At 38.0% G+C, this 72,089-nt stretch overlaps 2 protein-coding genes and 1 pseudogene across 2 annotated transcripts in view; 1 reads left to right on the plus strand and 2 right to left on the minus strand.

Moving 5' to 3' along the window:
* Nucleotides 1-21,502: 21,502 nt before the first annotated feature.
* LOC146887784 (protein FAR1-RELATED SEQUENCE 5-like) lies at nucleotides 21,503-23,563 on the plus strand (annotated as a pseudogene).
* A 1,327-nt stretch (nucleotides 23,564-24,890) lies between these two features.
* On the minus strand, nucleotides 24,891-27,766 carry LOC114172019 (uncharacterized). The gene is made up of 10 exons (XM_085670399.1): nucleotides 27,686-27,766; nucleotides 26,971-27,603; nucleotides 26,768-26,893; nucleotides 26,201-26,676; nucleotides 26,037-26,121; nucleotides 25,894-25,950; nucleotides 25,669-25,791; nucleotides 25,270-25,373; nucleotides 25,095-25,185; nucleotides 24,891-25,001 (listed from the first exon to the last, which is right to left on the minus strand). The coding sequence occupies exons 1-10, from the start codon at nucleotides 27,764-27,766 to the stop codon at nucleotides 24,891-24,893; spliced, it is 1,887 nt and encodes a 628-aa protein (XP_085526525.1).
* A 42,567-nt stretch (nucleotides 27,767-70,333) lies between these two features.
* The window catches only part of LOC146887785 (uncharacterized), a 6,485-nt gene continuing 4,729 nt past the window's right edge, over nucleotides 70,334-72,089 (minus strand). Inside the window, exon 2 of the mRNA XM_085670777.1 lies at nucleotides 70,334-72,089. This exon is cut by the window's right edge and continues 2,077 nt beyond it. The gene's annotated coding sequence lies outside the window, so the exon portion shown is untranslated.

Below are 72,089 nucleotides of genomic sequence, written 5' to 3' on the forward strand. Positions count from 1 at the left end.
AAGTAACTCATTCAATGTTTGTGACCTTTCTCCTTTTGATGTAGGGTTTAAGAATTCGTGGTCGAATTCTCTCCAAGAAGGGGAGGATGATGAAAGCGTGACCCACCATAGCACCTCCTTAGAAGCTCCCTCAAGAAGGATCACTATAAGCATGTCTAGAGGGGAGTCTTTTATTCTATCACCTTTATCTTTGTTTTCCATCACTTTAGTTTGAATTCCCAAAGTTGGTTTCTAGTCGACTTATTTTGGTTGACTTGTTGACTTTGACCCAAAGTTGACCTTTGACCAAAATTAGATTAACTTAAACCAACATGCTAATCCTTGTTTGTCTTGTTTTGTAGGTAATTAAGAGAAAGTAGTGCATGGCTAGGTGGCACATGATGATTGGAGCCTAAGGATGAAGTGGAAGAGATAGGAAAGCAAAAAGCATAAAGTAAAAGCAAAAGTAGACATTACTTTGTCTCCTTTTGTCTTTTTGGTTTATTCTTTAGAAGGCTACTTGGTCTCCTTCCTTTTTGGCCTAGAATCCTCATGGGAATGCATCCATCAACCACATTACTTCAATTGGCCGAGAATTACATGGCTTAAGTTTTTAGGGTTTGTTAGTTAGTCCCTTTTAATGTTTTTGTATTGGCTAAAGGACCCCTATGAACTCCTATTTATAGGGTGCTCCTTGTCTTGTAAAAGGGTTGATCATTTTGTTATAAAGTTTGTGTATTCAACCACCAAATTTCATGAGCTCTCCTTCCTAGAAGTGAACTCACCTTTGCCTTATCTTGCTTGCAAGTGGTGGCACCATCACTCATCTGATGAGTCATTATTTTCCTTCATTCCAATAGCCCTTATGTACCCATTTGACAGTTGTTCAGTACTTAATTGTTCACCTTTAAAGTGTTTTCATTTGTTGGGCTTTATTGGGCCACTATTCCAAATTTGGGTTAATTTCGCATTATTTGGCCTAATTTTCCTTTTTAATTATTTTTAGATATTTGGATTAAGCAAATTTTGGAGCTTGGACATTAATATTCAGTTGAAGAGACTTGCCACATCGTTGCCACATCATTTCCACATCATCAGAGTGAATGGGCCAAAATTTAAGGCCCAGAGTGGCATTTTTTTAATTCTGCAGCTCATAATGGTAGTTTTGAAAATAATAAGAGGCAGAGTGATGAGACCACGAGAATTAGGTTTCTTGTTCATGCAAGAGTCGCACACTTCATCTTCTACATTTCTCCAAAGTCCATTTTCGCTCTCCGAGCTTCCATGGAGGTGCCCCTTGCGGTTTTTCATGTTTTTGGCTCATTTTCATCGTTTTTATGCACATTTGACAGCACCCAATGAGGGTTTTACGTTATGAATTCGTTTTCATGCTTGGGTAGTTCGTTTTGTGGGTTTTATAGACTTGGAACAGTACCCATTAATGGGGTTTTCGCATTTATATATGACAATGAATCCATGGTAATTTTCGCTTAGTTGATTACTTAGGATTCATGAGAGCAAATTCGAATAGAACAATTAATCTGGTAATCTGTGATTGGTGGACTTTCAATTGAATCAAGGAATCATTGCGTGTTCATATAACTGTTCAATTTATATGCGAATTGAAGTTTGTTGTGAATCGAAATTTGCCAATCCCCGCTGTGTTATTGTTGTGTTCATTTGGAAATTGAAGCTTTGAATGAAAATATTGGTCATTGGGAGACGACTTGGTTCAACTGTCACATACTACATTTAAAGTGTTTTAATTTGGTGGGGTACGGCCTCTATCGCCCCCTATGAGTGGAGTGCTTCACCCATTACTCATCTTCTATGCTTTCCATTTTTAATGTTTTTTCTTTCATTTTGTTCTTTAAGTGTTGTGAATCCGTGTGTGTGTTAACTTGAATCCAACTCTCTTCTTCCTTTCATGAGCTTGAGAAATGAACCTTCACATCTAAATAGCATGCTATCTTAATGTCCAGTGGGAATTTTCAAAAAGATTTTTTAAACAACTTTTTTGATCCTTACTGACTTTTTTGGGTCATAAATTTCAACTTCTTTTTATGTCCCTCGTGCCTCAAATAAATGGAACATTCATCAAGATTGAGTGTTTTAAACCGAAGCCATGCCCATCCCAACAGAACATGACAAGAGTCCATGGGAGCAATATCACATAATACTTCTTTCACACATTGCCAAGTACTGAATTTGATCCATGCTTGATTCAGATGAAAGGTTATTGGTAACTAGAGATTTTCCACCAATCTTTGGCTCACAACATTGTTGTCGCTTCCGTAATCGAATGCAACTAAACATGGGTGGCCTTCGATTAAACACATTGTATAATAAACTTTCATTCCTATTCCAAATCTAGATAGTTAGGCTCTGAATCACTAAAGAACATAGGAGACTCACTCTCTCTAAGATAAAAGAGATAAACTCTTATATTTTCTGAATAAAACTCAGATTGCCTTCATTGATTAAAATGGTTCGGTTATATAGGAGCTTTAACCATTAGAATTACAAAACACACAAAAATTTCAATTACAAACCAATTAAAGCTATTAATGATCCAATCAACCTAATACTGATCTGCTACATAATGGTTTATTGTAACTAAATTTAAGGCTACCAAAAATTATCCACAAACTTTCAGTAAAGGTCCTCTTGATCTTCCAAAGGTTGGTTCTTAATTTGGCATATGGACCCTTATTACAACTTGAAAATAAAGCAAAACTAAAGCCCATTAATTGGTTAAGCCAAAACATAATTTGGTCAGCCAATTTTACAGAGCATTGGCCCCTTATTTAAGTAAAAGAAACTGCATCAACATGGTGCCTTAGTCATCCTTCATTTGGCCCATATGCAATTCACATCATACCCTCCTTCTTCGACAAGATTTGTCCCGAATCTTAAGACACTAGTTTGTATATAAGTTTACTATGATCTTGTTAAGGACTTTATTTTTCCACAACTTGAAAATAATTCTCTTCCTCGAGGATCAAATTCAAGAAGAATATATTCATCTTTGTTACTTTCCAATGGTTGCAATCCATGGAGCACTTTTGTTGCCAACACTACCCCACCTTGATATGTAATAATAAATAATTCCATGCATTGTGTTTGACGAATTTGGTTCTCATCAGGAGACCAAATGCATAATAAAGCACTATGAATAAGCTTTCTTTTCAAACATGGAAGTTGATGTGTTTCATTCACATGCTTATCCTTTTGATCCTGTAAAATGACGTCACACTGTAGAAGAAAAAACATTGACAAATAAAATTTCCATCATATTTTTCTCTACTTCCGTTTCTTTTTCTTCATTTTACCTTCCTTCTCCAATTTTTATTGCTTCTTTTTTTATTCTTTCTTTTTCTATTTTCTCCTTCAACCTATTTTGATCCTTACTGACTTGTCTTGGTGTCATAAATTTCAACTTCATTCTATGTCCCACATGCCTCAAATAAAAGGGACGTTTATCAAGACTGAATGTTTTAAAACGAAGCCATGCTCATCCCAAAAGAAGATTACAAGAGTCCATCAGAGCAATATCATTGTTCTTGTTGGGACCAAACTGTATCCCGCAAACCTGCTGAAGGGCTCTTGTATCCGGTTGCATGTGAATCTTCTCTTGCTCAGATGAACCTCAAGGACGACGTAGCGAAACCAACAAAAGAAACTTTGATGCCTAAGTTATCATTGGTGATGTCAGAATCTTATTAATGCGTAATCAGTGCCTAGAATAATGTGCTATTTATACCTTTTTGGACCTGTGGGTCCTACCGGTAATGGGCCTTGGGCATGGATTCCCTTTTTCTAATTACCTTTAGGTCAAAATCTAAGGACTGAATTGCCAATTGGTCCTTTAGATGTTATCAATAACAACCATGGAGTGCTCAGTATTCGGTATGTGGTTATGCGGATCTCAGCTTTCTGAATAAAACTCAGCTTGCCTTCTTGTCCGCTTGGTTCTCGAATGGTCGTGATTAGGTGTGGTTTATTTCATTGTGGTGCTAGGAAGTAATCAACCTAATGGAGATGCTGAGGGTCGCATTTTTTGTGAGGCTAATTACTTAGTCATAAGTTGTTTGGTGGCTGTGTGCCATGGGCTAGTCCTCGGCCAAGAGTGACCGGTCGTGAGGGTGTTTGGTGGTATTGTGCCATGGGCTAGTCTTCGACCAACGATGATCAGCCATGACGGTTGTGGAGGACCGTGACTGTATACTCACGGTGTGGTCATGACAATCACATAATACTTCTTTCACACATTGCCATGTACTGAATTTGATCCATGCTTGATTCACATGAAAGGTTGTACATAATTGGAGTTTCTCCACCAATCTTTGGATCACAACAATGTTGTCTCTTCCGTAATAAATTGCAACTAAACATGGGTTGCCTTTGATTAAAACCTTGTATATAAACTTCCATTCCGATTCCAAATCTAAATATCCAGTCTCTAAATACCAAATGATGTGATTCGTTTTACTGATCTATCAAGGTTGGAATGCAAATAAGCAAAAAATTTGAGAAATTATTTAACACGAGAAAATGGAAACATATTAGAAGATGGAGAGGAAATTGATCGACATCACACTTCCAAGAATGGAAGATAAGCCTAAGAGTTTAAACACACAAACGGATAAAGGACCTTTGATAAAACTCGGGGATTCTTGAATCACTCAAGAACTTAGGAGAATCACTCTCACTAGGATAGAAGAGATAAAACTCTTATATTTTCTGAATAAAACTCAGCTTGCCTTCATTTATGAAAATGGTTCACCTTATATAGGAGCTTTAACCATCATAATTACAAAAGACACATAAATTTCAATTACAACTCACTTAAAGCTATTAAGGATGCACTCAAGCTAATAATGATCCGCTAATTAATGGTTGATTGTAACTGAATTTAAGGCTACCAAAAGTCATCCATAAAGTTTCAGCAAAGGTCCTCTTGATCTTTCAAATGTTGGTTCTTAGGTTGGCATATCGACCCTTATTACAACTTGAAAATAAAGCAAAACTAAAGCAAATTAATTGGTTAAGCCAAAACACAATTTGGTCAGTCAAATTTACAAAGCATCGGGCCCTTATTTAAATAAAAGAAATCTCATCAACATGGCATATTAGTCATCCTCCATTTGGCTCTAATGCAATTCACATCATACCCTCCTTGTTCAAGAAGATTTGTCCCGAATCTTAAAACACTAGTTTGTATATAAGTTTATTATGATCTTGTGAAGGACTTTATTTTTCCACAACTTGAAACTAATTTTCGTCCTCTAAGATCAAATTCAACTTGATATTTGTTACTTTCCATTGGTTGCAATTCGTGCAACACTTTTTTTGCCAACACTACCCCACCTTGATATGTAACAATAAATAATTCCATGCATTGTGTTTGACGAATTTGCTTCTCATCAGCTGACCAAATGCATAATAAAGCACTATGAACAAGCTTCCTTTTCAAACATGGAAGTTGGTGTGTTTCATTCACATGCTTATCCTTTTGTTCTTGTAAAATTACATCATGTAGAAGAAAAAATATTGACAAATAAACTTTCCATCACATATTTCTCTACTTCCATTTCTTTTTCTTCATTTTCCCGTCCTTCTACAGTTTTTAGTGCTTCTTTTTCTATTCTTCCTTTCTAAACATGCTTAGTCTTCTTAAGCATGTGCCTTCATCCTTGGTTGGGGTCAATCCTTCATCACTAAGCATGTTTAGAAAGGAATTTCACTAATTCTTCATCCCTTTCATTTGTGTTTGTTATTTTTGATTCCCTAAGTTGACTTAGTTGAATCAACTTTAGTTGACTTGTTGACCTTTGACTAGGTTTGACTTGTTGACTATAGTTGACTTGACTTAAGCCAACATGCTAATCTATGTTTATTTGCTTTGTAGGTTAATTAGGAGTAAGAAAGCAATGTTAGGTGGCGCATGGTGATTAGGGAGCATAAATGATGTGGAGGAGAGAGTAAAGCAAAGGCATAAAGCATAATGAAAAAGACATCAAGCAAGTGTACCTATGTACCTTTGGTCTCCTTTGTTTTTAGCACACTATAGCCACTTTTTATAGACATATGAGACACATTCTTGGTCTCCTTTTGTGCTAGAACGAAATTAGCCTCGCACACACCATAGTTAGCTCTTTTATCTCTCATTTTGTTAACCTTATTTGACCTAGTTTCTAGAAGCTAGGGTTAGGTTTTTGTAGAGACATCCTTAGGTATCTTTTATTTGCATAGAGGACCCTAAACTCTTCTATATAAGGGGTGCTCCTAGACATGTAAAAGGTTTGAACATTTTGAAGTAAAATCACTCTTGTGTCTCAACCGTTTGTGAGAGTTTCCTCCCTTGGGAGTGAATACTTTTAAGCGTTATCTTGCATAGCAAGTGGCAGCACACATCCACCCATCTTCAAGGTTGCCATGGCTTCTAGCCTAGCCTTGTAGTGGTGTGCTTCTCACATTTTTACCATTTCTTTCCTTTCCATATTATGTTTTCTTCTTCCTTTTATTGTTCTTTGTTTGCTATGGTTTATGTGATTTCCATTTCCTTTTTGTTTTGAATAAATCCATCATTTTCTTCTCTTGAGCTTTGTGAAATGAACCTTCACATCTAGATAGCTTGCTATCTTAATGTCCAGTGGGGATTTCACTTAGCATTCTTAATCAACTCACACCATATTCAATAATCTTAAAACGGAACAAGATAATCCCTCACTAGCTGGGCATGTAGCATTCGCGCGTGAGTTGCTGGTCGTCGTGGATTGTAAAGATGTTGCCGGATGGGGATGGAAATTTCATGGCCAAATTATGTGGGGATACGACTGCGCCAAGAGTGTTGAGGGATGGTCAGCCGAGGAGGACATTATGGGATGTGGGCGCGTCAACGACGAGGAAACGGATAGGGATTGCCTTGGTTTGAGAGCCATGGTGGAAAATGGTATGGAGGTCGATGTAGCCACGGGTGGAGACCTCTTCCCCTGAGAATCCATATATGGGTTCATCGTATGGAACCATGGCGGTGGTGGGGAGCTGGAGCTTTTGATACGTTGCTTAATAGAGGATGTTGACGGAACTGCCTTGGTCAGTGAGGACTTTCTTGATGCCATATTTTCCAACACAACCGTGATGACCATAGGGTCATCCTGCTAGTGTTCAAGGCCATGAAAGTCGTCGTTTGTGAAGGTTGTGGGGGGCATGCAGCGTCTGTGGCGGGAGTGGGTGATATGATTGATGGATTGTATATGGCAGAGGTGTCTCTTTCTGACGGATGAGGTAGATCCGCCACTACCATAGCCACTAGAGATGGTTTTAATGGTGTCGAGTAGTGGGGGGTCGGTCGGGGTGATATTAGTGCGAGCAGGTTGGGGGTTGCGGTTGTGGGCTGACTTGGACGTTTGTCGTGGCGAGAATCGCAGGGAGGGCATCGGTGGTCATAACGTGTAGGGTGATCGGATCTTGGAGGGTGGTTGTCTCGACGAATGAAATGGCGGAAATGGCCAGTACAAACCAATTTTTGAATCTTGTCTTGGAGTGCTTTGCATTCCTTTGTGGTGTGGTCGTGGTTTCCGTGATAGCGACAATATTTAGTCATGTCCGCATTGGTGAGAGTGGTCGTCTTGTGAGGTGGTGGGATGAGGTCGGCCTGTAGGGCTTCGTCAAGGAGATAGGATCGAGGAACCTTTAAGGGTGCATATCTGGTGAAGTGAGGTTCTCAGGGTTCTCAGGGTCTCGGGTCAGGTCGGGAAGGTTGTGTAAGGGAGGTTGTTGCAGAGGGTGTATATTATTTGTAGAATTTTGTATGGAGAGTTTGTATCTCCTCCATGCGGGCGTAGGCGGCGGTGCGGAGTTTCAACTCATGCATGGAGGTGGGTGGGTGGAGGTAGACATTGTTGACGAAGGGGCCGAGTTTGAGAGTGAGTGCCATGCACTGAAGTATCATTTCCTAATTGAGGTGTGGTGTGCGAAGGGCAGCCTTCCTGAAGCGGTCAATGAAAGCCCGGAGCGTCTCGTCTTGTTCCTGTCTGACGCCAAAAAGGGAGATGGTTGTAGTTTGTTGTGGGCGGTTGCCGGCGAAGTGAGTGGTAAACATGTGGGAGAGGGTGTCGAAGTAGTCGATGGAGTATGGCAGAAGGGTGGTAAACCATTCGAGGGTAGGGCCTTTAAGGGTGGTAGGGAAGGCCTTGCAGAAAATGGCATCATGAGAAGTGTAGAGGGTGACGTGGGTGATATAGACCTTGAGGTGCTCGTCCGAGTGGATCTCACTTGTATAGCGCTCCAGAGTGAAAGGTTCCCACATGGTAGGGAGAGGGGTGTTAGCGATGAAGTCCGTAAAAGGATGACGGCGTCTGGGTTGTGTGGATAGGAGCGGGTGAGGGGGGATGGGATGGTGAACGAGGGTGGGAAAAGTGGAAGTAAAGTTATGAGGGGGGATATGGGTGGTAGGGAAGGTGGGAGGCATGTTGTAGGGTGGGATGTGGGTGCTAGGTAGGGAGGAAGGTATGTTGTGAGGTGGGATGTGGGTAGTGGGAAGGGTGGCGGCGGGGGTAGGAGTCGCAGTGTTTCCTAGAAGAGTGGGATGGAAGTGTGTATGATAGGTTCAGAGGATGGGAGTTTGTTGAGTGGTGGTGAAGGTGTATGGGGTAGGATTGTACTCGCTTTCTTCTTTGGTACGCTGGAAAGCTGGGGACCCTACAGCATCGGATGTTTCGTTAGCCTTTCCCTTTTGAGTGGGATCGGCCTCAATCTTTCGCCTTAGCCATGAGTTCTCCAGTCGTAGTGCCTCTATCTCATCGGCACTGCGTTTCTTCAAATCAGCCAGTTCATGTTGCATCTTGGCTTGACCATCTAGGATAGCGGCCAACTCCAGAGTGATATTAGCAGGTGCTGCAGGACCTGCTTCAGCTTGCTTGTTAACTTCTGCTCTATTGCGGGTAGAAACCATCTTCGACAGAATGCGGGTTGGTCCGTAAAATGTTATCTCGTGCCCCATGGTGGACGCCAATTATTCCTACGGAGAACAAATAAGATATGGAAGACACAAGTATTACCTTACCTCAACCCGCAATCTCCTCAGCAGGCTTCCTTCCGGCTGCTATATCTCACTTGTGGGTATCTCGGTGTGGACCGGTTTGGACCCGAGAAGGGTTACCTGTGGAAGAGACTCTGGCGCTCAAGTCAGTAAAAGAACTCTCAAAAAGTCAAACTTCGTAATTAATCGCGGGCCTTATGGGTTTTGCTGGTAACGTTATGCTAAGTTCTCGTTTAGTTTCTACCGGTTTATGCCCACTACTTCTTTAGTGACCTAGACGGGCTGCTCTTATAGCGATTTAGGCTGGTTACTTTCATTTGCTTGGCATATGTATGGTGATTATTTCTGTCCTTAGCAGCTATGTGGACGGATCTTATAGCTATAGTCGGACTAAGCCGCCTAGGTGTAGGACAAAAACTAAAGCCCATTAATTGGTTAAGCCAAAACACCATTTGGTCAGCCAAATTTTCAAAGCATTGGGCTCTTATTTAAATAAAAGAAACTACATCAACGTGGCGCATTAGTCATCCCCCATTTGGCCCATATGCAATTCACATCATACCCTCCTTCTTCGAGGAGATTCGTCCCGAATCTTAAGACACTAGTTTTAATATAAGTTTATTATGATCTTGTGAAAGACTTTATTTTTCCACAACTTGAAACTAATTCTCTTCCTCAAGGATCAAATTCAACTTGATATTTGTTACTTTCCAATGGTTGCAATTCGTGGACCACTTTTCTTGCCAACACTACCCCACCTTGATATGTAACAATAAATAATTCCATGCGTTGTGTTTAACGAATTTGCTTCTCATCAGCAAACCAAATGCATAATAAAGCATTATGAACAAGCTTCCTTTTCAAACATGGAAGTTGTGTGGTTCATTCACATGTTTATCCTTTTGTTCCTGTAAAATGACATCACAAACTGTAGAAGAAAAAACATTGACGATAAACTTTCCGTCATATTTTTCTTTACTTCCATTTCTTTTTCTTCATATTCCCTTCCTTCTGCAGTTTTTATTGCTTCTTTTTCTAGTCTTTCTTTTTCTATTTTCTCCTTCAACCTATGTTGATCCTTATTGACTTGTCTTGTTGTCATAAATTTCAACTTCATTTTATGTCCCTCATGTTAGTTTTGAAATGGAAAATTTTAGCCAAGAAGGGAGGGTGTTGAATTGGCTTTATAAAATTTTTTCGAAAGCTTAAACCTCTTTTCAATTGAATCTAATGGATTGGATAGTTTGGATGTAAATACAGCAGACTAGTACACTTTCAGTTGATTAAAATATAAAACAACAGACTAATTTTTTTATGCTATGAAACAATCAATTAAAATGACAAATCAGTATGCAGACTAAGTAGATACTGAAGAATTATGCAGAATGCAGAATTTGCGAATTCAACTCAAACAACAATCTTTTACATACAAGACTAGTTCCAATCAGTATTTATAATAAGTATAAAGACTCAGATTACAAAAAGAATGCATTAAATCATACCAAAGATCAAATTGCTTTGTTTTATTGAGTTTTTAAAGAGTTCCAAAGAGACTGAGATAAGGAAAGAAGAATGCATAGCTGTTTTTATATTGGTTCACTCAATCACAAAGCTACATCCAGTTTACCAAGACAACCTAAGCCTAGTATCCACTATATTCAAAAGTTTTACAAATCAAACACCAAGATTACACTTTTGAACAACAAAACTCACAAGATTTTTTACTCACACAAAAATCTAGACACACACCCTACAAGAATCACACTTGCAAACCTAAAATCGCATCAGGCAAACCAACTAGAGGCACAAGAACATCCAAACCTGATGGTGGTTGTTCTTAGCCTACCATACATGTGTTCATCAAGCTACTCAAAGCCAAAATTCCTCCAAGATCAACCAAGATCTTCAAAACACAAATTCCAGCTGTGTATTACAGAGAGAGAGTTTCCCAAAGATGAATGACAAAGTTTCGTTCTCCAACACTCAGATTCGAACCTCTGCTCGCGAAAACACAGCTTATATAGTATGGTTTAAGTGAAAACAGTCGATTGAATTTTCTGTACAGTCAGCTGATTTCACCTCACTTAAGTGAAATCAGTAGATTGAAAAATAATTCAATTGACTGAATGCATTCATACTAGAAACTATATACAACAAGCCTTTTAACTTGTTAAAACCATTTTAACAGATTAAAAGAGATACACTAAGGCACACAAGACATCTAACTTATGTCACATAGCCTATCAACAATGTATAACACTAACACATTACATGTAACATGTTATTTACAGATTTAACACACTAAAACATAATCTTCAAATGGATCTTCATTAATCTTCATCAAACACCTATGATCTTCATGCACATGGCTTTATCAATTCTTTGCTTCAAGCTTGCTTGTGCCAACAATCTCCCCCTGAATTGATGAAGCCAACATCCTCGAGTTGAATTGATGAGCTAAGATCCAGAGAGAAACCTGAAAAACCATTTGCATACAAGATACCAATATTCCAAACATACAACCAAGCAAAAACACACAACATACATACATATTACATATGCATATGCTCCCCCTATCATTAATAACATGATTTAACTTCAGATTCTAGATTAATTTTATAGTATATATGGTTCCAGCATATTTATTTCAGATCTTCCAATCTTAACACACTTTTGCTCATTTTAACTCATTTTTCTCCCCCTTTGGATTCATCAAATGAAAGTAAATGCATAGATCAATTTGGAAAGATGAAAATTTTTTATTAAAGTAGTAACATAAGAGTGTATCAGGGCCGCTAATATGCAATACAAACAGATCATAACAGAAACATAAATATAAATACTTCATGAAGCTAAAAACTGATATAAACAATCGACTGAAATGAGAAATTAGCCAATTAAAATACTGGAACAGACAACAGACACACAAAATGCAGCACGAAAATGCAATGCATGACCTATGAGCCATCCCCTTCACTCATTCCTAGGGTTGTTATAACACCCCAATTTTGGGATGTCACAGATAGTTAGAAAATGAACGCATTTGACGAAAAAGGATTATCATTGAAAATATAAAGATAAAAAAAACTTTTAATTTAATTTAAATTACATAATTCCAAACGTCACTTTGTCAAAAACTTCCAATAACGTTTGCAGATAAAAGAAAATTACACAATTTTTAGTATCTGATTTTAAACAACTAAATATATTATAAAAACTCCCGAGTCCACCCCAGCCTCTTGTCAATCTACTCCATGCCAAGATTATCTGCAATATCATCTGCTCCCGTATAACACACACGTTATACGATCATCGCACATACAACCAACACACAAACAAACATATAGGAGTAAGCTAACCATAAACAATGATATTTATAAAAGAAATTTGTAAGTAAAACATGTCCAATAATACTCAACGGTGCATTCAAGTAACACTTAAGCATTATGATCACAATCAATCCTTGGTTTGAACACACAAACACCATAATCCAAACAATCATACCAAACCAAACATAGCATCACTTTCATCTAAAATCTTTAAACATGGTGATCATAATTAAGCTTTGGTTTTTCGCGTCCTCTCACCCCACAACAACATCTAGTTTCCTAGAACAGATAGTTCGATGTGTCCCACTTAACACAACTAGACAATCACCCTTATCCCTCAAGGAATTATGAGTAAAAACGTCGATGCATCGCACATCGGGCACTATACTTGCAACGAGCCAAAATAAGGTGAAACATCTTTCCCCTCCCCACTTCTTCACACAGGCGAGAGGGTACAACACTCGAACCAATCCTCTACCACTGCTTCACATAGGCGAAGAGGACCCTTTTCCACTACTTCACATAGGCGAATAAGTCTTCACTAGGTTCATAGGTATGGAAAACCTCACACAATACTTAAGTCCACCAAGATTCTTCAAGCAAGGCAAAACACTCCCAACACTCAACACATGAGAATTTCATATTGCCAACAACATATACACCATCACATCATACTTGAAAAATAAAGTCTCATAACCAAACCAAATTCATATATCACTCGTGTATTTAATACACACAAAATATTTAATAAAATGCATGGAAAAGAAAAGAAAATAAATTACAACTCAACCAACACCCAAACATTTTAAAGAACACAACAAAGATATAACTTATCATGCATCCAAGTTCCAACCCGTTGCCCCCCAATTTCCTTTACTCATGAATAAAACTAAAAAAATAAACAAGAGAAAGACTAATGATTTTTCACTCTTTATTCACGTGAAACTAAGAAAAAGGAGAGAAAAAAACGGCCTTTTTGTTTTTTTGGGTCCTTTTGACGATTTATTTGTAAAATTGGGTCCTTTGAATTTTTTTTTTGAAATAGGGATAAGTCGTCGTGGGGGAAGACGACATTAAAGGTGAAGTCACTCTCCTCAAAACCGGTTTCATTTTTTATTTTATTCAAAAACAAAGTCGTCAGGCACTTGCACGGTATGTGAAAATCTGAGGTTGAAGTCGTGCTCGCAGCTGACGACTTCACTTTCCGCTGACGAGTCCTCCATCATCAAACAACACTTCTCCAACACGTTGCTAGAGGGAGTATGGCGCGAGTCCTTCATCAACAGCTCCCAGTAGTGCCCCGGGATTGACTTCGTGTTCGTGAAGCTGGTGTACTCCACCACGCTCGTGTTGAACTCCTTCAACAGCACCGAGGCGTTATCCACGACGTTCTCCACGGTGTTCTGTAGCTCCGACTCGTCTGTTTTGTCGAAGTCAATACTCAGAAGCACGTTCTTAATCCTTATGAAGCGGAACTGTGGAGCACTTAGCCCACAGGGTAGCGGCACAGTCCAAAAAGTGAAGTCGTCAGCTATCACGAAGACTTCAGTCTAGAAACCGTTTAATTGTTTGACGATTTTATTTTTTAAAATGAAAAAATGAAACCGGCTTTGGGGAGGACGACACAACGACATACCCCTATTTTACAAAAAAAAAAATTCAAACGACCCAATTTTGCAAATAACTGGTAAAAAGGACCAAGAAAAACAAAAAAAGCCGAAAAAAGCAAATTTATATCACACCACCACTTGCTACAGTACGAATGCCAATTAAAGGAACATGTGAGATACATTAGTTTGCATGTGGCATAAAAGAAAAGAATGAACTTGCTCATTAATAAAAGGCAACAAAAAAGTCCTATCAACAAGGAATACCACCCCATCCAAAAGTGGCATGAATTGTTTAGTGGAAAAACACAAAAACCATTACGTGGGCTCTATCATCTCATGCATTCACGTGTGGTCTTAATAGAAAGAGAAAGGAAGAGGAAAACTTTAAGAGAAAGAGAGAGACGGCTGAACACGTGAAACAGAAAAACTGATGCCTTTATGGGCATTTAATGGAAGGAAAATGTTACAGTTACTACCCAATTTGACTACCGAATTGACTACCTTACGTGGAATTAAATTTTTCATTTTTTTTAATTGGAACAAGTGGAGTGGCACGTGAGTGAAGAAATCTGAACTTAAGTTCCCCTTTCACGTGTTGTCGTCCACTAACGGGCATTTTGTGAAATTGAAAAAAGAGGGAAAAAGTTTCACTTCGCAGACATTTGGAGAAACTTCACGGGTTCCATACCAACACTTTTGTTCTCCACCGCTCCATCGCACCTCTGAACTGCCACACCCCTTCGAAGTCCACAGCGCAGGCACGAAGTCCACCGTCCATTTCGAAAATCCACCACCATGACGAAGTCCGCCGTCCTTGCGAAGACCATCGTGCCTGCGAAGTACCCCGTCCCTGCGAGGTCTCCCGTCCGTGCGCAGTCCACCGTTTTGGTGGTCTCCTTCGAAAATCCACCGCCCCTAAACACGAAAAGGTAACTTCTTTGTGCTGTTGTGTGTATGGTAAGTGTTTAGGGTTTTCCAGTGAAAGGGGTTTTTTAACATCACAATGTTCTCCATTTGCAGGGTATTCTTCCATTTGGTTCAAGGTATGATTTTTTTGTTTTCCCCAAATCATTGACGTTGTGGTTGTATCGTTTTGGTGTGGCCTCGAAAAATGTATGTCTAATAATTGTGGATTTGATAAAAAAATGTCTCTCTAATATCACTGTTTACTTACTTTTTTAAGATTTTCATGATAATCATTGTGTTGAATGTACGTTTTGATTGGTAGTGTGTTATTTAATTGTAATATTGACGGGATGATTTCTTATGAATTTGTGGTGACTGCATTTGTGTTTTCAGGTCAAAATTATGAGTCAAGTTAGTGAAGGAAGCGATTTTAGTGTTGACCGGAAGGTATGATATTTTTTTAATTCATTTTGTTTTGAATGTGTGTTTGATTAAAATTGCTATAACTAGTTTTTTTTTTGTGTTGATCCAGATTTGTTTTAGGCATTCATGCCGAACCAAATTTATTGGTAGTTTGAATAAGAAGTTAACAAACGATCAAAAGTCATTTATTGAGGCAACACCATTTGCATGGTTGGTTGAGTTGAAAGAGTCTGTGAAGATATCTAGGAATCTGTTGAGTCTGTTAATTAGTCGGTGGGTTGAAAGGATGGGGGGGTTTGACATGGGTACAAAAGTTGTTGTTTTTAGCTTATTAGACGTATGTGTTGGTCTTGGTTTGAGGGTAGTTGGGCAGAACATTGATTTAACCCAAGAAGGCTTAGATAGTCATTGCAAGAAGTTATTTGGACCTAAAAAAGTTGTTGATGTTGAAATGGTATATGACTACCTATTAAAACATAGTAAACATCTAGAAGTTAATGATTTTTGTAAGCTTTATCTTTTGTTAGGAATTTCTGAGTTTTTGTTAGCCAATCGTAGTGGCAGAGTATTTTCTATTTTGTTCAACATTGTTGATGACGTTTGTAGTATTGGGAAATATAATTGGGGTGGTGTGGTGTATGAGTATTTGGTTGGAAGCATTTGTGAAGCTAAAATGTTGATGAGAGACAAACCAGGTTCAAAAAACTTCCATGTTATGGGATGTGCTTACTTGTTACAGGTACCGTATCTTTAATTTGGTTGATTTTCCATTTCATTAGATAAAAGTAAGTGGTGAAGAGTTGTGACTAATTTTCCTTTAAAATGTTCTAGTTATGGTCGTTCGACCATTTTCTGATGTCCAACTCAAAGGAACGGCGTTCAACTACCAAGTTCCCTATAATCTTGCATTGGATGGAAGTGAAAGTAGGGGACTATGTAATTAAAAGGCACTAGAAACATGGTAGGCTGTTTGACATGATTGATCTTAAGCTTTTCTTAATTATGTGATTAGTACTTGTTGAGAGTTTTTTTGAATTTCTTGCAGGTTGTTTCAGATGTTGCTACCTCTGCAGAAGAGCTCAACAATACCTTTGTGAAAGAAGGTTTTGAGGAATTTAGACGTGGAAGTAAGGGTGGCAGAAAAGATGAGTTAATGGAAGTTGTTGAACGTCAAGAACAAATGTCGGATGAAATTCAAAAAGAAGTTTTTGAGTTGAAAGCAAATATGAGTGATAGGAAGAAGCAAGGCCATGATGAGGTTGAAGATAATTATTATCAATGGGATGAATCTAGTGTTGCTGACATAGGTGAAGAAAAATTCAGTGAGATTGCTGAACATAAATCTGGGGATATTGATGAAGGTAATTTTGTTGAGACATCGACGGATCAACTTGGCAAAGAAGAAGATGGTGTACATCATGATGGCAAGGAAATACAACAAAGCAATATGTATGTAAGACGCAGGGATGGTCCAAGGAAGCATTTCAAGAGTATTGCAATAAGAACTCCGTTTGTAACGTATAGCAGGAGGAAACGCAGTCAATAGTTGATTTAGATGAATGTTGTTTTGTCTTATTAAGAGTTCAGCTTGGATTATGTTAATTTGACATTTACATATGGTAATTGTGAAACAATTGTATTTCATACAACTTTGTTGAAATTCTTAGTGAAGTCTTGTTACTGATATTCAATTGTTTTGTTTAGGATACATATTTTGGTTTGTTAAATAATATTGAAGTGAATACAACATATTGTATTTTATAATTTTTTGCAATGGAACCCAAACAGTAGACCTCACTTCATAATTTTGTGCAAAATGTTATGGCCAGGTCACCTGATAATACATCAGGGGTCAACAGATTATTCAGTCAATGTTAGGATGTGTGTGCTGAAGCACTTGTGGGCTAATTATTTTTTACCTTTTTGTACTAGGAGTGTATATACCTACTCTAATTGTGATTGAGGTATTCCCTTACATCCTTAAGGTATCAGTTGTGGACATCCTTACAACATAGCAGAGGTGAATAAGTTGTGAAAAAAGTTCAAGGAAGGTCACAAGTTATCAATTGTGTGGTCACCAGATATTTCTTACAGACCTAATTTATGTGTGGTGAATTATGTGGACCAATCATGTGGCACCGATATTTATTAGGTTCAACATCCCTTACACACATGCTTTGATGGTCATTCTTGTCACCGTAAGTGGGGAACAATTTTGCTGCCCCTAAAACAGACCCCAATTCATTTTTTTGTACAAAATGTTGTGGGAAGGTCACTAGATAAAACATCAGGGGTCAACAAATAATTCAGTCAATGTTAGGATGTGTGCTGAAGCACTTGTGGGCTAATTCTTTCTGACCTTTTTGTACTAGCAGTGTATATACCTACTCTAATTGTGATTGAGGTATTCCCTTACATCCTTAAGGTATCAGTTGTGGACATCCTTACAACATAGCAGGGGTGAATAAGTTGTGCAAAAAGTTCAGGGAAGGTCACCAGTTATCAATTGTGTGGTCACCAGATATTTCTTACAGACCTAATTTATGTGTGGTGAATTATGTTGACCAATCATGTGGCACCAATATTTATTAGGTTCAACATCCCTTACACACATGCTTTGATGGTCATTCTTGTCACCGTAAGTGGGGAACAATTTTGCTGCCCCTAAAACAGACCCCAATTCATTTTTTTGTACAAAATGTTGTGGGAAGGTCACTAGATAAAACATCAGGGGTCAACAAATAATTCAGTCAATGTTAGGATGTGTGTGCTGAAGCACTTGTGGGCTAATTCTTTCTGACCTTTTTGTACTAGGATTGTATATACCTACTCTAATTGTGATTGAGGTATTCCCTTACATCCTTAAGGTATCAGTTGTGGACATCCTTACAACATAGCAGGGGTGAATAAGTTGTGCAAAAAGTTCAAGGAAGGTCACAAGTTATCAATTGTGTGGTCACCAGATATTTCTTACAGACCTAATTTATGTGTGGTGAATTATGTGGACCAATCATGTGGCACCGATATTTATTAGGTTCAACATCCCTTACACACATGCTTTGATGGTCATTCTTGTCACCGTAAGTGGGGAACAATTTTGCTGCGCCTAAAACAGACCCCAATTCATTTTTTTGTACAAAATGTTGTGGGAAGGTCACTAGATAAAACATCAGGGGTCAACAAATAATTCAGTCAATGTTAGGATGTGTGTGCTGAAGCACTTGTGGGCTAATTCTTTCTGACCTTTTTGTACTAGGAGTGTATATACCTACTCTAATTGTGATTGAGGTATTCTCTTACATCCTTAAGGTATCAGTTGTCGACATCCTTACAACATAGCAGGGGTGAATAAGTTGTGCAAAAAGTTCAGGGAAGGTCACTAGTTATCAATTGTGTGGTCACCACATATTTCTTACAGACCTAATTTATGTGTGGTGAATTATGTTGACCAATCATGTGGCACCAATATTTATTAGGTTCAACATCCCTTACACACATGCTTTGATGGTCATTCTTGTCACCGTAAGTGGGGAACAATTTTGCTGCCCCTAAAACAGACCCCAATTCATTTTTTTGTACAAAATGTTGTGGGAAGGTCACTAGATAAAACATTAGGGGTCAACAAATAATTCAGTCAATGTTAGGATGTGTGTGCTGAAGCACTTGTGGGCTAATTCTTTCTGACCTTTTTGTACTAGGATTGTATATACCTATTCTAATTGTGATTGAGGTATTCCCTTACATCCTTAAGGTATCAGTTGTGGACATCCTTACAACATAGCAGGGGTGAATAAGTTGTGCAAAAAGTTCAGGGAAGGTCACCAGTTATCAATTGTGTGGTCACCAGATATTTCTTACAGACCTAATTTATGTGTGGTGAATTATGTCGACCAATTATGTGGCACCAATATTTATTAGGTTCAACATCCCTTACACACATGCTTTGAGGGTCATTCTTGTCACCATAAGTGGGGAAAAATTTTGCTGCCCCTACAACAGACCCCAATTCATTGTTTGGTACAAAATGTTGTGGGCAGGTCACCAGATAAAACATCAGGGGTCAACAGATAATTCAGTCGGAGTGTGCAGAAATATCATATGCAGTTCGATTTTATCAGAGAAGGTTGCTTAGGTGAATAAAGAGGTATGCATAATAACAACAATAATAGACAGTTACTACATTTCTTTAACCAAATATTGTTTGATAGTTCAAAGTATAAACAACAACATTCAATGCTTAATCAAAATTTAAATAGCATGGAAATAAAATACATCAAATAGTTTTGAGCTAACTAAGTGAAATATTATCCAAGGCAGATGATTCATCCTTAGAGGTCTCCCCCAGTTCATAAGAAGGACTTTGAGTTGAAGGAGGAACCATCTTCTGTAGTATTTCGTCCACATTGGCCGACACAGGTGGTGGGTTGTTGGTGTCGATATTTGCCTCGACATTATGATCCATATTTATGTTTTGATTTACGTTTAAATCAGATTGCACATTTGTCTCCATATTTTGATCGACAGTTTTTTTCGGAACATAGTTAAGTCGCACTACAGGCAAAAAATCCTTTACTTCTTCTTCAGTTGGAGGGCTAATGTCATATTTGAAAACCTATTAAACAGAAAAATGAGAAAAGTGTATCAAATTCAACCATCTGTACAAGTGAAGAAAAAATTAAATTATGTGTTGTTATTTTATTTGCCTTGACAATGTTCCTTAGAGTGATATTTAGGTATTGAATCCGTCGAGGATGCTTGAAGACGACAACCTACACATTCAATATGCATGCACTTTTAGCAAGAGTAGTTTACGATGATGACAAATAATATTTAAAAAAATGAGTGCCCTGTTTTTATACTTCTTTCAATAGCAGAACATATCCAAATTCATCATCCTTAAGCACTTTATTGTGGATGCTAGCTTTCGCGATATCAGATTGGTCCTAATATAGTCATGTTCAACATAAGTGATATATCATAAAGAATGAGTACATCACAATCGCTTAAAACAAACTAACCTTCATAGTGATAAGCATGTCACCAAGCCCGTTTGGCTTACATTCTTTGACTACACAAGCCATAAAGGGCATTCTTTCCAATGATTTCCTTTGTGACAATGGAGTTATATTTTTAATGTCTCCATTCTGAACCAGAGCTACAGGATAAATGATGAAATCAGTCATTAAAGTAATATCATGGAGATATATTTTGAGAACTAATTTAGTAGTACGACAAGGACGCTAACCATGGTGTTTGATGAACTGCTCTGCCCACTTCCAAGCATTTGAGTAAAAATCACGTGCATGACTCGCAGCAGCCATTTTGTTCATAAACTCTTGTGTATTATGTGCTTCATCTAACTGCCTGTTAAGGATAACAGCCTGGGCGTTTCCAACTGGTCCAGGGATGAAAGTTATGGCTGAGTTCGACCTTTCTAGAAATTCTTTGAGAACCTCGTCATCTACCGCCAAGGCCTCCCACGGATCCAATTTTGAAACAAGATGGACTTCCCTTTAGAAGTGGGTTGAGAAAACTGTGAAGTAAACCTTCCCAATACGAGATGTACTTACGAAGTTGAGAGATACTTAGCCAGGTCATCTTACTGTTATATATGGACAAATATAATGCAGAATTACAACTTTGCCCTTCACTTGCTTTTTGAACACGCCAGACTTAATGCATACCATTCAAGTTGTTCTGTTTTATTGCATTAGACGCGTCCCTCCACCCACCACCCTAAAATCATTTACGCAGCATTAAATGGGTTTTATTGCATTGCATTGAACCACCGTCTTAGAAATTAGGGTTTCATTGAAGCAAAATAATAACATGGAAATGAGCAATAAATGTTGAAGGACTACTTCCCAACTGCTCAAACAAGTTTACTGCAAACCATCAAATAATGTAAGTGTTTCGTTTCGATTTATTTATTTCACATGCCATTTCGTACGAAACCTTATTTAATGAACACTAAACCACTGATGCGAGGGTTTTTGTATAAATTTTCTTCAATGGATGTCTCATGAAAGAACTTTTCCACACTTATGAAAAAACTATTAATGCTCATCGTTATAAAGATCAAATTTTTATGTTGAAAAGGAAGGAATCCTTTGAATATATTAACTTTTAAGCAACTTGTATGGTCATGTGTTATATGATAACTTACATACATAGGCTTTCATCATGATATTCGATTTTTTGAATAACAGATGGAGGACGATGAACAAAACAATGTTATGGGTTTGGAGGACCTAACTTTATTACACATAGAGGGGGTACAGGAAGTGTGACTCAAGAGCACTACAGTGATGACTACCATCATTCAAAGCACTTTGATGAAGTTCTGTGTCCATATGTTGGGATGATTTTCGAAAGTGCTGATGAAGTGAAGAATTATTACAGAGAGTACGCAATTAAATCAGGTTTTGGAATTAGAATAAGAACATCTAAAAAGGACGTTGACAACCAAATGTGTTACTTAAAGTTAGTTTGCTCCCGTGAGGGGAAGTGTGTGTCTTCCATTCCACCTGAAATGAAGACTCTTCCAACACAAAGAAAGCAATGTCCAGCACGCATGACAGCAGTTCGAAAGCAAGATATGTGGATGATTAGTAGTGTGGTAGATGAACATAACCATGACGTTAGTCCAACAAAATCCAGGCTTATTCGTGGGAATAGAAAGCTGAATATGCAAGTCAAAAGGACCCTTGACCTAAATGACCAAGCTGGTGTTCGCATTAATAATTTACATTGGTAAGCAAAGACGTGCATTAGGGAAGGAAGGTGACGAACAAGCTTTGTTAAACCACTTTTCAGCTATGAGGGAATTGAACAAAGATTTCTTTTTTGAAATTGATATGGATCCAGATAATCGCATTAGCAACGTATTTTGGGCTGATGCTAGTAGTAGGCCTGCCTTTATGGAGTTTGGGGATGTTGTATCATTTGATACAACGTACTTAACCAATTAGTACGACATGCCATTTGCACCATTTGTTGGGGTTAATCACCATGGTCATTCAATCTTACTAGGTTGTGGACTTCTATCTGCAGAAGACAGTAGTACATTTGTGTGGCTATTTCGATGTTGGTTGCGATGCATGGGAAATAAATCCCCTGAAGGCATTATCACTGATCAGTGCAAGGCTATGCAAAATGCAATCCAAATGGTCTTCCCCAACACACGACATCGTTGGTGCCTTTGGCACATAATGAAGAAACTTCCCGAAAAATTGATTGGTTATACAAACTACAAGGAAATCAAGCATACCATGAAGTAATTGGTGTATGAATCATCTACTGCAGAGGATTTTGAGAGTGGATGGAATAATTTCATTGAATTGTATGACCTACAACTAAATGAATGGTTGCACACCCTATTTGAAGAAAGGCATCGATGGGTGCCATGTTATTTGAAATGTGATTTTTGGGCTGGCATGTCGATAACACAAAGAAGTGAGGGGATGAACGCCTTCTTTGATGGGTTCATTAACTCTACAACCACACTCCAACAATTTGTTGTTCAATATGACAACGCCCTTCGTTCCAAGGCAGAGAAGGAGTACGAGGCGGACTTCAGTTCTCTTAATACTACCATTCCTTGTGGATCTCAATCATTTATCTCGGGGGAAGTGCAAAACGAATTTCGGTGCAAAATGAACTGTAACGTGAAAAATGTTGCATTTGATGGGATTAGGACAAAATATTTTGTCAAAGAAGCTTTGATATGGAAAGGCGAAAGTGCAGACAAGATGCATGAAGTTTTATTTGATCCTTCAACAAAAGACATTGAATGCTCTTGTCGACTATTTGAGTTTAGAGGTATTCTTTGTCGACACAGCCTAATGGTCCTTGCACAAGAAGATGTTAGATGTGTTTCACAAAAGTATATTCTTGGTCGGTGGAGCAAACGGATACGTAGAAGGCATACTTTGATACGAGCATCATACAACACTAAGAAAGACGAACCAAATGTTAAGAGGTATGACTTTTTGTGTAAGAAATTTTATGACATTGCTGAGGTTACATGTGAAAGTCAAAGTGGAACAGACTTCCTTGTTGACCAACTGGAGTCGTTGTCAAAAAATGCATCCATAAGAGATGCGGGAGCAACTTCATTAGGGGCTCAAAAAGACATGTCTTCTACACCTAATACTGCGGTTGAACACAACAACATACTAAGCCCAGTCCATGTGAAAAGAAAGGGTCGACCACGAGGATTAAGGATGCAATCAACCGTTGAAAAGATTGGCAAAAAAAAAAATATGTAAGGCTGCAAGGAACAAAGCATGCAGAGATGGAATCTCAGTCCATCACGGTGACCTTGGGACTTCTACTAAACAATCTACTGGTGCAGAAATGCATGGAAGAGATATAAACAACATGGTAAGTTTTATTGTAATAAGTAGGTTTGCTGAGTTATACAAAGTCATTAATTATTTTAAATTATGCAATTGCCAGGTTTGTGATTTGCAGTGCACGGGCTTTGTATCCTCGTTGACATCAGTAGAAAGCACACAACTTTGTCATGAAAGTCAACACATTTTTAGGTGAGATTCAGATCTGAGATCTTTAATTAAAAATACACTTCATCACTTCTACCTATTATGACAGTAAGTTTTATGTTACGTGCAGGAACTAGTTTGCAAAGAAATTCTACTTTTGGATTGGTTGACCTAATCAACATGGCATAACCAAACACCTTTTGATTTTGGATTATGTGTTTGTGAATGACATGTTTAGTTATGGACATAATTATTTTGCTTTCAATTTCAATGTGGGTGACCTTTACTGCAGTGTATCCTTGTACAAAAATATTGTCATGGGTCACCACTTATTTTGTCAAGACTCATCACATTTCGCCAATGCTGACAAATGTTATTAAAAACGTTTACCCTACAATTATTTTGATGGATGTATTTTATTGCATTTAAAATGCATGTGGAAGGAATGGTAGTTTTCGAGTGGATATATGGTGATTTTTATTCATCTGGCTTGCACAACAGACAAATTTTTATTCTAATGATTTCAGTTCAGGTTTTAAATACCCAATTTTAAAAGCATATTGAATTAACAGCACTTCCTATGAAGGAGTTGATTTATGACATTGCATATCTGATTCAAAATGATATAACTTCAATTTACTTAAAATGAGCACGTCGAATTCAGTGTATAGTTGGTTTCATTTATTTGGTTAACTAAATTATTTATCTCTTTGGTGAGAACTTTCTTTTAAACAAAACAACAAATTAATTTTTACTCCATCACTTAAGTAAGTTAAAGGTCATGTCAGTTTAATCATTGCACATGAAATAAATCATTCAATTCAGAACAAGAGTGCAAACTACCTTATTAAATGAACATCTTGTCATTTTAATCATTGTAAATGAAACGAACATTGTTTTCAATTCTGGACACACTATATTATTTATCAAACAACCCAATATTGACATAGAAAGTTGCACTTCCATTTCAAATGGCCACAAAATTACATTAATAATTGTTGTCAAATACATTTATAAATTTTGATGTCAATATTTAAAAGCATAATCAATCTACAAAATATTCAAAGGACCACTGCACAAAATATTCATAGTACTAATTCCTAAGGTATGGTTGAAATCTTTGAAGAACAGTCTCTCTATGCAAATTTTCTGGGTCAAGCAACCATTCACAAATGTAATATTGTCTCAAATGTTGCAGCTCCTCCTGTAATTAACAAAATAATCAGAAAATTCCTATTTAAATACCTTAATTTAAGGAAATGAAATTTGAAGGCAACCACTAGGTTTTCGTACTTACACAAGAGTATGAAGGCATGTTCTTTCCATCAAATCTTTTAAGTCCATCCCACATCTGAATATACTTTAAGACCAAAATGCCACAGTTATGCCTGGAATCACCAAAAATTAAATGTAATCAAATATACACAAATTTTTACAATGTCGTTGCCAATATAGAACATCGACGTCCATACAAATTTGGTTGATGAGGAAGGTCATCAATGACTAGTTCAAATGTTGGTTTCATTTGGTTCTTATCATTCATTAGAAGCCAAAAAAGGTTCTCCACATTCTGGATCTAAAAAGACAAATATGTTACAATTCAATTGTGCAAATTAAGTGACCAAACAAACTTACAATTATCCAAATGTTATAACATACTTACAACATGATATCTATTTGTTTTTTGTGACGACAATTGTGGGGAAGAGAATCCAATATAATAAACTTCTTGCTGTGAAATTGGATAGCATAACACCACCAGTGTCCATCATAAACCACTGGTGCAAATAACTAAATGGAACAACCATTAATTAAAAAATAAATTCAATTTTTTAAATTCATTACTTTATCACATGACATTGGATACTAACCAGATCAGCTCTTAAAATTTCTTGAATAGAACACAAATCAGGCGGAAGGTAATGCCTATAGTCGTCCACACGCCAGACACGTCTATTAATCTTTCTCTTGTTACAGTCGATGATCACCGCATTCTGCAGCACAAAAAAATATTTAAATTATTTCAACTATGTAAATCACAAATATTAAAAACATATACTTACTGTATACAAAGGGCTGAAAATAACTCTATTTACTCTCTCAGTCTCACTTTTCTCTTTGTACATGAAGTAACTTGCAGCAAACAAAACAGACTGCACATACACAATTAATCATCATTATATTCCATTGATTTCAAAAATTACATAAATCTGTAAAAAATTTAAGTGGCAGAGAATACCATGTTATCAATCCAACCCCGAGGACGAAAGCCATGGCACTCATTGCTTCTTAATAATTGCCCTTTCACTTCAGCGTAAACAATGCTAACAAGTGAATTTAAACAACTCAGAATACATTCTATTCAATTTAACTATATTTGTATAAAGTAACTGAATTCCATACCTACAACTAGCATGAGCGGTCACATCCTTGTACAATTTACCCATATCAATCCTTGATTGGTCACACTCTTTTTGCGGTGAAGGGGAAACCTCAGCTTTGTTACACTCTTCCTGCTGTTGTGGAGAACCATGAATTGAATTCAAAACATTAGCTTCAGCAACACAATCCTGAGGTCCAGACTTCTTCTGCTCAAATGGAGGACAATGATCTTCATTTAACACATTTGCTTCACCATCACAAGTGTCAGCTGCAGTCCTTCCAAGGTATTCAGAACGCATCTTTTTCAATTCTGCCTTCATCTCCTTAATTAGCATTTCATGCTTTTGTATTTTCTCTTCCAATTCCACTTCAGCTTTAGAACGACCACGAAATTCGTTGTCGTCGTCTTTTGCAGTGCCTTCATGCAAAACACTAAGTGCAGTTTGAACAATTGGGTTGTTATTGTCTTCATCACTTAGAGACCAATCAAAAACAACCTACACAAAAATTACTATATTTTCAAAAAATTTAAACAAAAAAAAAATAGAATTACATAACACTAAGTTAAAAAATCTCAATTTTGTATACCTTAGTCTTTTCAAAAAGGGACTCAATGTTAATTGTCCTAATCTTAACCAATGGCCAGTGCAAAATTCTTGGGAATTGATTTTCAGTTTGTACATCTTCTAACCCAAGTCGACGGGCAGCCCAAATCTATATAAATGAATAATCAATTAATATATCAAAATTCATAACAAAATTACAACACCACTATTGAAATTATTAATTACCTGTATAACTGCAACACAACCGGCTATGTTAAGGGTACTTGAATTTTGGTTTTCTAGTAGAACCTTACGTCCACGATTCATACCACCAATCAAAAAGGTATGAACAGAATCGGCCCAATTAAAGTCACTAAGGTTGTCCAGATTGTCTAAGATTTTGAAAGGCATATTGTTCACGGTCCTAGAAGTCCTAGGAAAATAAAAGACAGAGAAACAAAGTAACAAGTACAACCTACAAACACTTTGTACATCATCATCATCATCACTACTAACATAGTTCTTAATCTTCTTACTTATATCTCGGACCGAAATAGGTTTGTTCTCAAAAAGTGAACCTACTAACCCACTAACTTCACTATCAAATGGAACAGATTTACCAACCATAGTAAGACCTAAGCATATACAAACATCATATATTGATAAGCGAACTAAGTGTGGGCCAACACGAATGAATTCCCCATCTACAACCCACCGATTCAAAACTTCCCTAATCAAAGGGCAATTTATTTCCAACACCTTGTCCAGAGACAAACACCATCTAAATGGTGTTCCTTCAATCCGCTTACGGTGGGTTGGTTTGAGTACATTGTTTACTTCAACAATGTATTTCGTATCACAACGATGCAGGATCCTCACCTATAATACATGACAGTACAATTTAGTTAAACAATTAGTAAACATAATTTCATTTAAATGGTCCTAAGGGGTGAAAATTGACCTGGGCATCCTTCTCCATCTTCGTCTTCTTACCCTTATTCCATGAATGCGAAGAAGATTTCACTTCCCTTTTCCCTGCCATATAACTAATTCAACTATTAATCAATTCTAATAACTAAGACTAAAATAGATAAGTAAGCACGAAAAAATGTTACATAATACTTTTAATTATCAATAATATCCATACTACTGAATTCATTCAAGTAAATTCATGGGATCAAAAACTTATAATCTAAAGTGAAAGCCCACAAACATTACAACGGTATACTTATACAACACTAACAATTGAGATTTTGTATCTTCTTTATAAAAGGTACTGCATTATCAATGACTAAATTAGATTAAGTACAAGGTACTTCATTATGAATGAATAAATAATAGTTTTGAACTAGTTCTATTTGGGAGAATTAAAATCAGTATTTTCTTTTTCATTCAAAACTACATATACCAACTAATAGCATAAATATGGATTTCAATTCTCTGATGATTCATGAATTGGTATGATTTCCTATCACTGACAATGGTGTAAGGCTTACAACAACAGAAAATGAGTAAATTACTTGGTAGTCACAGCTCCTACTATTTATTCTATTACAGATTCGTGAACTGCATGAATTATGAAGGTATTAGGATAAGGATGCTAAGTCCAACAGTAAAATACTTCTTAACACAAATGCAGTCACCATAAATTCATAAGAAATCATCCCGTCAATATTACAATTAAATAACACACTACCAATCAAAACCTACATTCAACACAATGATTATCATGAAAATCTTAAAAAAGTAAGTAAACAGTGATATTAGAGAGACATTTTTTATCAAATCCACCATTATTAGACATACATTTTTCGAGGCCACACTAAAACGATACAACCACAACGTCAATGATTTGGGGAAAACAAAAAAATCATACCTTGAACCAAATGGAAGAATACCCTGCAAATGGAGAACACTGTGATGTTAAAAAACCCCTTTCACTGGAAAACCCTAAACACTTACCATACACACAACAACACAAAGAAGTTACCTTTCCGTGTTTAGGGGCGATGGATTTTCGAAGGAGACCACCAAAACGGTGGACTGCGCACGGATGGGGGACCTCGCAGGGACGGGGTACTTCGCAGGCACGGTGGTCTTCGCAAGGACGGCGGACTTCGTCGTGGTGGTGGATTTTCGAAATGGACGGTGGACTTCGTGCCTGCGCTGTGGACTTCGAAGGGGTGTGGCAGTTCAGAGGTGCGATGGAGCGGTGGAAAACAAAAGTGTTGGTATGGAACCCGTGAAGTTTCTGCAAATGTCTGCGAAGTGAAACTTTTTCCCTCTTTTTTCAATTTCACAAAATGCCCATTAGTTGACGGCAACATGTGAAAGGGGAACTTAAGTTCAGATTTCTTCACTCACGTGCCACTCCACTTGTTCCAATTAAAAAAAATGAAAAATTTAATTCCACGTAAGATAGTCAATTCGGTAGTCAAATTGGGTAGTAACTGTAACATTTTCCTTAATGGAAAGGGAAGAAAGAGAAAATTTTTAAGAAAAGTAGAATAATGCCCAAACATTCTGAATACAACTTTACGTGAAAAAGAAAATAAGGAAGAAAGAGAAAAGAAAGAGAAATTTTTTAAGAGAAGGGAGCAAAATGAATTTCGTGAACCCATGCACCTCCTGCAACGTGAATGGACTATGTGACTTCAACCACCTTCATAAACGAAAGTGATACAACGTGATACAACGCTAACAACTGCCAAAAGCTAGGGTGTAGATCCCGTAAAAAATAAAGGTTTGTGCCACGAACATAATGCGCGCCAGAACTGCATGCGTTGTACTGCTAAATCATGCCTATCCCCAACATAAACCACCCTATTTTCATGCAACCATTTGGGTTTTCTACAAGGCATTCAACATGAGTAATGGTAAGATGAGGAAGGCTACTAGAATCATGTGAAACTAGATGGATAAGAGAGAATAAAGAAACAAGAACTACCTCTATGATTGCACTGTGAATGAAAAGGAGAATAAATACACGTGCAACTAAGTTTCTAAAAGGATGGAACCCCTAACCTAGAAGGCACCATGCTGCAACCCAAACGACCCCTGCCCTCACAAAAATTACCCCAAAAATAAAACAGAAAACACAACCCTTTCACATGATCATGATTTATTCACACATAAAAACGAACCCAACTACAGAATCTTAGGAAAACTGGAAATTTTAACGCCATGCATTCCACATCAATAATGGTTAATGGTTACGTATAGCAGAAAAGAAATGAAACTGCACCACACTCTTCGTCTTTCCATAACACATGCTTTTCAAAGATTCAAACATCAATCAATACACACATAAAGAGAATACAAACATAAAGAGAGGAACACAAGGTGAACTTCCCTTACACATGCATGTTTTTCCCTTTCATCCACCAAACCAACAACAAGAAAACAAGAGAAAGAAACAAAGTTGGCTTCCCCTACCTAATGGTCTCTTAGCTACGGGTTTCTTCACTCCCGCAGCCTTCTCTTTCACTCTCCATGTTTCTCCCATCTCTCCAACTCTCTTTTTCTCTACTCTTGTTTCTCTCCCTCTCCCCTTTTTCCAAAACCTTAACTTTTAACCTCTTTACCCCTCTCACTCCAAATCTTTTCTGTTAATATCCTCCGTTTCAAAAGATAAAGAGTAAAAAAATAAACGATCGCAATTATATAATGCAGCACGTTAAAAAAAATATGGCAGCAATGTTAGCAAAATATAACATGAAAAATTAAAAATTGTATGTTGCATGCTACAACAGCTTTAAGGAGAGAGAGATATGATTTGAAAAAGTTTCGTGGGCCCCACAGCTTTAAGGAGTGAGAGAAATAAATATAACATTACACATTATAGGTCGCACAGGGTTCGAACTCGCTCACAACACCACACCAAAAATATAATCAACCATTATACCAGATGCTTTCTCAATATATATTGTGAACGAATAAAATATAAACTTATATTGTCCATCCACCATAATTAATTAAAATAACAAAATGTAAGCACTTTTGCTATCTAACCAAAATCGAACCCGTGCACCCAAACAAGTCAAACACATGCATAACCACTAAACCATGTACTTTTAAACATTATTTTTGCACCACTTAACTATATACATATATCTGCAACATTAAATATAATTTGAATTTAAAATAAATACAACAATAACTTACATTACTTAAATAATTATTATAAATACAATAGTAACTCAAATCACTCAAGTAATAACTATTTCATATTTCATAATTTAATAACCTAATTAAATTAAATAAATCAACAATCTTAATCAAGTCATTAATTTTTCCCATGTGTTTTCCTTTAGTCTAATTTTTCCCGAGTCTTACAACTGTCTCTATTGTAGACATTGGAGAGGAGGTCATGAACATTATGCAGCTGGTCATCCAAGTCTTGGAACCTTGTTGTGTTGTATGCATGATGTGCATTTTGTGCCATGTTAAGGTCTTGAAGTTGGTTGAAAACCATTCTCTCAAATTGGGAATATGCAGGTCCAGTATTCTTAGGAGGGTTGTACAACTCAATTGCCATAGCCTATGGTTCATCTTCCTTTTGGTTTCCTCCACTAGTTCCCGATTCATGATCATTTGCTCCAACTTCAATGTTTGCACCTTGATCTCCTTCAACTAGCCAAGTGTTGCCTCCCTTGGTGAATTCCATCTTGTGCATATTCAGTGTTGAAACATGATTGAGAGGGCCAGTGATGAAGGATTATGTTGTTTACTTTTAGAGTTATGAATATGGTGAAGTTGTTTAAGAAAGCTTTTTGAAAATTCCCATTGGACATTAAGATAGCAAGCTATCTAGATGTGAAGGTTCATTTCTCAAGCTCATGAAAGGAAAAAAAGAGTTGGATTCAAGCTTAAAAAACACACGGAAATAACAACACTTAAAGAGCAAAATGAAAGAAGAAACAATAAAAATGGAAAGCATAGAAGATGAACAATGGAAGAAGCACGCCACTCATAGGAGGGATCTAAGCCAACCAAATCCTAGAGATGAGTGATGGTGCCGCCACTTGCAAGCAAGATAAGGCAAAGGTGAGTTCACTTCTAGGAAGGAGAGCTCATGGCAATGGTGGTTGAATACACAAAGTTTATAACAAAATGATCAACCCTTTTACATGTCTAGGAGCACCCCTTATATACAGGAGTTTAGGGGCCTCTAAGCAAATAAAAGATACCTAAGGATGTCTCTACCAAAACCTATTCCTAGCTTCTAGAAACTAGGTCAAATAATGTTAAAAAAATGAGAGACAAAAGAGCCAACTATGGTGTGTGCAAGGCTAATTTCGTTCTAGGACAAAAGGAGACAAAGAATGTGTCTCATATGTCTCCAAAAAGTGGCCAAAGTGTGCTAAAAGCAAAGGAGACCAAAGGTACATAGGTACACTTGTGGCTGCCATGGCTGACGCGTTGTGGAGAAGCTTCGCGGAGGAGATGAAAATGGCGTCGCGATGGTGGAAGATGGTGGCGGAACAGTGGCGTTCTGCGCGAGGCTCGATGGAGATGGTGGTGGCGTGATGGATGCTCGCGTTCGCTGCTGCCATGGAGAAGAAGGTGCGTTGCTCCGGTGGTGTTACGGAGGCGCGCTGGTTTCCATCGCTGCTCGCGGAGGCGTGGTGGTCTTGCGGTTGCAGTTTCGATGGCTGCGGTGACTGCGGAAATGGTGGCCGGCGGAAAGGAGATGAATGTGCGGTGGAGATGGCGGCGGCGGCGGCTGCCATGGTGGTGGAAGGAGAGAAGAAAATTAGGGTTAGGGTTTTGGGAGATGAAGATGATGACGTGGCAGAATCTGATTGGTTAATTTGGTGAGGTGGGGATTATGACACGTGGCGGCTTATGGTTGGCTAATTTTAAAAGGTGGGGATTGCCACATGGCATGATCTGGTTGAATGGAGTTTAAGTGGTAGGAGGGGTGCAACTTAGTGAAAACTGGGGGTGCAGAACAGGTTTTTGTGGTCCACTTGAGGGAGGAGTGTGCAAATAAAATCTGGGGGTGCATTTAGCTCCTGATTTATTCTTTTTCAGAATTTCTTGATTTTGGACTTATTTTGTAACTTTGAATATTTTAAAATCACACTATTAATTGACCAAAAATAAATTCCAGCTGCATCAACAAACGTTAGAATATCCAATAATATTTTATGCAACTAAAATCAATTTTTACGCCACTTTTACCAAACTTACTCAATAAATCCAATAATCACAAATCCTAATTAAATCAATCTTTAAGCACAAAAAATTCAATTAAATCCCCAAATTTAAATATTAAATGAGGACAAAAATTTGAACTCATCACATATGTCTCCAAAAAGTGGCCAAAGTGTGCTAAAAGCAAAGGAGACCAAAGGTACATAGGTACACTTGTTTTATGCCTTTTACTTTATGCTTTATGCTTTCCTCTCTCTTCCACTTCATCCATGTGCTCCAATCACCATGTGCCACCTAGCCATGCTCTACTTTCTCTTAATTACCTACAAAACAAGACAAACAAGGATTAGCATGTTTTTTTAAGTTAATATAATCTAGGTCAAAGGTCAACTTTAGGTCAAAGTCAACAAGTCAACCAAAATAAGTCAACTAGAAACCAACTTAGGGAATTCAAAACAAAGATAAAGATGATGGAATAGAAGATTCCCCTCTAGACATACTTCTAGTGATCCTTCTTAAAGGAGCTTCTAAAGAGGTGGTATGGTGAGTAACGCCTTCATCATCCTCCCCTTTTTGGAGAGAATTCGACCACAAATTCTTAAACCCTACATCAAAAGGAGAAAAGTCACTTGAATGAGTTACTTATGTTGTAGCTTGGGGGTAAGTCTAACTCATAAGAATTGTTGTTAATCCTCCTATTGACTTGAAAGGGGCCATCTTGATGGACATCCTCGGTGTAGGAGAGGAAGGAGACCATGAAAGACACCAAAAAGAAGACGAAATGCAGCGGAAATGAAGATAAGAGCAAGAAGAGCTCTAGGCAATGGAGGTTTTTGGTGAAGATGAAGAGTAGAAGTGGAACTATAATATGGAAGGTGGCTAAAGGAGATGAAGGAGAAGGTTAGCCATGTATGCTCTCAAAATAATCGAAGAGTGGAGTGATCTCAACACAAACATTCTATTAGAAATTTCAAGAGTTAAAATGTACAAATGGTCTACTTTTGGCTTTTACATATGAGCCTAAAAGCTAGGCTAATTCTTGGCCCTTAGATCAAGCTTGGAGGAGAAGCTTTAATTATCACCCTTGGATGGTGGCTTGGAGAAGGAGACATCTTCCTAGCCTTTGGATGAAGACTTGGAATATAAGACACTCTTTTAGCCCTTAGATGAAGGAGGCACATGGGTGGACTGTGGACTTGGCTCTATGGGATGCATGATCCAGGAAGTCATGGCCTAAGGGAGACTTTTAGTGGGCCAAGCCCATTTGTACATGTAACACCTATTTTTATGTCTTACACCATTATTGAAAGCAAAGCCCAAATATTGGACCAATTTAAAATCTATTCTACTAGGTTTTGATGCACTTCTTCAAGTCTTGTTGATTTCTTTGGCCCATGAAAATAATGTGACAAGCCCATTAGATTTGTGTCCATCTATTAGGAGACCCATTTGAATCTTCTTCATCATACTTCTTGTTATTGGGCCTTTTAATGGGCTTGGGCTTGGGCTTGAAGGTGCAATTGGGCTTTGTGGGGTCACATCACATGCCCTCTAGGGAGAAGTTTAAACTTCCTTTGAGTAGGGAATCTCTCCTTTCTCAAGTGAAGCCATACCCAATCTCCCTCTTGGAAGATGACTTCCTTTCTTCCCTTATTACCATCCTCTTGTTGTTTCTTAATTCTCCTCCCAATGGTTTCCTTAACTTGAGAATGCAAGTCTTGGATGTACTTGGCTTTGGCCTTACCATCTTGGCAAGTTCATGCCTCATGAGTGGTAGGGGAAGGAGGTCTAAAGGAGTTAGGGGATTGAACCCATACACAACCTCAAAAGGGGAATGAGAAGTAGTGGAATGCACAACCCTATTGTAGGAAAATTCTATGTGGAGGAGAAGTTCCTCCCACTCTCTAATGTTTTGTACTATCATACACCTCAACATTTGCCCTAGGGTTCTATTAACAACCTCGATTTGGCCATCACTTTGGGGGTGGCAAGTGATGGAGAGAAGAAGCTTGGTGTCAAGTTTACCCCATAAAGCCCTCCAAAAATGGCTTAGGAACTTGGAGTCCCTATCACTCACAATGGACCTAGGTAGGCCATGTAGTCTCACCACTTCTTTGAAGAAAAGATTTACAATATAAGTTGCATCATCAATCTTATGGCAAGGAATGAAATGGGCCATCTTAGAGAACCTATCTACCACCAAAAAAATGGAATCCCTACATTTTTTGTCCTTGGGAGGCCTAAGACAAAATCCATAGAAATGTCAACCCAAGGCGTGGAAGGGATAGGCAGGGAGTATAAAGACCATGGGGTTGGACTCTAGACTTGGCTTTCATGCATGCTATGTAACTCTTCCAATGCCTATCTACATGCTTCCTCATGTGAGGCCAATAGAAGTGTTCCTTTAAGACTTCCAAAGTCTTGTTTGACCCAAAATGCCCCATTAAACCCCCCTCATGTGCCTCTCTAATGAGTGAGGCTCTTAAAGAAGCTTGGGGAATACAAAGTCTCTTACCTTTGAAAAGATATTGATTGAGAAGGTAAAAGTCTTTGTAAGCCCCTTGATGGCACTCACTAAGAATTGGGGGGGTGGGGGAATTAACATCCTTTGGATACAATTCCTTAATGTGATCAAAACTAAGAAATTTAGTTTCAAGAATGGAAAGGAGGGAATGCCTTCTTGAAAGTGCATCCGCCACAATATTAGCCTTTCCTTGTTTATGTTTGATCACATATGGGAATTGCTCTAAGAACTCTACCCACCTAGCATGTCTCTTGTTTAACTTGCCTTGGCTTTTCAAAAATTTGAGTGACTCATGGTCACTATGTATCACAAACTCCTTTGAAAGAAGATAGTGTTGCCAAGTTTGCAAAGTCCTCACAAGAGCATAAAGCTCTTTGTCATAGGTGGAGTAGTTAATTTGACTCCCCTTGAGTTTTTTACTCAAATACGCTATGGGTTGACCTTCTTGGAGAAGCACGACCGCAATACCTACATTGGATGCATCACACTCAATTTCAAAAGTTTTGTTGAAGTTAGGGAGGGCTAAAAGTGGTGCATTGATCAATTTTTGTTTTAAAGTTTCAAAAGCCTTTTCTTGATCCTTGCCCCACTTATAGACCACACCTTTCTTGACCAATTCATTGAGAGGGGCGGCTATGGTGCTAAAGTTTGACACAAATCTCCTATAAAAACTAGCCAACCCATGGAAGGACCTAAGCTCACTCACATTCTTTGGGGGAGGCCAATCCTTGATGGCTATCACCTTTTCTTGGTCCACATGGACCCCATGTTAGCATACAAGGATGCATTCCTTAACGTCTCTAACACACTCCTTAAATGATTTAAGTGGTAATCTTGAGACATACTATAAATGAGAATGTCATCAAAGTACACCACAATAAACTTCCTTAAGAACTCTCTAAGAACATGGTGCATGAGTCTCATGAATGTACTAGGTGCATTGGTCAAGCCAAAAGGCACGAATAACCATATAATCCAAACTTAGTCTTGAAAGAGGTTTTCCATTCATCCCCTTCTTTGATTCTAATTTGATTGTACCCACTGTTCAAGTCTATTTTGGAAAATATGGTTGCACCTTGTAACTCATCAATCAAATCATCTAACCTAGGAATGGGATGCCTATACTTGATGGTTATGTTGTTGATAGCTCTACAATCTATGCACATTCTCCATGTTCCATCCTTTTTAGGGACAAGAATCACGAGCATTGCACAAGGACTTAGGCTATGTTGCACCCACCCTTTTTCTAACAACTCATTCACTTGTTTTTGGATTTCCTTAGCCTCCTCGGGACTAGTCCTGTAGGCTGGCCTATTAGGCAAAGATGAGCCTTGTATAAAATCAATTTAGTGTTCTATTCCCTTTAGGGGTGGGAGACCCTTTGGAGGTTCTTGAAAAACTTAGGAGAATCACTCTCACTAAGATAGAAGAGATAAAACTCTTATATTTTCTGAATAAAACTCATCTTGCCTTCATTGATGAAAATGGTTCAGCTTAGATAGGAGCTTTAACCATCATAATTACAAAAGACACATAAATTTCAATTACAACATACTTAAAGCTATTAATGATCCACTCAAGCTAATAACGATCCAGTACTTAACGGTTGATTGTAACTGAATTGAAGGCTACCAAAAGTCATCCAAAAACTTTCAGCAAAGGTCCTCTTGATCTTCCAAAGGTTGGTGGTTCTTAAGTTGGCATATGGACCCTTATTACAACTTGAAAATAAAGCAAAACTAAAGCCCATTAATTGGTTAAGCCAAAACATAATTTGGTCAGCCAAATTTACAAAGAATTGGGCCCTTATTTAAAAAAGGAACTGCATCAACATGGCGCATTAGTCATCTTAAGACACTAGTTTTAATAAAAGTTTATTATGATCTTGTGAAGGAGTTTATTTTTCCACAACTTGAAACTAATTCCCTTCCTCCAGGATCAAATTCAACTTGATATTTGTTACTTTCCAATGGTTGCAATCCATGGAGCACTTTTCATGCCAACACTACCCCATATTGATATGTAACAATAAATAATTCCATGCATTGTGTTTGACGAATTCGCTTCTCATCAGCGGACCAAATGCATAATAAAGAACTATGAACAAGGTTCCTTTTTAAACATGGAAGTTGGTGTGTTTCATTCACATGCTTATCCTTTTGGTCCTGTAAAATGACATCACAAACTGTAGAAGAAAAAACATTGACAAATAAACTTTCCATCATATTTTTCTCTACTTCCATTTCTTTTTTTCATTTTCCCTTTCTTCTGCAGTTTTTATTGCTTCTTTTTCTATTCTTTCTTTTCCTATTTTCTCCTTCAGCCTATTTTGATCTTTACTGACTTGTCTTGGTGTCATAAATTTCAACTTCATTTTATGTCCCTCATGCCTCAAATAAAGGGAACGTTCATCAAGATTGGGTGTTTTAAAAGGAAACCATGCCCATACCAAAAGAAGATCACAAGAGTCTATAGGAGCAATATCACTGTTCTTGTTGGGACCAAACTGTATTCCACAAACCTGTTGAAAGACTCTTGTATCTGGTTGCAGGTGAATCTTCTCTTGCTCAGATGAACCTCGAGGATGACGTAGGGAAACCTGCAAAAGTCACTCTGATGCCTAAGTTAGCACTGGTGATATCAGAATCTTAGAGAATATATTAATGCGTCATCAATGCCTAGAATAGTGTGCTATTTATACCCTTTTTACCTGTGGGTCCTACCTGTAATGGGCCTTGGTCCTGGATTCCCCTTTTCTAATTACCTTTAGGTCCAAATCTAAGGACTGAATTGTCAATTGGTCTTTCAGATGCTATCAATAACTTCCATGGAGTGCTTAGTATTTGGTATGCGGTTATGCGGATCTCAGCTTTCTGCATCCTTCTTGTCCGCTTGGTTCTCAAATGGTCGTGATCAGGTGTGGTTTATTTCATTGGGGTGCTAGGGAGTAATCAGCCTAACGGAGACGCTGAGGGTCGCGTTCTTTGTGGGGGTTATTACTTAGTCATAAGTTGTTTGGTGGCTGTGTGCCATGGGCTAGTCCTCGGCCGGGAGTGTCCGACCCTAAAGGTGTTTGGTGGGTGTGTGCCATGGGCTAGTCCTCGGCCAAGAGTGACCAGCCGTGAGGGTGTTTAGTGGCTGTGTGCCATGCGCTAGTCTTCGGCCAAGAGTGACCAGCCCTGAAGGTTGTTGAGGACCGTGACTGTATACTCACGGTGTGGTCCGGACAATCACATAATACCTCTTTCACACATTACCGTACTAAATTTGATCCATGCTTGATTCAGATGAAAGGTTATTGGTAATTGGAGTTTCTCAACCAATCTTTGGCATACACCAATGTTGTCGCTTCCGTAATAGATTGCAACTAAACATGGGTTGCCTTTGATTAAAACCTTGTATATAAACTTCCATTCCTATACCAAATCTAGATATCTAGTCTCTAAATACCAAATGATGTGATTCATTTTACTGATCCATCAAGGTTGGAATGCTAATAAGCAAGAAATTTGAGAAATTATTTAACATGAGAAAATGGAAATATATTAGAAGATGAAGCGGAAATTTATCGATATCACACTTCCAAGAATGGAAGGTAAGCCTAAGAGTTTAAACACATAAAGGGATAAAGGACCTTTGATAAAAGTTAGGGATTCTTCAATCAATCAAGAACTCAGGAGAATCACTCTCACTAAGATAGAAGAGATAAAACTCTTATATTTTTTGAAATAAAACTCAGCTTGCCTTCATTGATGAAAATGGTTCAGCTTATACAGGAGCTTTAACCATCATAATTACAAAAGACACATAAATTTCAATTACAACCTACTTAAAGCTATTAATGATCCACTCAAGCTAATAACGATCCAGTACTCAACAGTTGATTGTAATTGAATTGAAGGCTACCATAAGTCATCCACAAACTTTCAACAAAGGTCCTCTTGATCTTCCAAATGTTGGTTCTTAAGTTGGCATATGGACCCTTATTAATTGGTTAAACCAAAATACAATTTCGTCAGTCAAATTTACAAAGCATTGGGCCCTTATTTAAATAAAAGAAACTGCATCAACATGGTGTATTAGTCATCCTCCATTTGGCTCTAATGCAATTCACATCATACCCTCCTTGTTCGAGAAGATTCGTCCCGAATCTTAAGACACTAGTTTGTATATAAGTTTATTATGATCTTGTGAAGAACTTTATTTTCCACAACTTGAAACTAATTCTCTTCCTCTAAGATCAAATTCAACTTGATATTTGTTACTTTCCAATGGTTGCAATTCGTGGAGCACTTTTTGCCAACACTACCCCACCTTGATATGTAACAATAAAAAATTTCATGCATTGTGTTTGACGAATTTGCTTCTTATCAGCGGACCAAATGCATAATAAGGCACTATGAACAAGCTTCCTTTTCAAACATGGAAGTTGGTGTGTTTCATTCACATGCTCATCCTTTTGTTCTTGTAAAATGACATCACAGACTGTAGAAGAAAAAATATTGACAAATAAACTTTCCATCACATGTTTCTCAACTTCCATTTCTTTTTCTTTATTTTCCCTTCCTTCTGCAGTTTTTATTGCTTCTTTTTCTATTCTTTATTTTTCTATTTTCTCCTCGAGCCTATGTTGATCCTTACTGACTTGTCTTGGTGTCATAAATTTAAACTTCATTTTATGTCATAGTTTTGAAATGGTGATTTTAGCTATGAAGTGGGGGGGGGGGGGTTGAATTGGCTTTATGAAACTTTTTCGAAAGCTGAAACCTCTTTTCAATTGAATCTAATGGATTGGAAAGTTTGGATGTAAATGCAGTAGACCAGTACACTTTCAGTCAATTAAAAAGACAAGTCAGTCGGCTAAAATACTAGAGAATTATGTAGAATGCATAATTCACGAATTCAACTCAAACAACAATCTTTTACATACAAGACCTATTCCAATCAGTATTTATAATAAGTATAAAGCCTTAGATTACAAAAGAACGCATTAAATCATACCAAAGATCAAGTTGCTTGGTTTTCTTGAGTTTTTAAAGAGTTTCCAAGAGAGTGAGATGAGGGAAAGAAGAATGCATAGCTGTTTTTATATTGGTTCACTCAATCACTAAGCTACATCTAGTTTACCAGGACAACCTAAGCCTGGTTTCCACTATATTCAAAAGATTACACTTTGTAACAACAAAACTCGCAAGATTTTTGAGTCACACAAAAATCTAGACACACACCCCACAAGAATCACACTTGCAGACCTGAAATCACATTAGGCAAACCAACCAGAGGCACAAAAACATCCAAACCTTATAGTTGTTGTCCCTAGCCAACCATACATGTGTTCTTCAAGCTACTCACAAGCCAAAATGCCTTTAAGATCAACCAAGATCTTCAAAACACGAGTTCCAAGTGTGTATTGCACACACAGAGAGCTTCCCAAAGATGAATGACAAAGTTTTGTTCTCAAAAACTCAGATTCGCACCTTTGCTCATGAAAACACAACTTATACAGTCTGGTTTAAGTGAAAACAGTCGATTGAATATTCCGTACAGTCGGCTGATTTTACCTGACTTAAGTGAAATCATTCGATAGAAAAATAATTCAATTGATTGAATGCATTCATACAAAAAACTATATACAACAAGCCTTTTAACCTGTTAAAACCCATTTTAACATATTAAAGGAGACACACTAAGACATCTAACCTATGTCATATAGCCTATCAACAATGTATAACACTAACACATTACATTTAACATGTTATTTACAAATTTAGCACACTAAGACATAATCTTCAAATGGATCTTCATCAATCTTGATCAAACATCTATGATCTTAATGCACATGGCTTTATCAATTCTTTGCTTCAAGCTGATACATATCCTTTCAAATCACTGCCATGTCATCATCTCCTCCATCTCACACATTAAACCCATACCCCAATTTCAGCCACCATGACCAACTATGTTGGCAGCCGCCGCTCTTCCACCGTCAGCCACCTCCATGTCGTCCCCCTTGTTGGAAAACACCAGGACGCCACCTGTAACGAACCACTCACAACCACCATCATCCATTGAACTTGCACCATCGTGAGCCACCGTACCTATGACCTCCATCCTTCTCTCCCACCTTCAACTGCATGACAGTTCACGCTCCACCGTTGTCGGCCAACGCAGTTTCACCACCTGAACCTGTGCCAAATTTGCGCGACCAACGTTCACGCTACAGCTTCGACCACCTCCATCTTCTTGCCACCACGAAACCACAGCGGAGCATCAGCCATGGCAGCACCTTCAACTTGCACTAGTCGCGGCACCACCAAACAAGCAACCTGTGAGCCTGTTCGAGCCTTCGCTGGAGAGGAAGAACGATGCACCGTGAGCCAGTAATGCGTCATCACCGTTCGCCATCTCTTCGGAAGTGCGGCAGCCGTCATTCACGTCCCTACGGCAGAAACCATAGTAGAGGAAGGAGAAAGGAGGCAAAAACTCTAATTTTGGAGAGAGAAAACGCACTGCCATGTGTCAGCATCTGATAGGGCAGTCAAATTGGTCAACTAGTCAACATAGGTCAAATGGTCAAATGCTAATTAATTAAATAAAGATAAAATATTTTAGCAACCGAACAGATAAAGTCCAAGTCTGATTGAAGCCTATATAAAGAGACCTAAGGGAGCAGAAGAGGGATATTGAGAACTCTCTGGTTTTGGCAAATATCGTCATCCACCACATCTCTCATTCTTCCACTCTTTTTATTTTCTTTCCTTCATCATATTATCATGTATTCCATCAAAGCCATGGAGGGCTAAGCTTTTAGGGTTGATTCCATTGTAATTTCTTAACTGGATTCTGAGGTTAGATAAATTAATTTATTTGTTCTTTTGATTCTTGTTGAGATTTATTTTTCATCTATGTCTTTTAGTTCTTAATCTAGTTAAAGTAATAAATTTTACATTTTAGCAAGTTAGCATAGTGTTAAATGTAAATAACTTAACAATCATATGAATCTAAGGGTTTTAAAATTTTAATTAAGAAGTTACTTTGATTAATTTTTTGAAACTTTCAAATGATTGCATGAGTTTTTGCTAATAATTGAGAAGTTACTTTGATTAGAGGTAGAAACTTAGATTAGAATTAATCAAGAAGTTACTTTGATTAATTAACTCTTTACTAGATATAAGGTCTAAAAGAATAGACATGATTAAGACTAGTAATGTTTAATTGAGAAGTTACTTTGGTTAAATTTACTAGGACTATTCTACAAAGTTCTTGCTTTTAATTGAGAAGTTACTTTGGTTAAAAGTGAGGACGTCAACAAATTAAATAAGAAGTTACATTGATTTATTTGAAATCTTAAACAAGAAATCAATAACAATAATCTTTAGAAAACCAATGATGAATCCTATTTTGAAAGAGCAATGGAATTGACCTATTTACTATTACTGTGTTTGCAATCTTTTATTTGCATGTCATTTATTCTTTGCTTATCAAAACCTCACATTTTTATAGTTACTAGTTTTAATTGCATTTTTTATAAGAATCAAATATTTGAGATCAATTTCGTATTCGTTGTGAGACGACTCAGGGTTATCTTAACCCTAACTAGTTTATTCACTAATAACTTGGCAATACTGAAGTTGCTAAAGTTAAGTAGTGGTAATTTGATCGCCTAATGACAACAATATCAGAGTTGCATCATCCAAGAGCATATAAATGGGTTTCAAAAAGGGGTGAGGCAAGCGGCCTTTTTCTGTAAGGAAGTGGATGTGGCAGATCCGAGGTTTGATGTAGACAAAGATGTGGTGGACGGTCAGCTCATCAATGAGGCCGAGAGCATCCCTAACGAGGAGGTAGAGAATACCATGGTAGATGATGACGTGAATGCAGGAGCCACCGTGGGGGGTTGATAAAGGATTATCTTGTTCCTTTTTAAGATTGTTGAATATGGTGTGAGTTGATTAAGAAAGCTAACTGAAATCCCCATTGGACATTAAGATAGCAAGCTATCTAGATGTGAAGGTTCGTTTCACAAAGCTCAAGAGAAGAAGATGATGGATTGATTCAAAACAAAAAGGAAATGGAAAGCACATAAACCATAGAAAACCAAGAACAATTAAAGGAAGAAGAAAACATAAATGGAAAGGAAAGAAATGGTAAAAATGTGAGAAGCATGCCACTACAAGGCTAGGCTAGAAGCCATGATAACCTTGAAGATGAGTGGATGTGTGCCGCCACTTGCTATGCAAGATAAGGCTTAAAAGTATTCACTCCATAAGGAGGAAACTCTCACAAATGGTTGAGACACAAGAGTGTTTTTACTTCAAAATCTTCAACCCTTTTACCTGTCAAAGAGCACCCCTTATATAGAAGAGTTTAGGAGCCTCTAAGCAAATAAAAGATACCTAAGGATGTCTCTACAAAAACCTAACCCTAGCTTCTAGAAACTAGGTGAAATAAGGTTATAAAAATGAGAGACAAAAGACCTAACTATAGTGTGTGCAAGGCTAATTTCGTTCTAGCACAAAAGGAGACAAAGAATGTGTCTCATATGTCTCCAAAAAGTGGCCAAAGTGTGCTAAAAACAAAGGAGACCAAAGGTACATAGGTACACTTGCTTCATGCCTTTTACTTTATGCTTTATGCCTTTGCTTTACTCTCTCCTCCACATCATTTATGCTCCCCAATCACCATGCGCCACCTATCATTGCTTTCTTACTCCTAATTAACCTACAAAGCAAATAAACATAGCTTAGCATGTTGGCTTAAGTCAAGTCAACTATAGTCAACAAGTTAAACCTAGTCAAAGGTCAACAAGTCAACTAAAGTTGATTCAACTAAGTCAACTTAGGGAATCAAAAATAACAAACACAAATGTAAGGGATGAAGGATTAGTGAACTTCCTTTCTAAACATGCTTAGTCTTCTTAAGCATGTGCCTCCATCCTTGGTTGGGGTCAATCCTTCATCAGGGGTGACGACAACAATGCGGCTTAGGATGTAGTTTTTATGATTTGTATTCACAATGAATCCTAAGTCTGTAATAACCCGTACAATATTTTTCATTGCTTTATAATGTGATGCATGTTGTAGATATATATGTTTTATAGTTGTTGACGATAGCATATGTGATAGGCGCGCGCTTGTTGGGTAATGTTGTTATGGATGCAATATGTTACGTTTTATGCGTATTTACCTGGATAAGTATTATTGACGTTTGTTGGTCAATGAGAGTAGTCGTCTCGAGCCGTTTACGTGTGGTTAGGGTGATGAACTTAAAACGATTTAAAGATCAATTAAGGGTGTTCGACCCAGGCTGCTTACTTGTGGTAAGGGTGGGAAACCTAAACGATTTAAAGATCAATTAAGGGTGTTCGACCGAGGCCGCTTACTTGGGGTAAGGGTGGGGAACTTAGATGATTAAAAGATTAATTAAGGGTGTTTGACCCAGGTTGCTTACTTGTGGTAAGGGTGGGGATCTTAGATGATTAAAAGATTAATTAAGGGTGTTCGACCCAGGCTGCTTAATTGTGGTAAGGGTGGGGAACTTAAACGATTTAAAGAACAATTAAGGATGTTCGACCGAGGCCGCTTACTTGTTGTAAGGGTGGGGAACTTAGATGATTAAAAGATTAATTAAGGGTGTTCGACCCAGGCTGCTTACTTGTGGTAAGGTTGGGGAACTTAAACGATTAAAAGATCAATTAAGGGTGTTCAACCCAGGCCGCTTACTTGTGGTTAAGGTAGGGAACTTAAACGATTGAAACATCAATTAAGGGTGTTCGACCGAGGCCGCTTACTTATGGTAAGGGTGGGGAACTTAAATGATTGAAAGATCAATTAAGGGTGCTTGTAACATCCCGACCGGATATTACAGATTTAAATAATAGTATAAAGAAATAAATAATAAAACTTCATTTATTATAACTTATGTTCCCAAAATGCGGGAAAATTAAAATTGTGTAGTACTAATAAATAATCTCAAAACCTCTACTATAACTGAAACATAAAATCCATAATAAAAACCAAGTTTAATAATATAAAATATTATAATTGTTCCAAAACATAATAAAAACTCTGATAAAAAAAATCTTCTCCCAATACTAGCCCCGCTCCGTCTCTAGGCCTCATTAGATCCACCTGCAATATCATCTACTCCCGTGTACCGTGTACACGATCATCGCCAAACACAAGCAGATAGAATGAGCTAGCAAATTCCAAATATATATAAATATTGCACAGTTATATATATAACACAATCACACCAAAGGAATCTATTCCTTTGATCCCATACCACATGGCCACTACCATAATAATCGTGTTCTACGTCTTATAGCGATTTCCTCAAGAGGTCTTGCTGCCATACCTATCGACCATAACCGATAGAGCATGTGCGGGAAACTATGCTACGGATCATACACCGTAATGCCAGGTGGAGTTCCCATATACGAACATAGTTCGTAATGTCCCAAGACTACCAAACTCGTTAGCTAATTACTAAGGAGGGAAATCCATTTGGACCCATCCATACTGGCCACAACCAGTACACTCATACCGACAACACTCGCTAACCCGAGGCACAACTCAAGAGTTCCTTGTGTTCATCCACTATCCCGAGCCACAACTCAAGAGTTCATCCACTACTGTAGTAAAATCGTCTGGCGGGGGACACATTCAATAATTAAATCTTGGAAATTTAATATTATTTTTGCGCTTAAAAATTTTATTTAGTTGCATACTATATTACTGGGTATTCTTGAGTTTAATTGTAAGGCCCACCTTATTTTTTGCCTTATTTTTTTAAAGTTGCCCCAAACTTTTGGGCCTAAGGGCTGGCCCAAAGGGAAAAGAGACCCTAAGTCTACCCTAATCCATCCATTCCTCTCACTTTACAGAAAACTCAGTCGTCAAGCTCTCCCCTTTTCGCAACAGGAAGCTTTGCTAGGGTTTAGTCCCAGCTTTTGGTCAAGCAAGCTCAAGCACGTTTCACTCTACGTAAGTTGTTCCTATCCATACACTTCGTTTGCCAGTTGAACTTGTGTTTTCCACTAGCGATAACCGTAGTAATCTGTCCTTGCTCCATTGTTTTCATCTTCAGCTCACTGAACTGCCTTAGGAACTGTGGTGCACCTCTGTTCGTGTCCAAAATCTCCCTTAGTAGCTCTTTCCAGGTAAGGGAAGCTAGGGTTTATGTTTTTAAAGTTATTTTGCCGATTTTTCGTCTGTCATATGGTTGCGATGCTTGAATGAGGTTTTTGGTCGAATAAATATGTATGGTGTGCAAGTATGTTTGATTGATGTAGCGCTACTCTTTTTCTACACTGCACACTTTTCGTAAAATGAATATTTCTACTACGTTAGCCGTTGGATCGAGCTGATATTTTAACAGTTGATCCTTAACAAATAACTCTTGACTTTCACCGGTCCGATCTTTAATCGGAGCTTTGTAGTGAGAGCAGTTTTGATCGCAAGGTCACTGAATTTGTGTTGTTGACAGCATTGCACACTTTTCGTAAAATGAAAGTTACTACTTTGTTAACCGTTGGATCGAACTGATATTTTAACAGCTGATCCTTAGCACATAGCTTTTGACTTTGAGTGGTTCGATCTTGAATCAGAGCTTTGTAGTGAGAGCAATTTGTATCGTAAGATCGCTGTAGTCTGGTTGTTTCTCTGATCTTGAATGGTTATTACTGGCTTGAATCTAATTGTTATATTAAAAGCATGTGATAAACGATTATGCATGGGTGATGTGATTCCTGGATTGTGGATGATGGGTTTGGTATGAACTTGGCATGTGATTTAAATGAGATGCTTGGTATCAAGGAGACATGGTATTGATATGAAATACAAATATATATTCACTGCTTGGGAAAGATGAGTTGGTATGGATTCAACATTTGGTTATGAATGAGAATGGCTTGTAAAGGTTGGCATGAGATATTATGATGGTAAACATTACTTGATTGATTGAATATGATTGGTCTGTGGTCAGTGCGTAATTCTTTGAAATCTCTAGGTGGGATTTCAGGGTCGTGCTTCAGTGGTCGGGACGTAATTCCATGGCCCCTGTTAGTGGGTGTCCATGGTGGTGCCCCATCTATATAACTTGGTAAGGATTCAAGGTAAGGATTGCATCCTAACACTCTAAGGAGTCAGTTAGTTTCACTTAGAGCGGACTGACTCTTGTGGTGAGAGTAGTAGGAGGCCTGAAACTCATTAAAGGATAACCTTGTGTGTGAGGGAATTGCTTCATTATAGCACTTGTAACACATAGCTCGGGGGTGAGCAGCTCGGGGGTGAACAAAGGTATCCACCACAAGTGCAAGCATCTGCTGAATCCGACCAGGTTATATGTATCCGGATGAGTCGAGTCGAGTCTTAGTGTATTGTTTTGGAAGGTCATAACATGCTTGGGTGATGTATGCATACTTGACTGAGAAAGTCTATTTGATTGCATGATAAAACCACTTTTGGCTCTAGCTTACCCTTCTGTTATTGTTGTGTGTTCTATTGTGTGGTACTCTCTGATGAGTGCGTATTTTTGCCCTCATTCAGTGTTTAATTCTGGGTATTTAATTGAATTTGTGTGTTTAAAGATTGATTTAATTGGAATTTCTTATAATTGAGTTTATTGAGCATGAGATACAAAAGCATGTTAAAAATAGCTTTTTAGTTGCATAAATTTTCTTTGGATATTTTGAGGTGTGTTAGTGCAGCTGCAGCTAAGTTGAGCTCATGGAGGTGTGGAAATAAATTGCTCAAAGCTTCATGACACCTTAAAGATAAATCCAAGAATAGGAAATTATCAAAATCACAAAAATCCAAGCCAAGCATTCCATGAAGACGACAAGAAAAGCTTGAAAAAGTGAAGAAGTTTGGCTAAGCCAAGAAGAGAGCAACAGAAAATTGGACCTTGCGATTTTCTTTATCTTTATGATAGAAGATAATTTGGGAAAAATATATCTTAGATATTTTATTTGATATTTTTAAATAATTATCTTATTTAATTATATCATAAAATATTAAAAGATAATAACTACCAAATCTTTTTAAATATGACAAGATCTTCTTGAATCTTTTTAGTTCCACAACAAACAAAAATATCTTGAAGATATTGGATTATTTAGAAGATAATTTAAGGATATTGCAAAAGGTTGATTTGGAAAATTAATACAAATACTAATTGGTGATAATTTATCATATATCTTTAATTAATTAATTAATTTAATTATATTAGTATTGATATTATCAACCAATTATATTTGTCAAATAGTCTATATCTCTCCAAATATTTTTAAATATTTATCTTTATCTTTATTTTAAAAGATATTTGAGAGATTTTAGCAACATAAAAGCCTAGTCCAATTCCTATATAAAGAGACCAAGGGAGGAGTAGAGAGGACAAGCTCGGCACGTCGGAATTTAGGAACCCTTAGGGGGACGTAATTTCTTTCTTCTCTCCATTCTTCTATTTTTATTTTGTATTCCATGGATTGCTAAACTTCTTGGGTTGATTCCATTGTAATTTCATTATGGATTTTGAGGTTAGAATGAAATAATTTCTTTGTTCTTTTTATTATTGTTGAGGTTTTAATTCATCTATGTCTTTTATCTTTGAATCATGTAAAAAGTAATGATTTTAAATCTGTATGCATGTTGATCATATGAGTTCAAGGGTTTTTAAATTTAATTGAGACTTTACTTTGATTTTATTTAAAAACTTTCATGTGATTGAATGAGTTTTTACCAATAATTGAGACTTTACTTTGATTAAAGGTATTTACCCTAACTAAAATTAATTGAGACTTTACTTTGATTAATTAAGCTTTTTATTTGATGAGGAGATAAAAGACTAGATATGATTAGGCATAGTAAATTTGATTGAGACTGTACTTTGATTGAATTTACTATGGATAATCTAAAAGTTCTCACTTTTAATTGAGACTATACTTTGGTTAAAAGTGAGAACGCCAACAAATTAATTGAGACTTTACATTGATTAATTTGTAAATCTACAATAATAATTAATCGAGCAATAATCTTTAGTTAACCGATGATGAATCTATTTTGAAAAAGTAATGGAATCAATCTATTTTCTTTACTATTGTTTATATCTTATTTTATCTTTTTATCTTTATCCCTCCTATTTTTATAATTTTATTTGACTAACACTTGTATAGTTTTATAAGAACTAATTTGTTAAAAATCAATTCCGTGTTCGTTGGGAGACGACTTTGGGTTACTTTACCCTTACTATTTTGTTGACTACTTTCTTAACAATACTGAAGTTGTTATAGATAACTAGTATTAATTTGATCGCGTCAACGACAGCGATATCACTCTCTTTTGCGATGATCATCAACTTGTTGATGTGAGCAGATGCGAGGAACACCCGTGGTCAATAGGGAGGTGATGGTTCCGCTGCTTAGCCTTTGAATTGACTTCTGCTTTTGGGCTTTTCTTTAGCGCTATGGCCCATGTACGCTTTGCTCTTTAGTATTCTATTAATTTTCGTTAAGTCCTTGGATTCTTGGTTGTATTTGGCATCATGGTGTGCCTTGTATTTGGTTGTATTTGGATATTGTAAGGAGTCACGTTTATACTCCAGGACTTGTCTCTAAATTTCTATCGATATGGTATTTCATTTATATTAAAGTTATTATTTAAATGGGGTGTTACATTAATAATGCAACTGTAATTTAATTTAGGTCCTTAGGGGTGTAAATAATGAATATTTTAATTCATAAATTAAGTCCCAAAATAGGAATTTTGGAGAGAAATAGTTCAGGTACTAAATACACGACCAATTCTCATGTTTACACCCTTTTTTTCCAATTGGAATATCTATTTCTGAAATAAACATTTCTAGAGCTAGCTGCACCCCCTGTTTTCATGTTTACACCCTCTCCTACTGATGAAGGATTGACCCCAACCAAGGATGGAGGCACATGCTTAAGAAGACTAAGCATGTTTAGAAAGGAAGTTCACTAATCCTTCATCCCTTTCATTTGTGTTTGTTATTTTTTGATTCCCTAAGTTGGCTTAGTTGAATCAACTTTAGTTGACATGTTGACCTTTGACTATGTTTGACTTGTTGACTATAGTTGACTTGACTTAAGCCAACATGCTAATCTATGTTTATTTGCTTTGTAGGTTAATTAGGAGTAAGAAAGCAATGCTAGGTGGCGCATGGTGATTGGGGAGCATAAATGATGTGGAGGAGAGAGTAAAGCAAAGGCATAAAGCATAAAGTAAAAGGCATGAAGCAAGTGTACCTATGTACCTTTGGTCTCCTTTGTTTTTAGCACACTATGGCCACTTTTTGGAGACATATGAGACACATTTTTTGTCTCCTTTTGTGCTAGAACGAGATTAGCCTTGCACACACCATAGTTAGCTCTTTTGTCTCTCATTTTTGTAACCTTATTTGACCTAGTTTCTAGAAGCTAGGGTTGGGTTTTTGTAGAGACATCCTTAGGTATCTTTTATTTGCTTAGAGGCCTCTAAACTCTTCTATATAAGGGGTGCTCCTAAACATGTAAAAGGGTTGAAGATTTTGAAGTAAAAACACTCTTGTGTCTCAACCATTTTGTGAGAGTTTCCTCCCTTGGGAGTGAAACTTTTAAGCCTTATCTTGCATAGCAAGTGGCGGCACACATCCACTCATCTTCAAGGTTGCCATGGCTTCTAGCCTAGCCTTGTAGTGGCGTGCTTCTCACATTTTTACCATTTCTTCCCTTTTCATTTTATGTTTTCTTTTTCCTTTAATTGTTCTTGGTTTTCTATGATTTATGTGCTTTTCATTTCCTTTTCATTTTGAATCAATCCATCATCTTCTTCTTTTGAGCTTTGTGAAAGGAACCTTCACATCTAGATAGCTTGCTATCTTAATGTCCAGTGGGGATTTCACTTAGCTTTCTTAATCAACTCACACCATATTCAATAATCTTGAAAAGAAACAAGATAATCCTTCATCATTTGGTATCTAGAGCCTAGGTTATCTTGAATATGGTGTTTTTTCATGTGCTAATCTTGTCTTGTTGTAGCTATCTTTGTATGGTTCAAATCCACTTCCATTGCACACAAAAACAATGCTGGCAGAAACTGTTCACGATTTTAAAAGATTAAACTGCACCTGCTCAGTGATCCAAAAATTACGTTCTTGATGTCAAAAGAAAGCTCTGTTAGTCTAGTTTCTAACAAAAAAAGAACCAATGCATTTGGAGTTCTGTGGAGAGAGTTATGATCAAATGAGTGAGCAAAGGTCAGAGCTGCCGAGAATACGAAAAACAACGTTTTCAGGTTATGTTGTGGCAATTTTTGCTTCGGTTTTGTGATTCTTTTACTCCTAAATCTGGTTGGATTACATGTCTTTTGATGCTTAGTCTTTGAGCCTCAAATCCATGAGTTTAAATGCATGATAGCTACATATTTGTGTCTTTGTGTATGTCATGTTGAGTCTTTAAATGTATCTAACTTTTGCTTGAGTCATATGTCATATGCTTCTTTGAGTTTTCTTATTCTTGTTTCTAAGTATTTGAGCTATTGCATGAGATCTATGCCTTTTGTTGTAGCATGCTCCTTGAAATTGATTTTGACCTAATTTTAAGGAACTAAGTGTTCAAGACACCCTAAAACATCCTTCTCATCATTTTAAGTACCTAGTTTTGAAAAGAAAAAGTGTTTTCAAGACCAAAAACAGTTTGGCCGAGAGCTAATGTGTTGCTTGGTGAATCCATTTGGCCATTTTTACTAGGTGTTATGCTACCAAATTTTATACTTGGATTTTGGGTGATATTGGTAAATTAGTTCCATGCTTTAACTTGGTTATGATCTTTCTTGGTGTATGCATAATTTGAGGTATAATCTTGGCTTGTTCAAATGCTTTCCATAGAGTCTTTAAAAGTGTTTTTCATTGCTTTAGTCTTGTTCAAGTTTTGTCTTTAAAAAAAAATTCCTTAGAAGTTAAACTTTCTTGTTTTTGTGCTTTTCTTGCTTGTCACTAGGTGTTCTCTGTTGTGTCTTAGTAGTTTTCTTTTCTTGAAACTCTTGGGATGTTGTGGCCGAATCACTTGTCTTGCATTTGAAAGGTTTTGAACAAGTTTTTAAAAGTGTTTGCTTCACTCCTTTGGAGGAGCTTTGAGTGTAGCCTTGCCTTGTTACTTTGGGAGAGTGATCTAAACACTTGGGTTACAATTTGGGTTGGATTTGGTCTCGGTTTTCATGTTGTCTAACCTCTAATCCATTTATTTTGTCTCGGATTTGAGTGTTTTTGTTGTAGGAATCATGGCAAGTTCATCAAATGCACCTACACCATACAAAAACAATACATTGATGAGATTGCTTCGGGATTTGGAGTTGTCTAGGAAGGAGGCCTTTGAACAATTAAGAAAAGACAAGGAGCAAAGTGACCTTAGAATCCAAGAGCACATTCAAAGGCTTGAAGCTAAGGAGCAAGAAAGAGAGGCTAGGAAAAGAGGGCATTCTAGGCGCAAACCATCACAAGAGAAGCAAACTCTAAAGATTCCTAAGTTCTATGGTGGAAGTGATCCCAAAATCTTCCTTGATTGGGAAGCTAAAGTTGATCAAATTTTCAATGAAAATCATGTAAAGGATCAAGCACAAGTTGATCTAGTAGTTTTAGGATTTTTGGAGTATGCCAATACTTGGTGGCATAAAGTTTGTAAGAATTATGACCAAGGGCCACCCGCGGCTTCTTGGATGGACATTAAAACTCTTATGCGTGCTAGATTTGTTCCTCCTTCCTATAGGAAGGAACTTCTTTTGAAGCTCCAAAGGCTTCACCAAGGTTCTATGAGTGTGAGTGAGTACTTTAAAGAATTAGAGTCTCAAATGCGTAGGGTTGAAATAAAAGAGACTAACAAAGAGAAAATAAAAAGATTTGTGAGTGGTCTTAGGAGAGACATACAAGACCAAGTAGAGTTGTATGAGTACTCCACTCTTGAAAATGTTTTCACACTTGCCCTTGGGATTGAAATTCAATTGAAAAGAAAAAGAAGGGCAAGGAAGAGTTACTCACCCAACCACTACTTTAGTCACTCATGGAAGGGAAATGATAAAATGAAACATGATAAGTTCCCTTCTAACTCACATCAAGAACCACCAAGTAAAAGTAAGTCACCAAGTGATCACATTCACCATTCCACTTCTCCAAGATCAAGTTCTATTAAATGTTTTAAATGTTTGGGTTATAATCACATTGCTTTAAATTGCCCAACCAAGAGGACCATGATCTTAAAGAAGAGTAATGATGTTGAAAGTGAACACTTATCTCCCCATTCTCTTTCAAAAGAACCTTCTTCCTCTAGTAAAACTAAAATTTTTGAGAAAAACCCTATGTTATTAAGGCACATGATAGGTCAAGATCAAAGTGAGCTTGATCCAACTCAAAGAGAAAACATTTTTCAATCTAGATGCAAAATTAACAAATGGGTTTGCTCTCTAATTATTGATGGAGGAAGTAGTACCAATGTAGCTAGCACAAGGTTGGTGGAAAAGCTTAGCTTAGAGACCATTCCTCATGCTAAGCCCTACAAGCTTGCTTGGATAAGTAAAGAGGGAGAAATAGATGTCAATAAACAAGTCCTAATTAACTTCTCTATAGGAAGCTACAAAGATGAGGTGCTATGTGATGTTGTTCCCATGGAAGTCACACATATCTTACTAGGTAGGCCATGGCAATTTGATAAACAAACTTTACATGATGGCCATACCAACCAATACATTTTCTTCAAAAATGGGAAAAAGACAACTTTACTACCTCTATCACCTCAAGAAGTTAATAAGGATAGAAATAAAATAAGAAAAGATAAAGAAGAAAAAGAAAAGGGGCAAGCTTTCACCAAGGTGTTACTTGCCTACAAAAAAATTCTTCCAAAGCAAGATGTGCATCACTCTTCCTTCTCTTCCCAAGCCAAAAAGGAAGGCCCAAAGCATAAGCAAGAGAGGAAGAGTAGTCTAGAAAATAAAGATGGCCTAACCAAAGCTAGGGGTAATACCCTTAAAAATGATGGAACAAAAGCTCATAAAAGGGAGGCACAAATCCTCCCCCAAATCAAGTCAAGTTCCATCCACAAAGGCTTAAAGAATTTGTGGTCAAATTCTCTCCAAGAAGGGGAGGATGATGAAGGATTGACCCCAACCAAGGATGGAGGCACATGCTTAAGAAGACTAAGCATGTTTAGAAAGGAAGTTCACTAATCCTTCATCCCTTTCATTTGTGTTTGTTATTTTTTGATTCCCTAAGTTGGCTTAGTTGAATCAACTTTAGTTGACTTGTTGACCTTTGACTATGTTTGACTTGTTGACTATAGTTGACTTGACTTAAGCCAACATGCTAATCTATGTTTATTTGCTTTGTAGGTTAATTAGGAGTAAGAAAGCAATGCTAGGTGGCGCATGGTGATTGGGGAGCATAAATGATGTGGAGGAGAGAGTAAAGCAAAGGCATAAAGCATAAAGTAAAAGGCATGAAGCAAGTGTACCTATGTACCTTTGGTCTCCTTTGTTTTTAGCACACTATGGCCACTTTTTGGAGACATATGAGACACATTTTTTGTCTCCTTTTGTGCTAGAACGAGATTAGCCTTGCACACACCATAGTTAGCTCTTTTGTCTCTCATTTTTGTGACCTTATTTGACCTAGTTTCTAGAAGCTAGGGTTGGGTTTTTGTAGAGACATCCTTAGGTATCTTTTATTTGCTTAGAGGCCCCTAAACTCTTCTATATAAGGGGTGCTCCTAAACATGTAAAAGGGTTGAAGATTTTGAAGTAAAAACACTCTTGTGTCTCAACCATTTTGTGAGAGTTTCCTCCCTTGGGAGTGAAACTTTTAAGCCTTATCTTGCATAGCAAGTGGCGGCACACATCCACTCATCTTCAAGGTTGCCATGGCTTCTAGCCTAGCCTTGTAGTGGCGTGCTTCTCACATTTTTACCATTTCTTCCCTTTTCATTTTATGTTTTCTTCTTCCTTTAATTGTTCTTGGTTTTCTATGATTTATGTGCTTTTCATTTCCTTTTCATTTTGAATCAATCCATCATCTTCTTCTTTTGAGCTTTGTGAAAGGAACCTTCACATCTAGATAGCTTGCTATCTTAATGTCCAGTGGGGATTTCACTTAGCTTTCTTAATCAACTCACACCATATTCAATAATCTTGAAAAGAAACAAGATAATCCTTCAGCACCTACAATTTGACTTTCTATTTCTTTTCTGCACCCCTTCTTTTTACTGATTTACACCCTAATATCACTTAAACTCTAGTCCACTAGATTGCGCCATGTGGCAATCCTCCACTTACTAAATGATAAAGGATTATCTTGTTCCTTTTTAAGATTGTTGAATATGGTGTGAGTTGATTAAGAAAGCTAAGTGAAATCCCCACTGGACATTAAGATAGCATGCTATCTAGATGTGAAGGTTCCTTTCACAAAGCTCAAGAGAAGAAGATGATGGATTGATTCAAACAAAAAGGAAATGGAAAGTACAAAAACCCTAGAAAACCAAGAACAATTAAAGGAAGAAGAAAACATAAAACGGAAAGGAAAGAAATGGTAAAAATGTGAGAAGCACGCCACTACAAGGCTAGGCTAGAAGCCATGAAAACCTTGAAGATGAGTGGATGTGTGCCGCCACTTGCTATGCAAGATAAGGCTTAAAAGTATTCACTTCCTAGGGAGGAAACTCTCACAAATGGTTGAGACACAAGAGTGTTTTTACTTCAAAATGTTCAACCCTTTTACAACTCAAATCACCAATCAAAACCTACCACCTCATCACTCTCTCTCTCCTTCACATAACCAAAACCCTAACCCTAGTCTTCTTCTCCCTTTCCATCACTCTTCCGCAGCCGCAGCCGTCGCCCCCAGCCATCGTCTTCATGCATGACGTCTCCGGCATGCGAACCTCCAACAGCCCCTCCGCGCCAGCGACTATCTTCTCGCAGGTATCGTCGTGCTCGACGCTACCACCACCTAAAGCCACCACCTCTGCACATGCCCTGGTCAGAATTCTACCATTGCAGCACAACTCGCGACCTGCAACAACCACCACGGCTCACTACAGTTCGCCTCGTCCCCTTGCGCCACCACCGTCTCGATCTCGTCGTCAACAACAGCCACGTCGTCGCTTGCACATCAAACCACCACTACTGCACCAAGACAGCCCGCGCTCTACAACACCATTGGGACGCGGCTACAACTCGTCAGAGTTCGTGAGCGTCATCTCCTTTGTGCATCCTGCAGACACAACTATGACCTGCAGCCGCAAGTCATTTACGCGACCACCACCACGTCTCTGGAACGTGAACCCAACTCCATTTTTCTGCAACAACCATGGAATCAGCCCTTTCGGCATTTTTGCCGCCACCGCGGCAACCCCCGTAACCTTCGCGCAACCTCTCATGGCAGTCAAACCCAAATGGAGAGAATTCCCTGACACATGGTAGTCTCTCAATAGACTGTCAGAAAGTCAAGACTGGTCAACCAGTCAACTCTAGCAAGGGCGGTCAATAGTGGCCAAATTGTCTATTTTACGCTGGTGGTTTCTCTCTACAGGAACCCTAAATGGCCTAGCAAGGAAAAGATAGTCTAGCGGCAGTTCACCACCAACCAGACTAATTCTGGAAATTTCCCAGAATCACAAACTTTTAAAAATGGAATATACAATTCATATATAATCATACCATACTTAGCATGCCAATCATACTTAAAGTAGTTAACACATGAAATTACCTTATTTAGCATGCCAATTACATTTAAAATATGATTAGCGTGTAAGGTACTCTAATTATCATACCAATCAGAATTGAACCTAAACTTAACGCGTAAAGCTCCCCTAACCTGGTTTCCTTTACTTAGAACTTTGAAAATTCTCCCTTGATCACCAATGGCCCTGCTTAGTTCTTCTCACTTTAGCCCCAAAGCTCCCCTTCAACACTCTCAATCCTCACAAACACTCAATTTTCGTTCTCCTTTCTGCAACCACAATAACAGCCCACCAAAACCCTCTTTCTTACCTCTAATTAACCTTTGAAAAGTGGTCATAATGTGGTTTAATGATCTAAAAACGAAAATGCAATTAAACCATGGTTAATGTCATTTAATTATTTGTCTTATCATGGTTTTCCAACCCTCCTTGGCTGCTAGGGTTTTCCTCCACCCTTTAATATTCAATCCAAAACCAAAAATAGCAAAACTAAGGTTTAATTTGGGTTCTCCAAGGTTTGAACCCACAACCATGCCAATGCCAAATACATGTTAAACCACCAAGCCAATTCATGTTTCTTGTTAACTATTATAATTCAAGTATTATATTATTCCACACCATGATCACACATTTATAAAAATATAACCATAAATAATTAACACATAAATGGCATACATAAGACTCGAACCCAAGTCCTTTCACACAATTAAGTACTATCAACCACTTGAGCTAGTACTTTTTTCACATCATAAATAAGGTAATTTGGTAATTATACATTATTTGTAATACCAATGGATTATTAAGCATCATAGTTATTATTTATAAATGCGAGTAATAATGTATGTCGCATTTAGGGAAAAAAGACCAGGTGAGGAAAAAGAGCACACCTAGTGTTACAAGTATTCGGTACAATAGACGTCTTAACTGAAATAAAACTTGAGATGGGACACGTTCCATTGGGTATCTCTTCGCTTGACAATTGTTCAAGCTGATACGCTCCTCCTCCAGCATCTTCGCGTATTCGGTACGGGTCGTCCCAATTGGCAGAAAACTTGCCATCCTTCTTTCTTGCACTATTGGCCATTCTCCAAACTAGGTCTCCCTTTGTAAACGATCGTGGGCATAAGTTCATAGATAAACAAAAACCACAACAATAATCAAAATAACAAACACATAAATTCATCTAACCTCAGAATCCAGTTAAGAAATTACAATGGAATCAACCCTTAAAGCTTAGCCGTCCATGGCTTTGATGGAATACATGATAATATATGATGAAGGAAAGAAAATAAAAGAGAGAATGAGAAATGTGATGGATGACGGTGTCTGCCAAAACCAGAGAGTTCTAAGTGTCTGATTTTCGTCGTTTCTGCTCCCTTAAGTCTCTTTTTATAGGCGTCAACTGGATTTTGGGATTTATCTGTTAGTTGCTAAAATCTTTTATTTTCATTTAATTAATTAGCAACTTAATTTCTGTCCAATTTCCAATTCTGCCCCTCTTATTTAACCATTTTTGCACTTTTGACCAGAGTTGACTGCTAACTTTGACTAGTTGACCAGTTGACCAGTTGGATTGTCCAATAGCAGGCTGACACGTGGCAGAGTGCACTCTCTTTCCAAACTAGGCTTTCTGCCTCCATGGTTTCTCCTTTGGCTGCGCAGTCGTGACTGGTTTTCTTCTCCGACGAAGGTGCGGTGGTCGGATTCGTTGGCGTGGTGGCTCGCGTTGCTGCTGCTCCATTTCCGTGTGGAGCTCCTGTAGCTGTGAACGGAGATGGTGATTCAATGGCTGGAGATGAAGGTTGACGATAGTGTGGGCTGCAGCGTTTCTATCTCCTTACACTCATGAAAGTCCACAGCAGTGGTGGAGAGTAGGTTCGTTGCTGTTACTATAGATTTGCAATGGAGGCGCAGGGAAGAAGGATGAAGTTGCGGAGGTGTGTTGTGCGTTGAGTGGTCGTCTCTGGTTCACGTTCTGTTGCAGATATTGTGCTCGTGTTTCACTGCTTGAGAAGATGGAGATCTGTTCTGAAGTTGCTGCGGTGCAAATGGAGATGGCGTCGTTGATGCAGGTTGGTGGTGGATCTGAATGGTGGCTGCTGGTGCGGACGATGCGAGAAGATGGACGAGGATGAGGGTGACTCGTAGTGGTCGTAATGGTGCGAGGATAGCTGCTGATCTAGATGCGGTAGTGGTGTTGCGGTGGCCAACTGCGTTGTTGTTTCCGGCGTGGTGGTTCTGCTGCAGGTTAGTGGTGCATGAACTGTGGCGGTGGCACGGCTGACGGCGATGGCGGAGCTTCTCTTCTCCTCCGGTTCTGCTGAACTCGCATGAAGAACTCGCGGTTGCCGTGGAGATGGAGCTGTGATGGAGGCGAGAAGGATGGTGGTTCGAAGTTTCAGGGATGTTGCTGTAGTGTTACTCGCAGTCCCGATCTGGAATAATGGCGTGAAGGTGGTGTGATTTCCAGCATGGTGGTGCGTTGTGATGGAGGCGAGAAGGATGGTGGTTCGAAGTTTCAGGGATATTGCTGTGGTGTTACTCGCAGTCCCGATCTGGAATGATGGCGTGAAGGTGGTGTGATTTCCAGCATGGTGGTGCGTCACGGTGCTACACGTTCCAGGCACACTTCCATGGTGGACGACGCGGTGAAGATGATGAAGATGGTGCAGGTTCGTAGCTTCATCGGCGAGAAGGAAGATGGTGGAACTGTGGTGGCCGGAGGCGGCTAGGGTTAGAGGAAAATTAGGGTTTCTGTTTTGGAGATGAAGATGATGACGTGGAAACCTTCCATTGGACAGCTTGTTAGTGCAAGGATTATTGCCATGTGGCTTGTTCTGGTTCGCCAATTTTAAAAGTTGAGGATTGCCACATGGCAGCATCTGAGTGAATGAAGTTTAAGTGGTAGGAGGGGTGCAACTTAGTGAAAACTGGGGGTGCAGAACATGGTTTTTGGTGGCCCACTTTAGAAGGAGTGTGCAAATAAAATCTGGGGGTGCATTTAGCTCCTGATTTATTCTTTTCCAAAATTTCTTAATTTTGGACTTATTTTGTAACTTTGAATATTTTAAATCTACACTATTAATGACCAAAAATAAATTCCAGCTGCATTAACAAACGTTAGAATATCCAATAATATTTAATGCAACTAAAATCAATTTTTACGCCACTTTTACCAAACTTACTTAATAAATCCAATAATCACAAATCCTAATTAAATCAATCTTTAAGCACAGAAAATTCAATTAAATCTCCAAATTTAAATATTAAATGAGGGAACAAATTTGAACTCATCAATGGGCTTCTCATACTCTTCACATGGGCCAAAGAAGATGTGAAGATTTGAATAGGTGTCTCAAAGAGCAATAGAATAGCAATAATATTGGCCCATTGTTTAGGCTTTGCTTTCTAGAATAATAAGTCAGACAATGAGTAGTTCAATTGATAAAATTGGACTTGAGTAAGCCCAATAGGAGATTTGGCCATGAGCTATCAAAAGAGCCAAAGTGGACTAAGTGGAAGTCAACACTTCTTCCTACACCTCATGGATCCAAAACATCCAAGGGTTATGAATGCTTCCTCCTTTTCCAAGGCATCATCCAATGGCCAAGATCAAGCCTCCTTCTCCAAGCTTAATCTAAGGGCTAGGATCAAGGCCCACTCCATCCAATGACTCTCCTTTCTCATGTGTAAATGGCTTCATATAAAAGCCAAAATTTCACTCATTTATAGACACTCTTGAATTTTGCAATAGAAGCATAGTGTTGAGAGTACTCCACCCTATTGCATTTGAGAGTCTCCTTTGCTAGAGGATTGAATCATCTCCTCTAGCCACCTTCCCTTAGCTTTCTCTTAAGCTAAACCTTCAAACACCTTAGTCCAAACCAATGCTTAGCAAGAGCCTTAAACACTTGCTTCCACTCCCTTCCATGGATCACGTCTACTTCATGGAGCTCTCATCCATTCCGCACCAAGAGCTCCACCATTTTGGTATCAAGAGCCACTCAACTTCGGAAATCCACCATTGTTGAGTAAGGTTTCATGATTCTTGGCTTGTCTCTTCATTTCCGTGTTGTATTTCCCTTGTTCTTCCATTTTGTTGCGGTTTTTGTTTATTTCTATGGTGTTCTTGTCATTTCTACCGATTGAGATTGAGGCTACATGAATATCTAGTGATTCAAATTGTAGTACTCTTTCATTCAATGGTGTACAAGTGTTCTTAAGTTATTTCAATTTTCCAGCCATCTTTTATTGCTTTTCCTTGAGTTTTCTTCATTTTTGTTCGGTGCATTCATTTTAATTTCCATTTCTTCCTACTGTTTTGTCATTTTCAATTTTTTTACTACTATTTTGAGTTGTTATACACATTTTCCACTGATTATTTGCTTGCACAAATTGCTTAGAATCATGAACTTCATCTCACAACCAAAAACGCAATGAACATCAACATATGTCATGCGTATGGATGAGTAGTTCATGTTCTGTCCAGTTTTAATCCATTTGCACCGATTGGATTGTCCATTTGAGTGTCTAAAGATGTTCTTCTATGTTCATGCTTGGTTTCTTCTATGATCACATTCCATAAATGTATAATCAAGATTCTGAGTTTTCCTCTACTTATGTTCAATGTATGGAAAGACCTCAAGGAGGTTTCTATGTGAATGAGGGGTATTTGTTTAAAGAAGGAAAAATTTGTATTCCTCATGGTTCACAAAGAAAACTCCTTGTTCAAGAAACACATGAAGGGGGATTAATGGGTCATTTTGGGGTAGAAAAAACCCTAGGTCTTTTAAAAGAGAAATTCTTTTGGCCCCATATGAGGAAGGATGTCCAAAGGCATTGTAATAGATGTATTTCATGCTTACAATCAAAGTCTAAAACAATGCCTCATGGATTATACACCCCCTTGCCTGTTGATTCAGCCCCTTGGGAAGATATAAATATGGATTTTGTCTTAGGACTCCCAAGAACACAAAGGGGTTTTGATTCCATTTTTATGGTGGTAGATCGTTTTAGCAAAATGACACACTTTATACCCTGCCACAATGTGGATGATGCTAGCAACATTGCTAGGCTTTTCTTTAGAGATGTGGTCAAGCTTCATGGTATACCCCGCACTATAGTTTCTAATAGAGACACCAAGTTCCTTAGCCACTTTTGGAAAACACTTTGGTCAAGGTTAGGAACTAAGCTTAATTTCTCTACTTCATGTCACCCACAAACTGATGGGCAAACTGAAGTTGTTAATAGGTCTCTGTCTACTATGTTAAGGGTAATTTTGAACGGGAACCACAAATCTTGGGATGAATGCCTTCCCCATATTGAGTTTGCCTACAATAGAGTAGTTTATAGGACTACTAAAATCTCTCCATTTGAAGTTGTTTATGGCTTTAATCCTCTCACTCCCATGGACTTTCTACCACTTCCTACATCTTTTGATTTTATTCATAAAGAAAGGGTGGGAAAATCTGATATTGTTAAGAAAATGCATGAAAAGATTAAAAGCCAAATCCAGCAACAAATAGAAAGGTATGCTAAGTACAACAATAAGGGGAAGAGGGAAATGATTTTTGAAGAAGGGGATTGGGTGTGGCTACACCTTAGAAAAGATAGATTTCCTAAGCAAAGGAAGTCTAAACTTAGCCCTCGAGGTGATGGCCCCTTTAAAGTGCTTAAAAGAGTAAATGATAATGCGTATAGGCTAGATTTGCCTGAAGGCTATTATGTGCATGCCAACTTTAATGTTGCTGACTTAATACCTTTTGCAGGTGGTACAGATGATGAGTTAGAGACTACAGATTTGAGGACAAATCCTTCTTAAGAGGGAGGGGATGATGAGATGCCTCGAGCCAAGGGACCTACAACAAGAGCCATGGCTAGGAGAATACAAGAGGAATGGGCCTTAAATGCGCATGCAAGGCCCAAGATGAACTTCACATGGGCCAAGGAAGATGTTAAGACCTAGCCTAAGACACTTTGCTTGTAAATACTTGATGAAGGCGTGACGACCACCACCTCCTTAGAAGCTCCCTCAAGAAGGATCACTAGAAGCATGACTAGAGGGGAGTCTTCTATTCCATCATCTTTATCTTTGTTTTCATTTCTTTCGATTGAATTCCCGAAGTTGGTTTAGAGTTGACTTATTTTGGTTGACTTGTTGACTTTGACCGAAGTTGACCTTTTGACTAAGATTAGATTAACTTAAACCAACATGCTAATCCTTGTTTGTCTTGTTTTTGTAGGTAATTAAGAAGAAGTAGAGTATGGCTATGTGGCACATGATGATTGGAGCACTTGGATGATGTGGAAGAGAGAGGAAAGCAAAAAGCATAAAGCAAAAGCAAAAGTAGACATGTACCTTGTCTCCTTTTGCCTTTTTGGTTTATTCCTTTGAAGGCTACTTGGTCTCCTTCCTCTTTTGGCCTAGAATCCTCATGGGAATGCATCCACCAATCATATCAACTCACTTGGCTGAGACTTCATTAGCTTTAGGTTTCTAGGGTTTGCTTGTTAGTCCATTCCATGTTTGTGTATTTGCTAAAGGACCTATATGAACTCCTATTTAAAAGGGTGCTCCTTGTCTTGTAAAAGGGTTGATCATTTTGCTGCTAAACTATTATGTTTCAACCATTGTTTTTCCATGAGCTCTCCTTCCTAGAAGTGAAATCACCTTTGCCTTATCTTGCTTGCAAGTTGTGGCACCATCACTCATCTCTAGGGCTTGGTTGGCTTAGATACCCCCCTATGAGTGGCGTGCTTCTTCCATACTCAATCTTCTATGCTTTCCATTTTTTAATGTTTCTTCTTTCATTTGTTCGTTGGTGTTGTTGAATCCGTGTGTGTGTCTTAACTTGAATCTAACTCTCTTCTTCCTTTCATGAGCTTGAGAAATGAACCTTCACATCTAGATAGCATGCTATCTTAATGTCCAGTGGGAATTTTCAAAAAGCTTTCTTAAACAACTACACCATATTCATAACTCTAAAAGAGAACAAGATAATCCTTCATCTATACTAGATTAGGATTTTATTATGGGCTTTGTATTTTGGGCCTAGTAGAATAGGGTTTTCTTTGGGCCATGTATTGGGCCTTAGATGAAATTGGGCTTTAGAAGTAATTGACGAGTTCAAATTTTTGCCCTCATTTAATATTTAAATTTGGGGATTTAATTGAATTTTTTGTGCTTAAAGATTGATTTAATTAGGATTTGTGATTATTGGATTTATTGAGTAAGTTTGGTAAAAGTGGCGTAAAAATTGATTTTAGTTGCATAAAATATTATTGGATATTCTAACGTTTGTTAATGCAGCTGAAATTTATTTTTGGTCATTAATAGTGTGGATTTAAAATATTTTAAGTTACAAAATAAGTCCAAAATCAGGAAATTCTGGAAAAGAATAAATCAGGAGCTAAATGCACCCCCAGATTTTATTTGCACACTCCTTCTAAAGTGGACCACCAAAAACCTGTTTTGCACCCCCAGTTTTCACTAAGTTGCACCCCTCCTACCACTTAAACTCCACTCAACCAGATCATGCCATGTGGCAATCCCCACCTTTCAAATCAGGCCAACCATAAGCTGACACGTGTCATAATCTTCCACTCACCAAATTAACTAATCAGATCTTGCCACGTCATCATCTCCTCCATCTCACTCATGAAACCCTAACCCTAATTTTCCTCAAACCCTAGCCGCCACCATCAACCTCCACGACAGCCGCCACCATCAACCTCCACGGCAGCCACCGCCGTTTTCGACCACCGTCTGGATTCCAGTCACCTCTGCAACAGCGCGCCTCAGCCATGGCAGCCCCTTCCACCGTCAACTCGCCGGAGTTCTGCGACCATCAAAACCACCGCAACTCCCACCGCATCAACAGCTCTGCAACAGCACATCACCACAGTTCTCTCAACTTCACGTAATCTTCTCCGCGAGCGAGATCAACTAGATTCACCACCGTAACTCTACCACGTTCCTGCAACCTTCAAAACTAGTCCCGGCCACCATTTGCGAGCACACAGCGAGTCAGCCCTGCACCGTGCGAGTCCTTCATGCAGCAGCCATGGCAGTACCTGCACCAGCTTCGAATCCACCATTTTCGCACCTCAAACCTCCACGAACCAACGGCAGCGCGCATAAAGAGCAGCAACGCATACAACAACAACACTTTCACTGTTCGTCGGAGCAGCACCACGCACAGCCAAGGGAGGAAGGAGGAAAATGCAGCAAACCCTAGTCTGGAGAGAGAAAGTGCACTCTGCGCCACGTGTCAGCATCTGATAGGCAGTCAACTGGTCAAACTCTGGTCAAAATTGCAAAAATGGTTAAATAAGAGGGGCAGAATTAGAAATTGGACAGAAATTAAGTTGCTAATTAATTAAATAAAAATAAAAGATTTTAGCAACCGACAGATAAAGCCCAAAGTCCAGTTGAAGCCTATATAAAGAGACTTAAGGGAGCAGAACGGGAGGACTAACACAGCTTAGACACTTAGAACTCTCTGGTTTTGGCAGATACCGTCTCCACCACATCTCTCATTCTTTCTTTTATTTTCTTTCCTTCATATCATCATGTATTCCATCAAAGCCATGGAGGGCTAACCTTTTAGGGTTGATTCCACTGTAATTTCTTAACTGGATTCTGAGGTTAGATGAATTTATATGTTTGTTATTTTGATTATTGTTGTGGTTTTTGTTTATCTATGTCCTTTGCTTCTGAATGGAATAGAAAATAATGATTTTAAATCTACATGCATGCTAATCATATGAGTTAAAAGGTTTTTAAATTAAATTGAGACTTTACTTTGATTTTATTTAGAAACTTTCATTTGATTAAATAAGTTTTTACCAATAATTGAGACTTTACTTTGATTAGTGGTAATTACTTTAACTAAAATTAGTCAAGACTTTACTTTGATTAATTAAGTTTTCTATTTGGTGAAGAAACAAAGGAATGGACATGATTAGGCATAGTAAAATTAATTGAGACTGTACTTTGATTGAATTTACTATGGACAATCTAACAATTCTCACTTTTAATTGAGACTGCACTTTGATTAAAAGTGAGGATGCCAACAAATGAATTGAGTCTTTACATTGATTGATTTGTAAATCAACAACAATAATCTCTAGATAACCAATGAAGAATCTTATTTAGAAAAAGCAGTGGAATTGACCTATTTACTATTACTGTGTTTACAATCTTCCGTGTCATTTTCTTTGCATATCAAAACCCCCAATTTTTATAGTTGCTAGTTTTAATTGCATTTTTAAGAATCAAATATTTGAGATCAATTCCGTATTCGTTGTGAGACGACTTAGGGTTATCTTAACCCTAACTATTTTGTTCACTACTAACTTGGCAATACTGAAGTTGCTAAAGTTGAGTAGTGGTAATTTGATCGCCTAACGACAGCGATATCAAATTTGGCGCCGTTGCCGGGGAGTACGGTTAGTATTTCTTTTATTTTGATTCTGTTTTTATTTATTTATTTTATTTTATTTATTTTTTAGTTATTTTTTTATTTATTTTTTTTTACGCATATACATTTAATATAGTTTGTTATTTTGTAGTCTTTAGTTTTCTTTTAATATATTCCAAGCAAAGTTCTATTTTTGTTTTGATTAAGAATTTTTTTAAGAAATTTTTTGAGACTAGTTTGGAAAACTCTGTCTAGGAAAGACTTGGTATTTAAGTTGTCCACTAGGACGCACCTCTTTTTCTGGGAGTAGACCCAACGACATCTTAACTTATTTCATTCTTGAAATCTTTCTCCAAAACAAGAATAGGAAGAAAAAAAACACACAGGGAAACACTTTCAGGTGGACAGCATAGTGCATGACTCGGGCCAATCCGGGTCAATTTTATCAACTTGATTCAGAACTTGAAAGGAACTTGCGTAAATCACGTAGGAGACTTGAACTCAGGTGTTCTACTAAAGGAGCACCATCATCATCTGAACCTACCACTGAAAGTGTACCACTAGAATCACCTCCGGTGATTAACATATCTTTTGATCCATCACCTGAACCAGAAATTCAAGAAGATAGAATGGAAGAAAGAACAATAAGAGAGTTGGCTTCACCGGATGCAGCAATTACACAAAACATGTGCATCTAATATCCAGATGGAGAATGCGAGCTTAAGTCTGGGTTAATCCATCTCTTACCCAAATTCCATGGATTAGTAGGAGAAGACCCGTACCACCATTTGAAGGAATTTCATGTTGTTTGTTCATCCATGAGACCTACAACAGTGACAGAGGAACATATCAAGCTTAAGGCTTTTCCATTCTCATTGCAAGATGTCGCTAAGAATTGGTTATACTGCCTTCCTCCAAGATCGATCAATACTTGGGAGACTCTGAAAAGATTATTTCTGGAAAAGTTTTTTCCAGCATCTAGAGTTGCTGCTATTCGCAAAGATATTTATGGGATAAGGCAACAAGAAAGAGAAAATCTTCACGAGTATTGGGAAAGATTCAAAAAGTTATGTGCTTCCTGTCCTCATCACCAAATAAACGAGCATCTCCTCACTCAGTACTTTTATGAGGGATTGAGTATCATGGATTGACAAATGATAGATGCTGCAAGTGGAGGGTCATTGGTGGACAAAACGCCAACAAATGCAAGACAATTGATTGAAAATATGGCGTCGAACCATCAACAATTTTCCACCAGGAGTAATTCTATAACTCTATTGAAGGGAACCCATGGAGTAGAAGCTTCATATGTTGTAGATCACAAGGAAATAGAAGGGAAGTTGGATGACTTAGCGGCAATGGTAAGGACCTTGACAGACTTACAGAAAAAGCCTATCCCTTCTACTTTATGTGGAATTTGTGCTTCTACTAATCATCCTACAGAGGCTTGTTTTATGTTAAAAGAGACAGGGACGTTAGACAATGAACAACCTCAGGCATATGCTGCAAACATCTATGGCAATAATAGACCACCTCGGCAGCAATACAACCATGATTTGTCCTCCAACAAGTACAACCCAGATTGGAAGGAATATCCCAGCCAGAAATGGGGAAATCAACAGCCTCAACACCAACAAGTCTATGTTCCACCTCAGTGGAGGCAACAACCACAACCAGCTGCAACCTCTGGTGATTCAAACATGGAAGCAATGATGAAAATGATGGATGACATGATGAAGGGACAAATCAATGAGTTGAAACAGACAATGGAAGCAACCAATCAAAACTTGCAAAACCAGATTGGACAAATGGCAAATGAGTTAAATAAGATGAAGTGTCAACAAGGCTCAAGCAATTTGCCTGCACAAACTGTAATTAACCCGCGAAATGTAAGTGCTATTACTTTAATATCGGGTAAGCAAATACAAGGCCTTGGGGATACCCAAGAAGATGAAGATAGGGACAATGAAGTTGTACCTGATGATGAAAGAGGAAGATCAGATGAAGCAACACAAGGAACATCTGAAATGCTTGCACTCAGTGACAACTCCAGGTTGGTATCCCCTAATATTTCCTCTGAAAATCCTTCTCCTTATTCTCCTCCTCCTCCCTATCCAAACCGTTTGAAACCAAAAACTAAAAAGATGGAGGAGTTAGACAAAGAAATCTTGAATACTTTCAATAAAGTGGAGATAAACATCCCTTTATTGGATGTTGTGAGACAAATTCCTAAATACGCCAAGTTTCTCAAAGAATTATGTACACATAAAAGGCGTATTATGGACAAAAAGGTAGTGAACATGGGAAGAAATGTCTCTAGCTTAATTAAGAAGCCTGCAGTCAGAATGCCGCAAAAGTGTAAGGATCCAGGTATGTTTTCTGTTCCCTGCATTATAGGAAGTACTAAGTTTGATAATGCTATGTTAGATTTAGGAGCTTCCATTAATGAAATGCCTTTATCAGTTTTTACTTCACTTCATCTTGGACCTTTTAAGTCTACTGGTGTGGTCATTCAATTGGCCAACCGTAGCACAGTTAACCCTGCAGGTGTGCTAGAAGATGTGCTTGTTCGTGTGGACAAGTTAATTTTTCTTGCAGATTTGTACATCTTGGACATGAAGGATGATGAAGGAATGAGTTCAACCACAATTATCTTGGGAAGACCATTCATGATGACAGCACGTACCAAGATAGACGTGCATGCAGGATCCTTAACTATGGAAATAGGAGATGAGAAGGTGCAGTTCAATGTGCTAGAAGCCATGAAGCACCCAATTGAAGACCATTCTTTGTTTTGTATTGATTTATTGAGTAATGTAGTGAACAATTATGCTTTTAGACTTTTGGACGTTTTATCTGGTTTTTCTTCTTCTTGGGATTTTTCTTTTTCGAATATTTCGGGCTTAATTTTAGACGAAAGAGAAAATTGTAAAACAGGTGATATTGAGAACGCGGTGTCACTATTTGATACCTCTGTGGCGTCCGAGTGTGATGCTGAGGTGGCTGAAATTACCTTAGGCAGTAAAATGTTTCCATCTGTGAAACAACCACCCACTTTAGAGTTGAAACCTTTACCATCTCATTTGAAATATGTTTATCTTGAGAGGTATCAGAAACTCCCTGTTATTATATCTGCCTTGCTTACTGACGAGCAGGAACAAAAGCTATTGCAGGTTATCAAAGATCACAAGCGAGCAATAGGCTGGACTTTGGCAGATATTCCTGGTATTAGTCCTTCTTTCTGTATGCATAGAATACTCTTGGAGGAGGATGCTAAGCCAGTGAGGCAACCTCAGAGGAGACTGAATCCTCAACTGATGGAGGTTGTGAAGAAGGAAGTCACCAAGTTGCTACAAGTAGGTATTATATATCCCATTTCTGACAGCACTTGGGTGAGTCTTGTACATGTGGTCCCTGATGAAGGATTATCTTGTTTCCTTTTAGAGTTATGAATATGGTGAAGTTGTTTAAGAAAGCTTTTTGAAAATTCCCACTGGACATTAAGATAGCATGCTATCTAGATGTGAAGGTTCATTTCTCAAGCTCATGAAAGGAAGAAGAGAGTTGGATTCAAGCTTAAACACACACGGCAATAACAACACTAAAGAGAAAAATGAAAGAAGAAACAATAAAAATGGAAAGCATAGAAGATGAAGAATGGAAGAAGCACGCCACTCATAGGGGGGGATCTAAGCCAACCAAGCCCTAGAGATGAGTGATGGTGCCGCCACTTGCAAGCAAGATAAGGCAAAGGTGAGTTCACTTCTAGGAAGGAGAGCTCACGAAAATTGGTGGTTGAATGCACAAAGTTTATAACAAAATGATCAACCCTTTTACAAGACAAGGAGCACCCTTTAAATAGGAGTTCATAGGGGTCCTTTAGCAAATACAAAAACATGAAAAAGGATTAACTAGTAAACCCTAAACCTAATGTGAGAGTGAGTCTTGGCCAAGTGAAGGGAGATGATTGGTGGAGGCATTCCCATGAGGATTCTAGGCCAAAAGAGGAAGGAGACCAAGTGACCTTCTAAGGCATAAACCACAAAGGCAAAAGGAGACAAGGTACATGTCTACTTTTGCTTTTGCTTTATGCTTTTTGCTTTCCTCTCTCTTCCACTTCATCCAAGTGCTCCAATCACCAAGTGCCACCTAGCCATGCTCTACTTTCTCTTAATTACCTACAAAACAAGACAAACAAGGATTAGCATGTTGGTTTAAGTTAATCTAATCTTGGTCAAAGGTCAACTTTGGATCAAAGTCAACAAGTCAACCAAAATAAATCAACTAGAAACCAACTTAGGGAATTCAAACTAAAGTAATGCAAAACAAAGATAAAGGTGATGGAATAGAAGACTCCCCTCTAGACATGCTTCTAGTGATCCTTCTTGATGGAGCTTCTAAGGAGGTGGTCATGCCTTCATCATCCTCCCCTTCTTGGAGAGAATTCGACCACGAATTCTTAAACCGTTCTTCACCCCCTTAAGAGTGATCATGCTCTTCTTGGACTCATGCCCTTGCACCTTCTTTTGCGCCTTCTCTTCTTTTCTTTTCTTAATCATTTGCAATTGGTCCTCATTGACTTCTCTTGGTGAAAGAGGTAGTAATGTGATCTTTTTGCCTTGGAAGCTGATGCGGCTCCTTCGTCGCGGTAGTCGCCAGAAACCTCTTCCAATCGGTGTTCTACCAATTGAATCTCGCAGAAAGCGAGGGAAAACGCAGCGGAATGAACATGAGATTCGATTCGATCTGGTTTCTCACTGGTTTGGGCAACCCGAGTCGGTAATGACCTATCCTAGGGTTTAGGGTGAGGTGACGAATGTGGGAGTGTTCTCTACCGAAATATTTCATTCATCAAAGCTGTTGATTACAAACAATGGCTTGCCTTTTATAGATGTTAAAGGCAACCGAACTGAAACACAAGGAAATCATGAATACAAAAAGCCCTATCAGCTAAGGGTTGGATAAGCTAAACAGAATCCCTAATGGAAGACAAGTGTGAAGAAGAACCCTAACACTAAGGGTGAGACGAGAAAGGAAGCTGCTCTACCAAGAGAAAACGGATGTGGGTTGATTTGCGAAATGAGGCCGCGTGAAGAACCCTAGCGGCGCTCCTCGAGCAAGAGAAAGCAGGTGTTAGGTTCATTTTGCAGAATATCCACGTGACGAGAATCGAAGGCTTGGAATTGAATGAATTTCTATTGGGCTGTTGTATGATTGAAGGAACCTTAGCCCAATAGAAACGTGTGATGACACTACTGATGCTGACGGAGAATGTTGAAAAACAGCATGTGTTGGCTTCACACCCTTAAAGGCAATTGGGCTGGAAACATTGGTGCGAGCAGCGTGATTTAAAGAGAAATATGCTGCACAATGCCCAATCAGAGGATGCTACAAGGAGTAATGATGTAAAGGAGAGTTGGGCCGCAGGCCCAATGTCAATTCTTCATTAATTGGCAGCTTAGAAAATAGGCTGCATTTAGCAAACAAACCCAATTAGAGACATTTATTTAATTAAAATAAAAGAAAATAAAAGAAATTA

The sequence above is a fragment of the Vigna unguiculata genome, chromosome 3 (assembly GCF_037176805.1).
Source record: "Vigna unguiculata cultivar grain cowpea cultivar isolate G323 ecotype 2 chromosome 3, ASM3717680v1, whole genome shotgun sequence".
Classification (NCBI taxonomy): Eukaryota; Viridiplantae; Streptophyta; class Magnoliopsida; order Fabales; family Fabaceae; genus Vigna; species Vigna unguiculata.

Excerpts from the sequence above, each read along its gene's own strand:
- LOC114172019 (XM_085670399.1), bottom strand. The coding sequence starts at position 27,766 with ATGGCAGGGAAAAGGGAAGTGAAATCTTCTTCGCATTCATGGAATAAG. Across the intron at positions 25,951-26,036 it reads GGGGTTGGATTGATAACATG|TCTGTTTTGTTTGCTGCAAG; the intron begins GTATTCTCTGCC and ends GTGTATGTGCAG. Across the intron at positions 25,002-25,094 it reads ACATGCCTTCATACTCTTGT|GAGGAGCTGCAACATTTGAG; the intron begins GTAAGTACGAAA and ends TGTTAATTACAG.